Source organism: Telopea speciosissima, chromosome 7 (genome assembly GCF_018873765.1).
Source record: "Telopea speciosissima isolate NSW1024214 ecotype Mountain lineage chromosome 7, Tspe_v1, whole genome shotgun sequence".
Taxonomy (NCBI): Eukaryota; Viridiplantae; Streptophyta; class Magnoliopsida; order Proteales; family Proteaceae; genus Telopea; species Telopea speciosissima.
The window spans coordinates 65613932-65685307 of record NC_057922.1 but is presented as its reverse complement, the minus strand read 5'-3'; the positions used below and the strand labels follow the sequence as shown (position 1 = coordinate 65685307).

Sequence of the window (71376 nt, the reverse complement as noted above, 5' to 3'; positions counted from 1 at the left end):
CTACAAACCCATAAAATCTTAGGAAAATTACAAGATTACTGAAAATTGCATTTTGGTTACCAAATTACCCATCTAATCTTTGGTTTAACCAAATTACCTAAAAATAAGATGGGTATTACAAAACTACACAAAACAGTGTCCTTCCTTCATCAAAAAAAGGCGTACCCAGTGCACAAGGCTCACGCCATTGAGGGGTCTGGGGAGGGTCATAATGTATGAAGATTGTAGCCTTACCCCTGCTTTTGCAGAGAGGCTGTTTCCAGACTCGAACCCGTGACCACTTGGTCACAATGGAGCAGTGTCCTTCCTTCATCATATACATTTTTTTTTTTACAATTTTGCCCCTATCCTGGCCATCTCCGGTGACTTCAAGCCTCTCAAACTCTCGTTACTTCTTACAAACTCTTTGCTTTTCAACCAATCATGAATCCCCACTTCTACTGGAAAGAGTACCTGTTCTCTTACTCTTCATTCTCTTAAAAAGTTTTTTCATTAACCTCCGAGCCTTCCACTTCTTCCCCACTCTTGCAAGGGTATCACTGATAAAAATAAGAGTACTTTTACGTGGAATAAACCCTTTCTCGTTCATCACTTCGAAAAGCATGTTTGCTTCAGCACGATATGATACTCTTAGATTTGACAATTCAACTTGACCAGCTAGTTTGCAGAATCCACTGATTAGTATATCATAAGTTGAAGAATTAGGTGATACCCCCCTGATTTGCATCTCATTCAGAAGCTCTCTAGCTTGATCCATCTTCCCCACCTTTGCAAAATCACTAATAAGTACATTGTAGGTACCAGTTTTGGGAATGAATCCCTTTGATACCATCTCACAGTACAGCATTATAGATTTCTTCTTATTTCCTTTCTTCCCGTGGCCTGAAACCAAAATGTCATATGTAGATGCATCGGGCACCAAGCCTCTTTTCTTCATCTCATCAACTAGTTCATCAGCCTCTACCATCAAACCACCAGTAGAAAGCCCCTGCAGAAGCGTGTTGTAGGTGGTCACATCTGGAGAAATTCCCTCAACCAACATTTCAGAATACATAGTAAGCGCTCTCTCCAGATGGCTACTTTTGCAATATCCATGTATAAGAGCATTATATGTAGTAGTATCTGCAGCAATTCCCCTTGATATCATATCTGATAGTACAAAACTAGCTTTCCTTGTCATCCCTAGATTACCTAAGATAGTGAGGAATGTGTTATAAACAGTACGATTAGGTGTAAGTCCCACAGCTATGAGCAATTCATGCATTTGAAATACTGACGCAATATTACTCTTAGAACATGCACTAAGCAATAATCTATGAGTAACTGCGTCTGGGGAAAATCCTGAAATCACCAATTCATTCAACAAATCCATTGCTGTCTGCATTTCACCGGCCTTGCAGAACTCTCTTAATAGGTTGTTACAAGTGGTTGAATGGGGCACTAACCCATAACTCTTCATTTCATTCCAGAGTTGGAGAGCATTCTTTAAGTTTCCCTCTTTGCAGTATGCATTGATCATGATGTTGAATGTAGCACGGTCAGGAGCTAAGCCCATCTGTCTTATTCCTGTATAAATTGATTGTGCTTCTGCAGATTTGCCAAGCCTTAAGAGACCATTGATGAAGACATTGAACGCCACGATATCAAACCCTTGATGTTTTTCAGTCATTTCTTGGGCAATTTTAAGAGCAGCAGACTCATTTCCTGCCTTAAATAAGCCATCCATTAGTGAAGTGTAGTTAACACAGTCCGGTGATACACCCCTCTGCATCATATCTTTAAACAACGTCTCTGCTTCCTCCAGGCGTCCTTCTTTCCTAAAGCTATTTAAGAAAGCCTCAAGTATGAAAGTGTTTGCCTCCAAACCTCTACTTGTCATTTCCTTATAAAGGTTTAATGCCATTTCCTGTCTACCCACCCTAATGTGGCCATCAATCAATGTACCATAAGTGAAAACATTTGGCAAGACCTTTCGATCCACCATCTTCGTCAAAACATCAACAGCTTCATCAAGCATTCCCCTTTTAGAGTAGCCATTAATAATAGACGAATATATAATAACATTTGGAGCCATGTTTTTCTTCTCCATTTCTTGGACTGCAGATTCAGCACCCTTCATGTCACCTGCCCTGCAACGTCCATCAATCAACACAGAATAGGTGATATAATTTGGGGCAAGATTGAGCTCGAACAGCAATTGGAATACATTCTCTGCCTCATCAACCTTTCCAACCTTGAAAAGTCCATCCATCAAAGTATTACACACTACCAAATCAAAGACAATTCCCCGAACCAACATTTCTTTCCACAGGAGGAAAACTTCAACAGCATTCCCAGCTTTAAAGAAGGAATTAATTAGAATAGAATAAGAGATCTGATTAGGAGTCACACCCATCTCTTCCATCTCCCTTAATAGTACCATGCCTTCAGCAAGCCTCTCACTTTTGCAAAGGCCATATAGAATGGAACTGTAAGTAATTACATCAGGCATGAAACCACTCTTAACCATCTCCTCATACAAAGTAAGTGCTTCTTCAAGCCCTTCCTGCTTACAGTATCCACTGATAAGTGTGGTGTATGTAATAAGGTTTGGCTCCAAACCTGAGCCATCTACTTCATTATCCTCTGTTGTTCTATGATCCTGATGAACAGTATCATTTTCTAAAAATCGAACATTCCTACAACCAAAAATTTTATTCATGAGATTTTTTGCCTCAACAAAATCCCCAGTGGCAGAAAAACCATTGATTAATGTGTTATAACTAACGATGTCTGGCCAGATACCCTCCCTTCTCATAGTCTCCATCAACCCGAGAGCTCTACTAATGTCTCCATTTTTACAGTAACCGTCAATCAATGTGTTAAAACATACAATATCTCGATCAATACACGCATTATGAAAGTCATTCATCAGCAATTCTGCATTGCTTAATGAACCAATTTGGCAAAACCCCTTGACCAAGATATTACAAGTAGAAGAATCAATCTCAATACACTTCTTCATCATTTCTGACAACAACCCAACAGCCTGTTCCACATTTCCTTCATTGCAGAGCCCCCAGATGACAGTATTAAAGCTAACATTGTCAACGTCTGCTGCGGTTCTAAGCAAATCTAAAGCCATCCTGAACCTACCCACTTTGCATAAACAGTGCAGTAATAAGTTGTAAGTGAAAACATTCGGAAATACCCCACAAGATAGCATTTCTGAATACACAACCCATACCTGAGAAATCAAACCAGAACTATTGAATTTGAATAGCAGTCGATTCCATGCGTGTAAATCTGGATTGAGCCCATTATTTCTCATTGAAACAAATGCTTCTGATGCTTCTGTAAATCTACGGCAGGTCAAGTAAGTCTCTATTAGTATGCAGAACAAAGACGCATAGAAATCGATTTTTGAAGGTGAGATCTTCTTCTGTAAGAGTTGGTGGGCATTCTTGAAACCAGTATTCAATGAAACAGGTGGAAATGGAACTTGGAGAATGAGATTTTCATTGGGTTTTGAGTCTGAAGGATTGTTTGTTTGATCTGATGAGAAATTTAAGGAGGGGAACAATAGACGAAGAGAAATTGGGGGAGCATATGGGCTGAAGGAAGCACAGTTCGTTATTCGCTTAAAAGCTCTCATGCCACGAAGCAAAAGGATTGGTTACTACCTTGCTTTCTAAGGTTAAGAATTTAGAACTTCGTTTTGAATCGGTAAAGCAACGATTTTAGTGGCAGTGGATACAATATTTCTGCAAGCCTCAGTGGCAGTGGATGCAATATTTCCGCAACCTTAGAAAGTTTTGAACTTTTTCAGTTTTGAGGACACGCAAAGAAGTTGAACTCTTCACTGTAACGAGAGAGCGAAAAATGATAACGACGACGAAAGGGCGTAGAACTGGGATGAACCGGGGGTGGGGAGGAATTACATGATTATCTTCCCGAGTTCCTCATTACGGGAAAAGGGATTCTGCCGGTAGCGTGGCTCCTGCGCCCACACACACATGATGTGCCGAAATGACTGTCCTGTCCGCGAAAGGTAGAAATCTCTCCCTATTGAGTATTGATGCTTTTGCACGCAATCCCATTGGCCATGTTTCCGAACAGAAAACTCTTTCACATTAGTGAAATACAGAAGGACTTTCATTGGGATAAGATTTGTACAATTTTTACTTCGTGAATGGGAGAAAGTTTTTCTACACCACGAGTATACCCCACACGCCCACGATCCTAAGGTCATCGACCATTCTTGAATATTTGAAAATTTTCCTTATTTTTAGGAAAATTACAAGATTATATTATTCGACTTCCTTTTACCAAACTACCCATTTATAGAGTCTCAAGAATCTAATTTCAAGCAATTGCTCAGCAGGGTTTTGGGTTTGAGCAACGCTCAGCTGGAATTTGATTTTGAGAAATACTTAGTAAGGATTTAGATTTTGAGCAACGCTCAATAAATTTTTTATTTTGAGCAACGCTCAGCAAAGTTTTGATTTTGAGCAACGCTCAGTTGGAATTTGATTTTGAGCAATGCTTGGCAAGGTTTAGATTTTGAGGATGAGGTGGCAATCACTCAACCAAAAGGATGGGGTCAACGAGTGATCAAACCATACGCGAGTATATCAAAGATCAGAAAACCACAGGAGATTGGACTATACGCGACTATGGAGGAGATCAGAGGACCACGGGAGGTCGGACTATACACGAGTATAGCGAAAATTAGGAGACCACGGGAAGTCGGTCTATACGCGAGTATTCTAGAAATCAAGGGAACACGGGAGGTCAATCTATACGTGAGTATAGCGGAAATCAAGAGATCATGGGAGGTCGGTATATACACGAGTATAGCGAAAATCAGGAGACCACACGAGGTCGGTGTATACACAAATATAGCGGAGCGGAAATCAAGAAACCATGGTAGATCGATCTATACGCGAGTATAGCAAAAATCAAGAGACCACAGAAGGTCGATTTATACGCAAGTATAACGAAAATCAAAAAACCACAGAAGATCGGTCTATACGCGACTATAGTGGAATACTTTTACATGGTAAACTAATCATATTAGTGGGGTTTGATTCTCTATCCGAAGCTACGGAGGGAAGGGTGGGGACAGAGAAGTCATGCCCCGCCGCCTTCTAGTTAGTCCTTTGCCTATTTCCCAAGGCCAAGAAAATGGTTTAAGTAGTTCAGCTCCTCCTCTTCCAAACCACCAATGCTCTTCTGAAAGGGATCTTTCCCATGTCTTTGACACATTCTGGACTTCCGTGATGCATTTCCGCGTTTCATCGTAAGATAATTTCACGCAGGGATAAAATTGTAAAGAATTACAAAAAATGACATTATCACACATTTGGATTAGATATCCCATATTATATGGTTGTAAGAACCATGTATTGACTTGGAACCCACAAATACATAGGTCATATGCAATCCTAGGCTATAATCATCAATTGCTGCTAAGAATTACAAAACACACATGATCTCCATGGCAAAGAGGGGGTATTTCAGAGACATGGTGCTACCAATTTGAGTGGCCCATTAGATAGGGGAGCCTTGGTATGAATGCCACTTGATTTCTTAATCCAAATTGACCATGACCCATTATTAAGTAAGCTTTCTTGTAACTATACTTTCATTCAAGCAATCACATGTGGTCTGATTCCTGAGCTAAAAGCACCTTTGTCTCCACTGTACAGTGCAAAATGTGAAACATTATGATGGTATAACTTTGAAGAAAGGACGGATGTACATGGTGACTAATGGGAACTCTGCAGAATAAATTAGAGGATATACCTCACACAATAGCATGTAGCATATAACAACATTGATGCCACTTCATCTATAAGGTGATTTACACAGTTCAGTGTAGGACATAACCTATTATTAAGTATTCTAAACTAAATCATTCTTTTCCCCAATCATAAGGACATTATCGCTAACATCAAGTCCAACTTCCATGTCACAGTTGACAAATCTCATCAATTTGCAGATGTAGCTGTTATTATCGAGTTGTCTCCAAATCCTTCCAAAGAAACCCTCTTGTAGATTTTTGAGCTTGCATGATTTGTGACCATGAATTGGAAAACCTTGCTGCTTGGAGTGTACTTCAACAAAAGAGGAAGATGACATTATGAGAGAATATTTAAAAACCCATCAGGTACTCCACTGAGCTTCCAAGAGAACAGCACTCCCTCCTCAATGCGGCCCAAAACAAATCTCAACTATCAGTAAGCCCAGGAACCAAAATGCCTATACCCAAAAGCACACACATCAATAACTTTTAAAGAAATGGATCGTTGTTATAAGAAAATGGGAAACATATCTATATCAAAATTGAAGGCATTACATTAATGAGAATGTTATCCAAATAAATGGAGATAAAAGAAGTGTAACATCTCACAAAAAATAATAATTCAAAGCAAGCGCATAATTAATCTATCATTGATTAAGACTAGGTGGTCTAGCATTTGATGGCTCTTAAGAGACACTGCAAGAGATAAAAGGTTCCTAGATATTAAGATAATTTGCATTCTCTAAGATGATATAATTAGAAAAAGATGAAGTACATTGATGAAGGTACATTTATGTGTTATAATGGAAAAAGCCATCAATTCAAAAGTCAAATGTAAGTTCTTTTGCAGTTTGATACTGATCAAGTCCTCCAAAATGTTGCCTGGATATTGAGGTGAAAGCAGTCTTGATTACAATGAGTGATACAGCACAACAAATAACCAGGGATAATCCATCTGGTTCTAGAGATTTTAAGGGGAAATAAAGGAGAGAAAATAAGACACAAAGCCAAAACTGTTTTGCTATTCTCTCTCACACTGCTCCTACTCCTCTGACTCTTACCAGATAGAGCTATTGCATCAAACACCGGATCCGTCATTCCAGACCAAGAATACAAATAGTCAATTGTAGCCTACATATCTTAATGGTTTTAATCGGTCACATCAACCCTCCACACAACTCGAATTAGGTTGGTTGTTTTACTTATCCTAACAAGCTGTCCACCCTAAAGAGCCACATAGACCTTAGGTCACCCATTAGTTGGGAAAACTCCAATCCTTGAATAATTTCCCTGCTAAGCATACACTAAATCAGAAACGCGACTGGGGCCCAAAAATACAAGGATAATCTGCTATCATGGTTCCAAAAACACCCCCAGTACCTGCCAGACCCAGATTGCCAATTTACTCAGTCCAATCAAAAACAAGTTATTGATGGCCAGCCCTAAACACAGAATAAGCTGCCTCGGTGAAATAAAAAAGAGAAGAAGATAACATGTTTGCTGGTTTTGGGGTTGGGCTTAACCAAATTAGCCCAATTTAACAAAGAACCATCATTGGCTCATATCAATGTTTTAAAATTCAAACCACACACAAAACCGAAAATATCCTTGGGTCGGTCTAACCCTGTTCAATGTTGATCTACTTTTGGTCTAAAGCTACAGGTACACCTTTCTTTTTTATGTTATTTATGGATAACCAATTGTAGCTATCATATCCTTCTTGAAGAACATCTAATATGCTAGGTCTACAGTAAACCTAAGGACTCATATACCAATTATTTCTCATTACGTTTAGATTAAATACCTTCAAATTAGTTGGAATTTTCATAATTTTAAAAGTTAGAATTACTAAATCTATCATTTCTGTTGTGATTCTAGAGGTAGTTTGGTCTCGTTGTTATTATTTTTTCTTTTTCTTTTATTGTTCTGCGATTGGGTACAGGGGCATTTCTGTCCCCTTGTATTCTTTCACTTAAATATATATATAAAAGAGGGAGGGGCCTGCGGTAGAACAGTTAGTTCTAGCCACAGGCAGCCTCCCACGGTTCTGGCTGTCTTCTCTTTTCCCTTCTCTTCATCGCTCTCTCTCTTTCTCTTCTCTTTGCTTCGGTTTGATTGCAGGAATCTGGTTTCGTAACAATTTCTTAAATTAAGGATGTGTATAGATGTTTCAAGATATAATTCTCTATTAATAAGAGCTATTGATACCAAAAAGGTGAGCAAATGAAGTCTTAAGATTTGTTTCACCAAATAAAAACTCAGCCTGGATTTTGATTAATCAATTAAGTCAAAATTTTTTGTTCCTCCTTTCACTAATAGTTGAATTCAAATGCATTATGTAATCATTGTAGAACTAAACAAAAGGATAAGAATCAACAGTGTAGAGTGCACCCCACAAAAGAAAATATTTTTGAAAATAGGAATGTGAGTCATGTGACTAGATAAGTGACATAACTTTATGGATATCTAATGTGTGGAGTTCAAGACTTTCATTACCTGGAATGTATCTTCAACTCGGTAAGAGTGTACTACCCCTTGATTTCAACTTTGATTCCAAACCAAAAAACTTCAAACCTGACAGAACCAAATTTGCTGTCTTCTTTTTCATGTGGTCAATAAATAACTCATCATATAGGATCATTTCTGCTTCTCTTAGATGGCCATGCTCTTTCATATGTACAAATACCTTTCTTCCTTCCTCTAAAGTTCCATGATTGCACATACCATAAGTAACAGCAGAATATATGATTTCATCCGGTGGACATCCCTGTTGCATCATTTCATTCAGTATTTCAATCACCTTATCAGCATTACCTGACTTACAAACGTGGAGAATGGTAAGAGTGTATTTGAACTCCATGGGCCCACTCATGACATTTGCTAAGCAGTCACGAACTAAAACAATTGCTGCATCGATCTCTCCAATTTTGCAGAGCCCTTTGACAAGAGATACATAGGCAATTACAGTGGGAATACAAGACAATTCCTTTATCTTATTATAACATAAACATGCCTCCTTGAGATCTCCTATTTCTACGAAGCATGGAATTATGGTGCTATATGTAGATGAGTCAGGTCCAACATCTGAATTTTTCATCTCATGGAAGAGTGATAATGCTTCTTTGATTTCCCGTATACTGTGAAGAGCCCCAATAAGGATATTGTAAATTGTAACACTGGAATATCCTTTTTCCTTCAAGTATGTAAATACTTGTAAAGCTGTCAGTTCTCTGTTCCCCTTTTCAATCAAGAATGAAAAGAACTTGGGGAGATCATGAATAACTGGAGATCCCAATTTCTTCATCTGCTCAAGCAATTTACAAAAGTCATTCATTCTGGTTTGCTCTGCAAAAGCCACCAAGATGGGATTTATAGTAACAAAGTCAGGACTAAGACCCTCCTGAACTGTGATTTGGAGAAGCTTATAAGCCTTGTCTACCTGGTCCACATTACATAAACCTTTTATCAAAGAATTGTATATTGACAGATCAGCCCGATAGCCAGATTCCGTTAGATCTTTCAGCAAGTCACAAGCCAAACCAACCCTCCTATTTGCCACAAATGCTTCAACCAATGAGCCATAAACAGCCCTGTCTATCAAATAACCCTTCTTTCTCATCTCCTTAAAAAGTTCATAACCTTTATCAACCTCATTCCCCTTGCACAAACCTGTGATCAAAGTGGTGTAAGCCATAGCATCTGGTTCAACCCCATCCCCATGCATTTCCTCCCAAACCCTTACACAACCGTCAAGATTTCCCTCTGAAACCAATATCCGGATCATTGCCGTGTAAGCAAACACATCTGGCTTACACAAATTCTCCTTCATCCTACCCAAAAGCTCAAAAACCTCATCAGCCCTGCCTGCCTTACACAACCCTTTAATCAGGATCATATAAGTAACACTCTCTTCCATTAACCCATCCTCTTTAAAATCATCATAAACTGACATTGCCAAATCCAAATGGTCCGTTTTTACAAGTGCATCCATGATCCTGTTGTAAAGGAATACTCTAGGTTTGATTCCGAATTTCTTCATCTTTTCATAAACATAGTACACCCGAAGACCCCGGCTGGCATCAGAATGCATCCTAATCAAAATTTCAAATTGTTTCTCACTAGGTTGCTTCCCTTGCATGTTCATGAGCTCGGGCACTTGATCAGCTGCCCGAAATTGGTTTGCACGATTCAAGCAATAAGCAAATGCATTGTACGAAACAAAATTGTGTTGGTAACCCTTCTGCTTACCTGCCCAGTGGAAGAACTTGGAGGAGATCCTTGGATCAGTTTGCACCTTTAGAACTTCAGCAACAAGCTTAGGAGTGACTCGTCGGAGCTTATTGAGGTCAGTGATAATAGATGGTCCCCAATGTTTGTGCTTGTGGAAGGAATCACATATATATTGAGCAATTGGAGTGAGGGCCTGAGCAATTGAGAAGAATTTCTCAGACGCTGTTTTTGTTGGTGGGGTTGATAGGGATCCATGAGAATTGGGGTCCCATTTTTGTAGGTCAAATGAGGTAGAAGAGGAATTTGATTGGTGTTTAGGGTTAAGGGTTTTAGACTGATCAAAACTATTAGGGTTTGAGGTTTTGCGATTGGAGAAGATCCCACCACGGACAGTTGGTCGATTCTGAGATGGTTTGCGATGGCCATAGAAGAAGTAGAATTTGTTGTTGGTGTCGGTGACGAGGGGTCGTATCTCAGGTGGCATTTCAGATTTTGTTGATGTACCTTCTCAATGCTCATCACTGATATCAAACTTGAGTACCGTATCTCTGAATCTTTGGTGGTCTGCTTTACCTTATCACCTGGATAGTGTATTGAATCTAGTTAAGTGCTTGTTGGGTAAATAAAAATTTTTATGGGAGGAGGAAGTTATTTGCCATAAGGGTATTAGCTGAAACAGTGGAAAGTCAATACATATTTGTGCATTGGAAGCAGTTACACAATATTGAATCAAATATCATCAGATTTAAAAAGATAGTTTAATTAGTCGAGACAAATTCTAATGGAATTAACAACAGAGAGAATGCGCCTTTTGTTATGAATTTTCTTATGACCTCACAAATTACAGAGAATAAAGTGGTCTAATTACTATAAACGAATTGATCCAACAAATTTTGAAGTTAACAGGATGGTAGACATTTCAGGATCGGAATTGCAAACAAACGGAACTTCACTTTGAGCGATGAACGACAAATAGCAGAGAAATTTACCTGGGTTTTTCTCAGCTAGTTTCTCTCAAAGTGACCAAGCCAAAAGGAGAGTAGATAGCAATTGCAAGATCATACCCTAGGTCATTAAAAGTCGTCACAAGCTCAGTGAAAAGGGGAACGTTGAGAGTGACAACTAGAGAACGAGACCAACAAATGCGGAGCAACCAAAATGTAGGATCTCTGAAATCCTGTGTGTCACTCTGATTATAGATATCTTTCAACAGTTATTTCGGAATCGCAAGTTTGGAATTTGTAATTATCGAAATCGAACAATACTCCGGTAAACCGTAAATTAAGCAGGCGCTTCATGCATCCATGCTTGGGAAACGAAAACAAGGCAACTCCAGATAGAATTAGATAACATTTCCAAATTAGAAAATCTTAAAGAGGATAAGGAAAGTACCTGTGCAGCCTGAGCGAGCTCATCCAACTGGGCTGAAGCTTGATCATCTCTTTTCTCTTTCGCATCGTTCTTGTAAAGTGCGAAACTACCCCAGAGACCGAGTGCCCAGAGAGGGAGGGAGGAAGAGAGGGAAGAGAGCAAAAGAGACCGTTGCGCCTCTTTTGCTCTCTTCCTGAATTGCTCAATATCAGTATTTGGACCGGACCCGGACGGTTCGAAGAGCATAAAATCAACTCGGGCCCTTTTTATTTTTGGGTAGATAGACGACTTGGTGTGTTGTGCCTCGTGTCTTCACATTCTGGAAACCACTTGTTCTCTGTACGTGCTTGAATCTCCAAGTAGCCAACTGCTCCGATCTTAAAACCTTTAGATCCATTATTCTTCCGTTAATGGTCTTCTCTGTTCTGGATTAAATTTTGTTGATCTGTTGCTTCAAAGTTTCAGGTATTGTTCTCTATTGATTACTCAATTTCCTTGTGATGCTCTGTTCTTGTTTGGTTTGATTAGTACAAAACCCAGGTCTGCTTTTGATTGTTGGGACTGATTTCTCTCTATAAATCTCCTTTTTGATGCAGAATAGGTGTCTGTCAATATGTCTGGCCTATTTAGTTTGATTTAAAATCTGAAATTTTCATCATAACCACTGAGAGTTTGTTTCTGACAAGTATGCATTTCAATGTGGTGTTAATGTCTCTATGGTCTTTGTGGATTTTAATCTGCTTTATTGTGTTTGAGCTTCTGTTGGAATCTTAATATATTTTTTCTTGTTTTCTTTCTCAACAGTACGGGAAAGAATCTTAAATGCTACTTATTCCATGATAACAAAATTATTTATTTTGATCAGTTATTCTATCTTTCAATGCCTAAATCTGTTCTTTTCGTAATGCACTTTTCTGTAATGGAGGATAGTTGGCTGTTGCAGAACTTGCTTCTAGTGTGTTTTATAGGCTGTTTAATTTATTTTACTTCCTCCTCATGCTTTTTAAATTATTTCAAAATGTTTCCATAAATATCAACCCTGTGGCCACCCCTTTTAAGCAGCCCATGATGGTTTTCTATGCCCTAATGGATCATGAGGTCTGTTGGATCAAATGGTGCCTGAGTGAAACTTATGTGGAAATCGTCTACTGGTTCTTTCAATTGATTTTTTTTTCTTAGGTTTCCTAATCTGTAATGTGTGTGTGTGTGTGTGTCTATACACATGTATACAGCGTTTTCGCTGTGTTGTAGACATTGTTATTTTGACAAAACTGAAAATAGTAGTCCATCAAACGTTCCCTTATAGTATTCAATCAGTCATTTTATCCTTTTTAGTGCTAATAAATAAATTTCATTTGAAAAAACCTAAAACAACAGATTCTTTGACACAATTTTGCTAGTTCTTGGAGTCTAAATGGTTAAGCCAAAACCTAACAGTTTGGATAGGTTGGGTTGTTGGAAACAGCCTATCAGGTCAGATTTGTTACTAATGAGGTAGAGGTATACCAAGTACCAAAGATCTAGAAAATGGGTGTTGTCAAGTGTTTAGCTGAGTATCTTCAGTAAAGGTTAATTTCAGGCTAGTTTCAGGATGCCCTGTGCTCAACTCAGCGGGAAAATCCACAACCCATTTTGAAATGTTTTTTGAAAAGGAAAGGAAAAGAAAATGAGTGGTGGCTTGGGTAGGTTGAAATTTCAAAGATTGCCAACCCTAGATTTGTATAAAGAGAGATCAGATAAACTGCAGCGCACGAGATGCATTATAGTTAGTTGACAATATGTGATAGATATACATATAATTAATAGTTTGCTTCTGCATTTGATCTCCAGGATTTGAGGGAGAAGTTCAATTATTCGCTCGTTCTTATTCCTTGTTAAAACATGGATAGATTGGATTCAGAGGCAGCCTTCAGTATCAACACATAAATATTGGTTCAGGCTACTTCGCAAGTTGCAAAAATTGTGTTTGAATCTGCTTTTGACATACTTCTCTATTGCTGGACTATCTGGTGAACACCAACAGGCAGGTCAGTTCCTCTCTCTCTCTCTCATCAGTAGTGGTCCAGATCGATTGTGTTGATAGGTATAAAAGTTTGTAATACCATATTAATTTAGTGGTTGGGTGGGGTAACAAATTTGTCTCAACTGTCATTATCTGACTTATACAGTCAAACAGTGTAGTCGAAGGTTTGATCTTCGTTTTTTTGACTTGCCGGGTTCAAGTCAATGTTTCAAGAAATAGTAGGTTAATGTTCCTATGTGTTCTGTTTCGATTTGATGGTTTTCAAGGATAATGAGACTCTTTGAATTTCTGTATCTTTTTCGTTTATTTATGTATTATCCAGAAGCTCCAAACAGCTTGAATGTTAGGACATTCAAACATCTAGCTTCTTGAACTGTACAAACACTTTGTGGTTGCAGAACAGTCCAAAATTAGGGAATCATTTTTCACATGGAAGTTTCTTACTGGTTTGGTTTATTAACATTTTCAAATAAACTTCTCTGCCCTCTTCTGCAACCTCAACGTTGAAAAAGGGGATACAACCCAAGGAACCTGAACTGTAAGTGCAATTGGACCAATTATTTCTTCCTGTTTCATCATTGGGTGTGATGCAGGTAGAGTGCATGGGCCCCAAGAAAAGGGTCAGACCATCATCGTCAAGAAGCCTAGGTTTCAAAGCTGGAACACCCCAAACAACAAGAATAAAAATCCCCGAAGGGGGATAAAATGGATAGGTCCCAAGAGAAAGCAGAGCTGGGAGAAGAAAGAGAAATGGAATCTTTGTTTTTCCAGCAGCGAGACGATCAAAGATAGATACGCTGGTCGGGAAAGCCCCTACTTCTATAAAGTTGATGATGATAGGGACTAATTCATTGGAAAGAGCGGAAGGAAGGGGAGATAAAGATGAATGGCCTACTAACTTGTGGGGTTATTATTGTATTACTACTAGAACTGAAATCAGAAAACAATATTGAGTTCTTGAAGGAGAGACAAAATTAAGAGTTCCTCTTGCTTAGGAAACCAGATTGTTGACCAATCTTCTTGGACACACACACAGAATGCTATTAGATGAGCTCTGAAGAATAGTCACATTAGGACATTTCCTCTACATCACTCGAATCTGCTTAATTTGTCCCATCTCGCCGGCCTGGAACTGCTCCATATGATCCACATCAAGGCCATTTTCTTGCATCTCGATCTGCTCCAAGGATCTCTGTGGAATTTTCGAATTCTGGTTCTTTGTCAAGACAGTAGCAACTCAATGTTAGGGAAAAAGGCGAAACTCTCATTTTTGAATTGGAAATGGGTATTTAGACATGAAAACTGAGAGGCCTTGGAATCAGACCTGTTACACTTTGAACATAATGCAGATCAAGTGGTGGTGATGGATTTGCTGTTACAGAGAGAACCAGAAACTTTATAGCACTATTTCAAAGGCTATGGCAGCAGCAAAGAAAAGGGGAAAATAGGATATCGGTTGGAGGAGAGAGGGAGGATAATAGGGAGAAGAAGAAGAGTTCATTGGAGAGAAAAGGGAGAGTATCTAAAGGAAGATTAGAAGAGGAAAAAAGGAGGTTGAAGGGAAGAAAATGTAGGGAATAAAAGAAGGTAAGAGTGAGGAGGGAGAAGAGATCACAATCTTACTGTAATTGTGTTAATCGTACCTTGGTTTAGACCTGGTTTGGGGGCGTCCACCCATGGGATAGCAGCACTGACCGTGACCCGCCTAAGGTAGGTCGGCCACTTAAGGAGGTTACCTTCCCCTTTGTTTCTCTCCCCTCTTAAGATTCCTAAATCGAGTGTGAATTTATAGGTTGTGTTTGGTTGCGTAAACCATTTGAACGTTTGTCACCAGAATCATGATTATTTTTTTCGTTTGGTTGCCTTAGAAAGTGATCTAATGGAATTAGAGGGAAGCACCCAGAATCACTATTTCTTAAGAAAAGTGATTCATTTGTGGATTCTAGTCAACAGGTGATCTCACATCTGAATGACATGATTCTATCGTAGGTATAAAAAGAAGTGAATCACCCTGAATCATTTTATCGGGCAAGAAGTTCCACTGCGCCTCAAGCGAAATCTGCGTCTGGTCTCAAGAACCCTAGCTCGAAGCGAGAATGGTAAAGCGATAGAGTGGAGATCGAAGGAACCCTAGCTGAAAATCTTAGACTGAAACTGCAATTCCGCTACTCCCTTATCCTCTTCCCATCTTTGTCTTCGTTTATTTCTGGTTAATTGCTTTTGCTATCGGTGAAGCTCACAACCGATTGAAGTGGCAACTCCCTGCAAGTCCAAGGTATAACTCTCTCTCTCAGACTATCTCTCACTCTCACTCTTGCTCAATCTCTCTATGCTCTCCCTTTAGATCTTCATCGATCTCGATCTTCTCTCTTTCATTACCCTATTTCATCTCTGTTTGGTCTGTTTCTCTCTTTTTCATTATCCTATGTCATCTCTGCACTCTCTTTCTCTCTCGTATTTCCTCTGTTGGCATAAATTTTATAGTTGATCTAGGGTTTTGTTTATTTTTTGTTTCAGGTTTAAATTGATATTCAAGGTAGGACAGGTGAGACTCTTGTTATCTTCTTCCTCTGTCACAATTTGTTATTGGTAACAAATATTGAGTGTATGTTTCACAAATACATGGCATTTGATTTAGGGGTTTTTGGTTTGAAGTATAAAATGTATCCCACGAATTATCTAGAAGCCAAGGAAAGAATCAGATTTAGGGTTTTAATGGAGAAGGAGAACTTATGTGTCAGAAAAAAATAAGGAATCAATGGGCTGAAGTCCCTGCTTGAGTGGACCATGGGACCTAAAGAACCTTGTGGTTCTGTTAGGACAAAGACCTTTGAGTCTATTTTAGACCAGCTGTGCTTTAGGACATATTCTGAGTTCTAAATAGAGAAGGAAAATATATGTTAGACAAAAGCATAGGATGGCAGGAACTTGGATAAAATATTGGGAATTGATGGATCTGAACTTTAATGATTTGTGAACAGAATTTTATTAGAAAAAAAACTTGATAAAAATTGAGTTTTAGATCAGATTAATCTGGGTCATATTATTTTCAGTCATACAATCATGCTCGTTTGGTTTATATACTTGGAAACTAGCCAAGTCTGTTGCTACGCGATCAGCAATTGAAACCTATTTATGTCATCCTCAAGGCCTTACTGGGATTGACAATCTATACTCAAGACCACTTTGTGCTTGGAATACTCAGGTCAGTGTAAGTTTAGAAGAAAAAAAACAGCAACATGGATATTTAGCTCTCTTTGAGTGTATATCAAGTGCATGCTGGAAAGTGGATGTATCTATTCAAATTGCTTGGGCAGAGTATAGATTATACATGTATCTATTCAAATTGCTTGGGCGGAGGGTGTTATATTATTTCCAGTCATTACTACACCTTGTATCTTACACATGTATCTATTCAAATTGCTTGGGCAGAGGGTGATATATTTAAGAGAAAAAGCACTTAAGGTCCTCTAATTCAAGTGCTTGAGATAGCTCTTTCATGAGGCTTTTCCACAACTTTGGTGTTTGTTTTGGTATTCCTACCCCACCCCCACCCCCACCCCCACCCCCTCCCCCTTCCACAAAGAAGAAAAAGAAAAATAAATAAATGTGTCATGTACAAGTAGTCAAATATAATCTTGGGTGCTGTTGCTCTTTTCTTCCTGCATCTGCTCTCACTCTGGCTGCACCTTGGTTAATTAGAAAATACCATTAGGTAGGTTGTCCAAGCCTTCATAGATTGCCAGTTTGTCAACTATCTGCAACTGAAGTGTATTGGAGCCATCATAGACTGTTAATTACTTGCCAAGGAATTGCAACCACTAAGGCCTGCCATTGGAATTTAGTGGCATTGTACCCTTGTAACACAATAAAATTCACTTGGAAGGGCTGCTGAAGCCATTGTGTTTCCCCCAATATAGCCTGCAACAAGACTTAACTGGTGTCGAATCCTGCAAACAATAGCTATGCCTCCTGTTTTGTTTCTAAAAATGAACCTTATCAAGAATGCAGCTCATTATAGTCTATCTGATTGAACGGAAGGTTTCGGGCAAAGCTTTGCTTCAGGTTGATTGAGCCTGAAACAGAGGCATGGACTGTGTGGTTTGTGGGAATTTTGGGCAAGAATGCACAGCTGCAGCCTGACCATGAAGGATATTCGGCAGTTGACATGGTGGGTCTTGCTGATTTCCCCATCTAGTAAAAAATGTCTTGTAGTGGGTTTTATTTTGGGTGGGGGGAGGGGGGAAGATTTGGTGATTCTTGTTCCTTATTTCCTCATGGTTGGGTGCTTGGTTGGTTTCCTTATGTTAAGCTGTTTTAAATAAGTGTCTTATTCTTTTAAGGTAATATATGGTTTGTGAGAACATGTGAAAGAACAGAATCTTAATTGAAATTTAGAAACCCCATTGAGTATTGTCTTTGAAGCAAGTTTTGTGTCAATGTTTCAGGGTTACTTGTAAGTTCCAAAATTTACTTGATGGGTCTTTAGCTCAAGTTGGTAGAGCACCATGTTCCAAGGGATAGCGGTTAGAGTGTCTCTCAAGCAGGTTTGGACTAGTTTTTTCACGAAATTTCACGCCATCGTACATGTGTGCAATCGCAACTCGGACAGACTCTCTTCCTTTGGGCAGTGCATCGCACTTAAGAGATAAAAATCCCTTCCTTTTCCTATGCTCTTTCCTTCGGTCTTAGTACCAATCCTCATTTCTTCCAAAAATAAATTTTCTTTTTTCTATGGATTCTGACCTGATTTTGTTGTCGCCTTGGTCGCTAAACCTGTTTAATTACCAGCCGGAGAAGTAACTTCAATAGTTATAAAGTGCAATTTCTTTACCAAATTCAAACAAAAAAAACAAAAAAACAGAGGAATCAGGAAGACAGGAATGGATTCCTAATTCTTACCCTTCAAACTTGGCTTTTACAGGAAAGATGCTGGGGTTTTCTGTGAAGTAGAAGCCTTTGGTATCTTTGGCGGCAAAGAGTGGGCGATGGTCTTTGTTTAGTGTAGTAACCATGACTGTGATGAGACCTCCGGTGCTCGTCCCAACAATCAAGTTAAAGTAGTTTGCAATCCTTGCTTGCTCCCATCAAGCTTCTGCAGTTTTTGAGGCAGCAACCAAGACAAATTAGGATTCTTCTTTTTTAGCTCAATAAGAATAACCTCAAGCAATGAAAACCCCAGATTACCAGGGCGGTGGGGCGGTGGTGTGGGAGGGTTTGTGCAGGAATGGTCGAAGGTTGCAGTAGTTGAATGGTGGTTAAAGGACAAGGAGGAGACGATGGTGTTTCAAACAAATAGGGGTAAAGATATAAAAGCACCTTCAATAAGGGTATTATAGATATTTAGTTAATATTTGGCGATGACATTAAGTGTCATCACTTACCTGTTCTCAGCTAACGGTAGGGACGTACGGACATAAAAATCTTTCAAAATATAAGGGAGGTTTATGAAATAAATAAAACTTCAAGGATAGTAGACGTAATTGTGAAACTCTAGGGATGATAGATAGATGTAATTGTTGAAATCCTAGGGATGGTAGACGTAAATTTCTGTTATTATAATTATTATAATATTATTATCATCGAGAATTGTATTACGTACATGCAAACGTATGAGCATGTGAACATCGGCAAGCTTGCGCGGCGGATCAGTTGACTTTTAATATAAATTATTTGGAAATAATTTTCATTAAATTGGCGATTAGTTTTAAGTTGTTTTATTTGGTAGACGAGAGTAAATGCTAATTATTCCCTAAGCATATAAATTAAATTCTTTCTCTTGAGTCTTGATCGAATTGAAAAAACAAATAAAGATTATTAAGAAAAGGAATTAGGGAATTTAAAAAATATTTTCATTATAAGCTGTGCTGCTGCATGTAAACAATGTACATCGGGTGCACGTGCACGTGGGCACGTGCACAGGTGGGTGTTGGTTGGATATAATTTTCTTTGATAACCTCAGCATGCCAGTTGGACCAGTTGGTCACTCTGTCTCCACTTTCGCAGTCTCACGGCATAACACTGACAGTTTCACATACTTATTACAGTTGGCTCCGAATAATAAGAAATAATCACCGTAATGATTTTTCAATTACGTATCGATATCGATATCGATCTACATAATGGTGACCATCGATTAGTATTTCAAATCGAAATCAATTAATAAATTATTCTCATTAAACGGTGTTTTTTTTAAAAGGATCGGGCCCTTCTGGTCCGACTCCAGCGCCCAGAGGCAAGAGTGTCAATTGGGCCAGTTTTCGGTATTCGAGATGAATCTGTACTAGTATCGATATCAAAGGTGTCAATCCTAATACTGTCTCATTTAGTTAACATGATCAAACTTTGGTCCTGGTCCCGATTACCAACAGGATGGGATAATACTGATTTTTAAATGGTTCTAAGCCCGGTAGAATAAGGGAGAAAAACTTTAATGATTTCTAACGAGATGATTTCATTAGTAATGTTGTAGATCTATTCACTATTATGAGATTTGAGGCATTCCTTACTTTTGAAATCAACTTAGAATACGAAACCATGATCAATTGAATTTTTCATTACAATCACATATGCACTTCCCAAAATGACGTCTAAGAATTAATAAGGATGAAATAAACAAGTCCATATACAATTTTAGTGCTACCACAACACAAATAGAACTGAAGGTCTATCAGCTGAAACCTTCATAAGAGAAAATGCCATCCAAATACATCAAACTCCAGCCATAAAACTTGATCAAAATAACATGAAATATACTCTTTGAAAGGGTATTGATAGTTACGGTCCCATCCGGTACCTAACCAGTATTTTGGTACTAGTACCATTGGGAATCCCGTCCCAGAACCGTATCGTCCCATTTATTATTCGGTACCAAAATCAGATCCCAATACCATCATGTTTATTAATGGGACGGTCTGGTACCAGATTTTAGCGGTACAGTTCCCGATTTTGGTCCCAAATTGACACCCTTACCTAGAGGGTGTCTAGTGAGCCATCCAATGGCGCTGAGATGCTGAACGTGCACAGATGTGTGTCTATGTGGGGTTTGGCACACATCTCGGTGCATCCAGCACTCTAACAACCCAGGCCATTAGATGCCTCACCGGATCGGGCTCCTCTCCTGCGAGCCTAGTGCCTAGAGGGTGTCCAGTGAGGCATCCAACGGCGCTGGGCTGCTGGGCATGCAGAGATATGTGCTTATGTGGAGCCTGGCGCACATCGTGGCCCATCCAGCAGCCCAAGCCATTGGATGCCTCACCGGACAGCCTCTGGGGGCTGGGCTCACAAGAGAGGAGCCGAATCCTTTTTAAATGAGTCAACCATACGATTTAATTGAATTATCTTCTTTGGTCATAACTAGAAATGAATTTATTTGTTTGTTGAACTTGAATCACTGCTCTAATTAATTTAAATGGTGTAAATCCACTATAAAACATTAGAAAGTGTATCTTCTGTCAAGACTAATCGTTTTTTTTTTAATGGATTTAATAAGCATATCATGTTTATCTATTCTCAAATCGATTTATTCAATAAATGATTTTCCTTTTTAAAATCAAATTCGAATCGATTAGTAAACAATTTACCGATTTTGATTTAAATATTTTGATTCCATTTGATTATGGAGTGTAAACCGAAAATGACAAATCCATATTGGGAGTAATGGTTAGTGGTGACCATTGAAATTGTATTGAACTCACCAATGCAGTCTTGTAAGGGTGTCAAAGTTCAATCTGAATTGGTTGTAGGGGTGTCAAAAAAACCAGGCCTAACTCGCCTTGAGTTCGGACAGGGCTGGGCCGGGGCTAGGGATAAGGAAGGGTCGGACTGGGTTTCATAATTGCTAGGCCCTCGTAGGACCAACCCGATCTTGTATTAATGTATTATATATTATATAATATAATACATCAAAAAGTGGGCTGGGGCTTTGTTAAGTGGCTTTGGATATATATTAATATATATCAAGTTGGCTGGGGCTTTGTTAAGTGAGTTGTGAATTTGTGATGCCATGATGGGTTTTGTTAATTTCATTATTCAATGGATCATTAGATCAATCAGGGTTGGGCTGGGTTTGGGAAAATCCTGTCAGGGTCGAGCTGGGCTTGGGTTTAGGTTAAGGCTCCTATGGTTGGGCTAGGGTTAAGGCCAAGCCCAGCCCATTGACACCCCTAATTGGTTGGTTTGATTAAAATGGTTGATTAATCTAAATCGAATCAAATGAATTCTTGAGCGGGATTTCGGATTCGAATCGATTGACTAAATACACCACTTGAAACTTGAAATTGGAATGAGAATATATATAAACGTGAAATCAAACCGAATCAAAGCCAATAGTACAAACTGATAAGGGAAAATGTTCTGATGTGCCCAGACATATAGGGGTGGGCGAAATGACCGCCCCATTTGTCTGGTTGCAGCTTGCGTCTTGTGCACTCTCAGGCTGGAATAGCATCCCTAAAAAAAACTAAGGTTGTGTTTGGTATAACACTCTAATAAAATGTTTTTGGTGTTTTTTCGTATCAATCGAAAAAATGGAATCTAGTGTTTGGTTTACATGATCTATTATTACGTTTTATAAAAATAGATCGGCCTCAAATATGTGTTTGAAACACCTTTTTGGAAACATGGTTTACCATGTTTTGTAGCTTCCAAATGTTTTTATTGACACAAAAGGGTTGAAATTAAAACAGGTATTCCCGATAAAATCGCAAGGCTCGAACGAAGAGGGGATGAGAAGCAAATAGGAAATCACATCCATTCGTCTAACACCTGCAACTCCTTCATGAACGAAGCTCTCTCCATCGTTGAAGCTCCAACATGCAACAGCTTCACGACGGAGGTCACTCCTTGCTCAACTTAAGCTTGGATCTGCCTCTCCTTGAAGGTCACTTCGCCCTCGCTTATGCTACCGATTTTCCTGCTTCTTGCATCACTATACAAGAATGTAAGCACGATCATCTCACCTCTCTTCCTTCCCCCTCCTCTCTTTAGGTTTCTTGATTCGAATTTGTGACATTGTTGAACTATATAACTTCTATTCACCTCTCTGAATGCTTTGTTTTTATAAATTTAGCCTTGCTCTGCTTGATTTTGTTTAGGGCTTCAACATTTCACAGATTTGGTTTCTTGAAGAGTAAAAACTAATTTTGAACATCTCGCAAATTTGATTTCTTGAAGAGTAAAAATTAATTTTGAAGATTACAACTAGGATTGGACTTTATATATAAATGTAATCCTTCATTAGCTTTCAGTTTTGGAATACGGAATGAAAATCTTCTCAGATGTTGTTGGGGCGAGTAGAAAATTCTTCAAACACACCACACCACACCAGCTTAGTTCGGCTTGAGATTTTGGGTGGTGTTCACCCATCTTTGGAATCAACAAATGTTTTTTTTGTTCTGAAAACGTTTTTAAAGCAAATTTATCAAACACCATTTTGGAGGCAAAAAACAAATTTTTAGAATATAAACGGAAAAAAAAAATGATTTAGATAAATAAAAACGTTTTTAGAACGAACGTAGCATTAGAAACTGGACCCATAGATTTGATCTCTTCCGATTGTTCTTTAATTTTTAATCTTACAACTCTTTGTTTTTTTTTTTTAGGGTGAGAAAATAAAGAAATATATTAAGATGACAAATTTTTACATAGTTTATACACAAATGGAGTTTTGGTTATCATGGCCTTATTGGCCCAAAAATTTAACATGGATCACATTAGATCATTCTAGAGAGGTTGATATAGGATCTCTCTGGTTTTGTCAAATATCTGCGAAAAATAGGTTAGGAGTTCCCAAGGCCATGAAGATTGAGTTGGAGTTGGAAGAAGTCCAGGCAATGTTTCGTGGGAGCACCAAACTTCTTTCACCTTCATCCATATCTTCTCAGCAAAGTTAATCCCTTGATCGATCCCAAAAAGCTCTGCCTCCAAGGGATAATGACTGTTGATAGAACCTGTAGTTATCAAAATGAATTTGACATCTAACAAAATGCAAGATGCCCATCTAGAGGGTCCTAGATTTCTGAAATCGTTCCCTACGCATAACAAAACAGGAAAATTGAAAATAGGTAAACTAGGTAAGTGAGAGATAGAAGTCACACCTTCATCATCAAAGATTACATCCATGGTAGAAATTGAGGGAGGGGAAATACTAAGATCCATTAACCATCGTTCTATTCTATAATAAGTTAAAATAAAAATTGGAAAAACCATGAAAGAGTTGACTTGTCAAACTTGTGATTAAGGTTGGTAGGCACACAAAATTGTTCCAGAGAGGGATGGGTAATAAACTCGATTCTCAGACCCAAAAAGACCAGCTGTCCAAATACGTTTAACCCAATCACATGAGAGGAAGATATGCCAGAGGGTCTCATTACAAGTACCATAGAGAGCACAAGTGAGATCGATCTGAATCCATTTCGAAACAAAATCCTTAATTGGAAGCCCTTTAAATAGAAAAGTTTCGATGAAAAAAAAAAGGATCTTAGCATAACATGATGATTCAGATTATAAACACATTATTCCTTATCAACATTACTCCGTCATATATTAGATATACATCCTTACACAAAAAAACAAAAAAAGGAATAGATATACATTAGTTGTAACATGTTCACAAAAAAAAAAGGAGTTGTAACATGAACAATCGTACTATATAATACTAATAATAATTTCTAAATTTTAGTAAGACTGATGATAGATAGATATTGGGGAAAGGTTTTGTACACGGTCGTATACACCGTGTATGAAACTTTTCCCCCCCCCCCCCCTTTACTTTTTTTTTTTTTTATTATGAAAACCCCCCTCTTTTACTTTTTGCTTTTCTCCAAAATTATTTTTTGCTTTTCATTCACAATTTTCTCTCTCCTCTATTCATCTCTCTCGTCTCTATTCCCTTCACTTCAGGTTCCTTTTACAGAAATTAGATTTTCGATATGGACTTTGTTGATAACGAAATTTATGCTTGTAAATTTTGATCTTTATCCCCAAATTAGGTTAATTAAAGGTCTAAATTTCAGATCCATGACTATTTCTGCATGGGTTGATTAAGAATCGAAGAGAAATTTGCAAGTTAAGAGAAGGAATTACAAAAAAGATATCAAATGGATCCAAACAAAGATAATCGGCCAAATCCGATCAAAATTGAAGGCGTTCAGGAGACACTGACATTAACAACAGATTTTTTTCCCGCTAAATCAGGGATCGAGGGAGAAGGATCGATTGAAAGATAATGAAAACGAATCCAAATCGGACAACAGAGAGCGGGATCTCCACCGAAATAATTAGAATCCGGAGAGAGATATATCCGATTCTCCAACCAAAGCTAGCCAGAAAACAATAATACAAATTGAGAGAGAGAGACGAACTAAAGCAGAGAAATCAAGAACTCGAATCCAAACAAGAAAAAAACAAAAGTGTATGGAATAATCAGAATTAGATAAAAAATACCGAACGAAGGTGCCAAGGTGCCGTCAACTGCAAATTAGACACCTCGATCGAAATGCGAATCGGAGAAAAGAAGAAGACTTCTCACCAGGAAAATAATCGCCGGATTCCGACGGCTTATGGAGTTGGGAAGGGCATATAGGGTGGTTTAGGAAACAGAGAATTGTTAGGAAGAGAAAGAAAGAAAGAAATGCCAAAATAAATTATCTTTTTTTACATAGTAATTTCTTTGAAATTTCTCTCTGAAATCCAAACCCCATTGATTCTCCATGGCTGGAAGATGTCGAAAATGATGCACCATTTCGAGAAACAATTTGTGAACATGGAGGTGATCAGGCAGAGTTTCAGGGAGAGGAGTTCCATGGCTGGAAGCACTTCTTTGTCAACTGCTGAAAGGGAAGTCAACAGCTGCAGCAGATCGTTGATGATTACAAATTGAAGGTCTCTGTTGGGCTTCCTCAGGTGGAGGAGAAGGTCGATGAGAGAGGGAGGAGGGGTGTGGTTGGTGAGGGTGGAGTCGCGGGTTGCAACAAGGGGATGGTGCATCCTCCTATAAAGGAAGGATGAGGAAAAGTAATTTTGAGGAAAAGTAAGTTTGGAAATGCACAAAGTAAAAGACGAGGTTTTCATAAAAAATTAAAAAATAAAGGGAAGAAAAAGTTTCGTACACGGTGTACACGACCGTGTACGAAACCTTTCCCCATAGATATTATGTACAGTAACATCTTTCCGGATTCCAACCACTGAAAGTGGTAGACGCACTGGTTCGGTTCTGGGCTACCTGAGTGTTTAGTGCCGTCCCGTCGTCTTCCTCTTCTTTATTGCGTCTCCCAGTTCAGAAAAGTTTTTCAGGCCTCTCACTAATCGTCACTTCTCAGTTCTCAACTTTGGGTTTTTGCCCTTTTGCTTTCTTGGGATCTTCTTTCGTAGTTGGTATTTGGGAGCTGGAACTACTTGGGCGCAGAGTTACCAAGAAAAAAAATAATCAAAGAGATTCCCCTAAAATTGATTATAAAACTCAAGAAGATAGCGAAATTTCCGGCTACAGCGCCGGAAAAAAACATCATTGATGAAGTTTGCATTTCCCGGCGACGTCCAAGTCAAAGCTTCTGCCAATGGCTATAGGCCAGTCAGTCCCACACTCCATTGTCACTCCCCACTCACTCGCACTGTCCCCACTGTCCCACCACCATTTTTTTCTATTTTACCTCTTAAAAGTTCTCTTTTTGTCAAAAAAATCTGAAAAGGTCTAACCCTGCTTACGCCTCTCCTTACTATTATTCTCTTGTCTCTCTCTCCTTTGCTTCTGAGTTCCAATTCACTGATTCAGACAAAATTACAGTTTCGCTGCCTTTCACGACTGAAATATCCTCTCTCTCTTTCTCCCCCTTTCTCTCATCCCAAAATATCTAGTTTATCTATCTACCCATTTGATTAAGAGTCATAGTCGTTCTGCAATCGCTTCGTTATTTCTCTCTCTCTCTCTCTCTCTCTCCTCTGTCTCTGTGTATTCCTTGGATCCTAGAGAATTCCTAACCCACCCCACACCCTACACGAAAACCTACAGTTTTGAATTCGAAGCCCAGCAACGCTAACGAAAAGTTTCCCTGTTTTCCCTCCGTTTGGATTTTATTATAACCCCAGAGCTATACTTGGGTCGTCTCCTTTCCCTTTCTCTTTCTACCCTTTTTTTCCGGCGATTGCTATGGAATCGCCTGAGAGCGTTTCCATGGATTTCGGAGCCGCGGAGAAGCTCATCCTCAGGTGGGATTCCACTGCATCTGAAGAGGCCAGGGAACGAATGATCTTCGATGGTGGTGACCGTCAGGAAGCCCACCGTTATTTGCGGGCCGTCGACGAGATCCAGCGGTCCATGGAGTCGGTCACAGTATCTGGAGATGGATCTTCTCGTGGCGGTGGTGACTCCGGCAAGGTCAACGGTGCAATCCAGATCGCCATGGCTCGTCTGGAGGATGAATTCCGTAACATCCTTATCACCCATACCAACCCACTTGAGATCGACTCACTCCTCGAATCCAATTCCTTTTCCACCCACTCGAGCAGCTCCAGAGCCGACGGTGCCGGCGAATTGGAGGCTGATGATGACTACCCAGTAGACGATGGAGGTGAACGACGCAGTAGCGTTAGAGAAGATGATCTGCAAGGGGGAGAAGGAAGTACGAGTAACAGCGGAAGTCGTACTCCAAACTACCGTACCACTAACAGCATCCGTGAGATCGATTTAATCCCACCCGAAGCCATCTACGATCTCCGTAGCATCGCTGAGAGGATGATCACTGCGGGGTATATGCGCGAGTGCATTCAGGTCTATGGGAGTGTCCGCAAATCCGCCGTCGATGCCAGCTTCCGCCGTCTCGGCATCGAGAAGCTCAGCATCGGCGAAATCCAAAGGCTGGAGTGGGATACCCTCGAGACCAAGATAAGGCGCTGGATACGCGCTGCCAAGGTCTGCGTTCGAATCCTCTTTGCCAGCGAGAAACTCCTCTGCGAGCAGATCTTCGAGGGCCTCGGTCCCGCCGCCGACGACGCCTGCTTCATGGAGACCGTCAAGGGTCCCGCCATCCAAGTCTTCAACTTCGCCGAGGCTATCAGTATCAGCCGCCGATCACCGGAGAAACTCTTCAAGATTCTAGACCTCTATGACGCCCTGTACGATCTGTTGCCTGACGTTGACGCCGTTTTCGGGTCCAAGTTGTCTGAGTCCGTCAGAGTCCAGGCGGCCGAGATACTATCGAGGCTTGCGGAGGCCGTGAGAGGAATTCTGTCGGAATTCGAGAATGCCGTGCAACGCGAGACCTCTAGGATTCCTGTTCCAGGTGGGACAATTCACCCCTTGACCAGGTATGTCATGAACTATATCAGTCTCATATCTGATTACAAGCAGACCCTTCTCGACCTAATTGTGTCCAAGCCCTCGACTGCCTCACGCTACTCTGGCGATCCCACCATGCCGGATTTGGAGTTTCCGGAGCCAGAGAGCCGCTCTCCTCTGGCCCTTCATCTGGTTTGGATCATTGTGATGCTGGAGTCCAATTTGGAGGGGAAGTCCAAGCTCTACAAAGATGCCTCCTTGGCTCATCTCTTCCTCATGAACAATGTTCATTACATCGTTCAGAAAGTGAAAGGGTCGCCGGAGCTCCGGGAGATGATCGAGGATGACTATCTCAGGAAGCTAACCGGGAAATTCAGGCAGGCAGCGACGAGCTATCAGAGGTCGACATGGGTGAGTGTCCTCCACTGCCTCAGAGACGAAGGGCTACACGTAAGTGGGAGCTTCTCTTCAGGGGTTTCCAAGACCGCTTTGAGGGAAAGGTTCAAGACCTTCAATTCCATGTTTGATGAGGTTCACAGGACTCAGGCTACATGGTTGGTACCAGATCCTCAGCTGCGTGAGGAGCTACGGATATCCTTATCAGAGAAGCTCATCCCGGCTTACCGATCCTTTCTAGGCCGGTTCAGAGCTCATATAGAGAGCGGAAAGCACCCGGAGATGTACATCAAGTACTCAGTCGAGGATCTTGAGACTGCTGTCTTGGATTTCTTCGAGGGTTACCCAGTTTCCCAACACCTGATCAGGAGGAGATCAAACTGAAGGAGTTAGTAGATTCAGTAAGTTACACTGAGTGTTGCTATTTATAATTTAGAACAGAGGAAATATTCTTTAAATTTTTGGGAGTATATGGGGGCAATCGGAGTCCAGACGACCAAATTGGGTTTTGTTTGATTTCTTTCTAGAACAACCTGATCGAATTCAGTCTCAGATAATTTTTTTGTGGATTGTAAGAAAATATAGGAATTGGGAAGATCAGGTGGAGCTCACCAAAGTAGCTGGTAATCCATGCCCAAATACTTATACCCTGTAAGAAAATTGTTTCAACTTATTATTTCATTTTAAATTCTGGTTTATTTGTGCACATAGAGAATTGATCTTAGCAGTTTATTATGATACCAAGAAGCAATTTTCTAGGCTCTGTTTTCACTTAAACGCTGCATGTTAATGATTCTGATGAATGTTTCTCCTCTCTGAGTGTGGTCCCTGTGAATATATTTTTTGTCTAGTCCATATAGAACTTCTAGTATGGTTTTTACCCTGAAATTTGGATTGCAGGTTTTTCTATCCTGAAGAACCTAATAAGGTGGTTGGCTTTACTCTAATTATAATTCTGGTGATTCTTTTGCAACTCTTGGGTTTTGATCCATGAAGAACCTAATATCATAAATTGTTTCTGGCACCATAAAGCATTTTAGATTGATACCTGTCATTGTAGTTCATCAAGCAAAGTATCACCTGCGTCAACGGTTTCCTTACCATATACAGGTAATGCAGTATTTGTTCTTCAAAGGAGTAGCTTTCTGGGGATCTAACAAGTAAATGAGTCCAGGTTGGGTTGTAGTTAGCCAAAGGGCTTGATTTAATCATATCAACCAAAATAATGGTGTGGACTATACATTCTTTCATGAATTATAAATATTCTGCATTTAGAGATATGCTACTACTTGTACCATTTATTTCATTTGTAAACCTCTCTAGAGTCTGGACATTTAACTGCTGTCTTCTGCATCTATTTTCATGTTATTATTGTTCTAGAGGACTGTAGGGACAATTGTATTCACCAAGAGATGGCTTTCAAATATTTTGCTTCCCTGAGAAAAAGTTCTTGCTTCAATTCTAATGCCCTGTTCAGAATTGCCAAATGATTCTCTGAGATATATGGACATTTTTCATCTCTTGGCTTCATTTCCAAGCCTCTTTCCTGGATGGCATCAGGTTACAGACCCAGCAATCTGTGATACAATATAAAGCACACAGCTTTAGTAAGATGGCATTAGAGCTTATTGACAATTTCCTCATGCATTGATGTGATGTTGGGAGGTATAGAGTTATAGTCCCACGTTAGTTTGTTCAAGTCCTTGGTGCTTCGTATACTTATTGAGCAGTTATCTTTGCTTTATAGCTCAAGGTTTTGGGTTTGACCTTCTAACATGGTATAGAGCTTGTGTTTTTTTTCTTCGTAAGTTATATATTCAACTGTAGAACCAAGTTTTGCCAAAGATACACATGAGAGATAATGATATATTAGGATCCACAGAGTTATATTCTGATTTCTGTTTTCATATATACACACTAAAAGTAATGGAAAAGCATGTTTGTTTTTTTCTATATAGTTGTTGTTGGGAGGATGGGAGGAGGGGGGGGGGGTTTGGGGACACAATGATTCCAGGCTTGGCCGTTGCTCCTTGTAAGAGCAAAGTGAGTAGAACTGGAGTGGCTTCATTTAGCATGTTAGAGTAAGTATTCTTTCATGTACCTGAGGAGCTATATCCACTTGTCTTACATTTTAGTTTGGACCCCCTTAACATGAATTGATAATTGACAGGGCCTCTCTGTGTCTGTCTCTGTCTTTGTCTACAGCCCTGGCTTGTCTCTTGCCAGATTTGAATTCCAAGTCATGAATCAGAACACCTTCAATCACATCATTAAATTAAATTTGATTCTCACTTTTCTGTGTTTGAAGAAAAAGCTGGAATCGGCATCCAATTGGGTCCAGCCTAAATATGCCAAGATAGATTTGGATTATGCCATATTTGGGTTAGCTAGTGGGGGGTGTTGTGGGGAGTGTGTGCTGCCCTAGTCACAAAGAGGGGCTAAAATGATCCCCCCACCCCTCTCCTGTGATTGGTGGAAATATTACCCATATATTTCTTTCGCATGCTTCCATTGTCCCATGTGCATAAGATCAAGTTGGAAATGAGGATTTTAATCTTTCTCTCCATCGCATGTGCATCATACCCAGTTGTGCTTCATCGATCCCCACTGTTTAAATGGCTCCCAGGTCACATGTCGACGCCTACTATTGCGTTGGACGATCTCCAGCTCGGAGGTGGGCTGGAGAGGAGCCGAATCCCATATGTGCCATTCCCCGAACAAGAAACACTTTCTCTCAAGTAAACCTTTCCAATCCATCTTCAAACACATCATTAACTTAGGTCCCGTTTTATTGATGGAAACTTAGATGGGGTGGGAGGGTGTTGATGTAGCATTTCAAAATTTCACTTTAACCTTGTTTGTTTAACTTGGGGTGGTCAACTTATAGAAACTCAGGAGAAGTGTTGATGTGGCACTTCAAACTCCCATCTCAACCTTTTTTGTTTAACTTAGACGGTGAACTTACAAGAGCTCAAGGAATAACATTAAATGCTTTATCTAAGGCACTAGAAAATCCTACCCATATAATATTCAAAGTCTCATAAAAAACAAAGGACTTTGGTTACTATTTATGGGAAGAGTAAAATTCCCACCCATGTTCCCCAATCCATTACAATTTGAGACCTAGTCCCACAACATTCCCATCCTTCTCATCAAATAAACGGGGTCTTAAGGAAAAAGGTTCTTTGAGTTGTCGAAGGAGAGTTTTTTTGCACCCTCTCTCTATTTATCTCTTCCGTACATATAATGCTCTTGTTGCCTTCCTACGTATGAAACTATTTTTTCAAATCTCATTGGTATGTTCTCGTGTACAATATGTTCAGAAAACCGCCTCCCTTAAATTAATTGAGGGAGAGGGTTTTCTATGATGGCAGTGTAAGAAAGAATCGGGACATTACTACCAATTAAGGATTAGAAAATGGTATTATCCATTTAAGTCTGCGTTGACCCACATGGTTAGATTAGAAGAGAGACATGTCAAATGTCTCTACGGCCCATGCGTGGAGACGACGTCCCATCCCTTTTTTATTCAGACGTGTCAATCTGTCACCATCCCTTTTTTATTCAGATTTCTGTACGGCCCTTGCGTGGAGGACGACGTCACTTCCAATATACTTTCTACTTGCCGATGCCGTAAGGAATTGGAACTTGGAAGTCATTAGTCATTACCCATTAATGATGTGGATGGAAGCATTGGTAAGCTTCCATTTTTCCAAGTTTAGGTGGAAAATATAAATATAAATATAGGGAGAACGTTTTCTGTCGGGGGCGCAGGCTGTGCTCAGATACATGGGGATGGGTGCAATGATCATCCTGCCCCTCTTAGTGGCAGACCCATGTGTCTGGGTGTAGCCTACGCTGTAGCACAGAGAACATGAACCTATAAATATATATATAGAATGGGAATGGGATTGAGAGAGAAACGTCTATTGTCATCAGCAAATGTTTCCATCTTTTTTTTTTTTTTTGTTGTTTTTTGGAGACAGGAAGAAATGTTTCCATCTTTGATTATTTCAACTGCCGTATGACCAATTGACATATTTTAATTTAATCCGTTTGTGGTTGTTCTTCACCTTAAATATCAGAAAATTGTGAATTGAAGATAAGTTGCCATATCCAATGTATTTATATTAAATAACCATTTTTGAGTGGATATTAATGACCAATCTAATCTAAAAGTTCAATTTCAGTCCCAATCAATAATAACTTTCAGTTTTGACCATTACCAATATTAAAAATTAAAAAAAAATTGATTAAACAGTCAACCGATGGACATATGAAGTAGTAATTAGATGGACAACTATAGTTGTAGAGAAAGATTTGATCTTTAATAAGGTCAATAAATCAATGTGGGACTATATCCTTATAAATCTTAATATCTCAACACTTTTCGTCATGTGTAGCTTTAGCATACCTGGCTCTCTAGGTAGACTGACAATTTACGGAGATTAACAAATGAATCTAGGCTTTAATACCATGTTAGAGGGTTCAACCCACAACTTTAAGGGATTATGTGAAGATGGCTCAAGTGTATATTAAGACACATCCAAAGTCTTAGATAAATGATGTGGGACTATACCTTTATATATGCTATTGTGGTGCTTAGTGGGGGAAACCACAATGATAAGAGGCTTGGCTAAACGGTTAGCCAAGGAACCGAGTGCACTAGCACCCCTTCATCAATCAATCAATCAGCGTGAGAGTGGTTGCTGCTACTAAGAGTAAGTATAGTGTGTGGAAGTGTATTGGTGGCTCTTTTTTTTTCCCAGTAAAGTGATGTTTTACTGATCATGAGAAAAGCCAAGAGCTTTAGACATACAAAGACGTTTAAGCCAAGGAGTGGAATCTATTTTGGCTTTCATTGAGCACTTTAGAGCAGGTATTCTATATATCCCTTTTGAGTATAAATATATGCTTACACTAATCTATATTATCAATTTAACATTGTCATCTTCGATCTTCATCATTGTAGTGTTTTTTATGCTATCATCACTTAATAGAGGTGTGCAATTGATTATGTTATCGGTGGTGGTATGGATTACCAAACAGAAGTATATGGAAAGTGGTTTTAGTATTGTATATATGAAGGTTATGTTTGGTATGCATTCTTGGAATAGATTTTGGGTTTAGAAGGCTTTCTAATGAGAATACACATCACTTCCAAGATGCTTGCACCCACCACCCAGCATTCCCAAATTTTTGCACCTCCATCTGGCAGGCTAACTCCTGTGATCCCATTAACTGTAAACTCTCCAACTTATCCAATGCCTTTCGAATCTGGAACAGGGAAGTGTTTGGGCATGTTTGTAACCTTAAATTTTCCCTAGCTGATTCTTTCTTACAGATTTCTGACAGCCCATCCCCTAATAGACACCTATTACACCATATGCTAATCAATTGCAGTGGATTTTTCAAGCGGAAGAAATGTTTTGGTTACAAAAGTCTAGACAGGTCTATATCAGGGATGGTGACAGAAACACAAAATTTTATCATTCTGCATCCAAAACCAATTTACGATTCAGGAGAATTGAAATTTTGTTTGATGAGCACGGTAATCAGGTTGAGGATCCTAAATTTATGTCTCATTTATTTGCTGATCACCTCAAATCTATTTTTACCACTTCGGAGCCTCTGGATACTAGTTTCATTGAATGTCTTTTTCCCAAAGTTCTCCAAGAGCAGGATTGCAACAATATTATTTCAGTGCCCTCCCTTCAGGAAATTAAAAAAATGTTATTTTCTTTTGGTCCTTTCAAGGCTCCAGACCCTGACGGTTTTTAGGCAGTCTTTTTTCAAAAATATTGGGACATGGTGCAATAGGTTTTATTTTCTTTTGTATCCAATTTTTTTCTAAGTGCTACCATCCCCTCAGGAACCAATCACACCCTTATCTGCTTAATACCTAAATCCTCTACTGCAACTAAGGTAGGTGATTTCAGACCAATTAGTTTGTGTAATGTTACTTACAAAATCCTCTCAAAATTAATTGCAAATAGACTCAAACTCCTCCTATCTTTAATTATTTCCCCTTTTCAGGCCGCTTTCTTGCCTAGGCGTCCAATCTCTGACAATTAGTCCATGAGATTTTCCATTTTTTTAAACATATCAGAAGCAAAATGGATTATGTGGCAATCAAAATTGATATGTCTAAGGCCTATGATAAACTCGAATGGGGTCTCATTACTACTCTTTTTGACTTCTTGGGTTTTGGCAATCATTGGAAAAGTCTTATTAATGCCCTAATTTCCACCTCTTCTTTTTCAATTAAGCTAGATGGTTGTCCTTTTGATTTCTTCTAGGCCTCTAGAGGCCTTCGATAAGGTTGTCCTCTCAGTCCATATCTCTTTATTGTGGCCATGGAAGCTTTATTTCGATTGATTTCAGCTTATCAAGATTTGAATCTCTTTCGTGGCATCAAGATTTCTCGTGGTGCCCCTGAAATTATTCATCTTTTATTCGCTGATGGCATCTTTATTTTTTGCCGCGCATCTTCTGAAGATCTGCCAACTATAAAAGCAGTACTTGATCTCTTCTCAGATTATCGGGACAGGAAATAAATCTTTCCAAAAGTGGTCTCCATTTTAACACAACTGTGCCTTCTTCAACCAAGAAGTCTCTCTCTGATCTAACTGGAATAAAAGAAATGGCAAAAAACTCTAAGTATCTAGGACTAACCTTTTTCCTTGCAGGTCCAAAGTAAAGGAATTTGGTGGAATTGTACAAAATGCAAAAGAAGCTAACTGTCTGAAAATCAAATTTATTATCCTATGCAGGTCATAGGGTATTAATCCAATCGGTATTAGTTTCTACCCCAGCCTATCTTATGAATTGTTTCTTGTTACCTAGACAAATTTGCAGGAACATTGATTCAATTTGTCTCAAGTTCTGGCTTGGGAACAAAGACAACAATAGGAATTCTACTCTCATTGCGTGGGGAAAAATGTGTCGCCCAAAATCTCAGGGTGGCCTTGGTTTTCAAAAGGCTGAAATCCACAATAAGGCACTTTTATTAAAACTAGGATGAAAGGTAATTACTGAACCGAACTCTATTTGGGCCAGAGTTCTTAAGGCCAAATACTTTCTGAAGACCTCGTTCTTCGACCCTGCCACTAGAGCCAAATGAGGTTCACAAATCCGGAACAACATTGCACACATAACCACTAATCTTGAAAAGATGGTCATTAGGAAATTAGAGAATGGTGTAAACACTTTCTTTTGGACTGATAGGTGGAATCCATCTCTTCCTTTTAGCCTAACTAATTACACCACCTCCAGTCTTTCCATCAAGGACAAAAGGACCACCATGACCCAAATTGATTTGGAGGAGAGTCTTTCTGCTAACTCTGTTAAATCTCCAGTCCCTGCTAACCTGCATCCCATGATTTTTAATTTCAACTTAAATAATTCTGATGACAGATGGTGGTGCACCTTGGCCAAAAATGGCATATTTAGTACTAAACTAGCTGCTAATTTTCTTGTTTCCTTCCCTACTACCCCTAATCTTTGTTTTTCCTCATGGTGGAATATCTTTCGGAAATTCAAGATTCACCCCAAATTTAAAATTTTCTTCTGGTGTGTGATACATGTAGGAATTTCGGTCAAGGCTTCCGTTTCCAAATGGCTTCAGATCGACCCTTCCTGTGCCTTCTGTGAAAATTGTGTTGAATGCTACTGGCATCTATTCCTTTCATGCGATTGGGTCAAACATATTTGGGTGGCTGGACCTCTGGGATTACGTACTAAATCTCTAGTCTATGATTCCCTGAGCAACTTTTGTTTTAAATTTTTTTCATCAAGACAGTTAGATAAGGCCTCAACCATCTGGTTTTTTGAGGTGTTTATTATTACTTGCTATTTCATTTGGTCGACTAGAAACAATTTTATCTTTGGCCATGAGAAACCAAATGCCTTATGGGTGATAAACCAAGTCTCACGCTGGATAGCGGATTTACATTTACAACCCCTTCCCTCTTCTCCCAATGATGTATTTAAGATGTCCGACAATATTTGCAACCTGGTTTCATGGAAATCTATTCCTCAGCTTAAATATCCTATTTTAATGTGTGTAGGAATCCAGACTCCAAGAGTAAGACTAGGAGGCTGGTCGTACATTTTTTTATTGGATGGATGGTTTTTGTTGTTTGCTACAAGGAATATTCTGTCTTCTACAGTCTAGGAATCAGAATTTTACAGCATCAGGACTGGTCTAGATCATGCAGCTCATATATGTTTGGAGGTCAAGGAGATTTGGTGCTCAAACCAAATGATTGCTAATGCTCTTCCCCTACTAACTATCCATGGCCTTGGCTATACATTAAAGATCTAATGTATATAAGTAATAGATCTCTAAATATTACCTTTACTAATTTTAAAGATAACTTATGTTTAGTTGTGGCTCTTAACCTTGCGACCTATGCTCAAGACAAACAATATGTATTCTATCAAAATCTGTAAGTATTTTTCCTTTTTGTTTTCATCAAAAAAAAAAAAAGATGTGTTCTAGACAACTAGACCCAAAATCTATTATGAGAATACATACCAAACACAATGTTTGTAGTCATAATAAATTTTCCCCTCTTTTGTTACAAAGCATTCACTCAACTATTATTTTTGGAGAAAGTTTTCATACACAGTCGTGTAAACCGTGTATGAGAGAGGGTCTCTCACAAAGAGTTGGAAAAGTCATAAATCCCCATCCATTAGTTAATGCTTTGAAACTCCCACCCTCTCTCATACACGGTTTACACGGCTGTGTATAAAAACTTTTCCCATTATTTTTTGGTAAAATTTAATTAGAGGGAATTGTCCACGTACGACCTCATAATCTTCTTCTAATTCTCAGTGTCAAACAGAGTTTCAATGTGGATAATTCAATAAAGGGGCATTGTTCTCTGTGTCGCAGCGTAGCCTGCGCCTAGACACATGAGGGTGGGCGCAATGACCACCCTGCTCTCCTGCACACGCTGCCCATGTGTTTGGGCGCAAGCTGCGGTGCGGCACAGAGAACATTCATTCTCTTCTATAAATTGTAGATTTCGTTTAATGGATTATTCTGTTTTCTCAAATAAATAAAAAAATTAATAACTCTTAGAATCAATCCAAGGGAAAGAAATATTCAATACTTTAACCTTTTCCCAACAAAATCACAACCTGAATTGAGAGCTCCTGTTTGTTTTCTTGTAGACCATTCGATTTGAGCTTAATATATTTGAAGGTAAAACAGTTAAAAATGGTGAATCTGAGGTCAAGATTCGCACAAAAATCTCATTTTACCAGTTTAAAGCAAACAGCGAAAAAGCAAAAATATATGACTAAGGGCTATTAAGGGCCAATGGCTCTAATTTGTCCGATTCATACTCAACTGAACTCTTTTTCCAACGAATTTGAAAATTTTTGACGTAACTGCTCTTATGAAAATCTTATTGTAATCAAGGTGGATGAAAAGAAGTTTACCCTTACTTTTTTGCCTTACTAGTATAATCAACACAACCATTTACTTCTCGATTATGTTTACTTGGGTAGTAATTTACTCATATAATTCTCTTGGTGAAGAGTAGGTTTTGCTTTTGTTTTTTGGTGGGTTTGGGGGGGGGGGGGGGGATTTCTAAATTAGATGAGGACATGAGGTCTCGGACTCGATGCCTATTGGGGCTAGGCTCAACTGCACTAGCCTCAAGCCAATTACGTTAGCAGTTGTCCTCTTTGGTGGAAAGTAGTTGTGAGGCGCATCTATCTGATAACTCTGAGTAAGAAACTTGTTTTGAAACTTATCGCACGTGATCCCAAAATGGGGTTCTTAATCTTTTGTCTAATGTCTCCTAATTGAAATTGTCTGATTAGTAGTAGTTGAAGTAGTATTTTGTCGGTGATCTCTAAAATTTTGGCGGACAGATTAAAATGAGCTCTTTAGGGTATTATTTCTCTTACCTAACCCGCTTTTGTTCCTGTCAGGCTTTTCTCAGATATCTTCATAGCCTATGAACTATTTCACTATATCAAGCATAAGAAGAAAGGTAAGAAGAATTTTCTACCTCTTAAACATGATATGCGTAAGACATATGATAGGTTGGAGTGGTCTTTTATCTGAGATGTTCTTCTTAAATTGCACTTTTGTAATCGCTGGGTTTCTCTAATAATGGCATTTTCTTCAGTTTCGTATGCTTTGCTTAATAACGGTAAAGAGATGGGCTTGATCTTTCCCTCTAGGGGGATTCATCAAGGGGATACTCTATCCCCTTTTTTATTCATTTTGTGCTCCCAAATGCTTAATTCTATCATTGAGCAGGTCATTGATGCGAAATTAATTCAAAGCATTCGGGTGAAGAACAAATCCTCTCCAATTTCTCACTCGCTATTTACTGATGACTACTTATGACTATTGGAGGTTGATCTTCCAACTATCACACATCTCATGTCTTGCTTGGAGATTTATTGCAAAGCTAGCGGCCAATCCATAAACCTGAACAAATCCTACCTGACGTTCAGTCCCAACACTCAAACTAGATTCAAAAGGTGGTCTTCACACGTTCTCAAGGTCTCATATGGTAACGACCCTTCGAAGTATTTGGGTTTAACAACGAAGATGGGGATCTTTAAGGCCAGGCCGAGCTCTTTTAAGGATGTTACTAGGTAAGAGACTGCAAGGGTGGAAGTAGCAGTTGTTATCTCATCCGGATCAAAAGGTTTTGATTAAATCGGTAGCTAGCTCTATGTCTAGCTTCGCTGCCACTCATTTCTCCCTCCCAAATTCCTACCATAACAAAATCCAGAAAGCAATGTCCAACTTTTTTTGGGGCCAAAAGGATTGTGAGAAGAAGCTTGGTTGAATCTCCTAGACTCGCTTATGCAACTCTAAAGAACATGATGGGTTGGTTTTCTGAGATTCGATTTTTCAAAATAGAACTCTCCTTTCAAAAAGTAGCTTGGAGGTTGTGGGAGAATCCTAACTCTTCTTTGTGGGCAAAATTCATGAAGACAACCTACTTTCCTAAGGAAGATTTTCTCAAGGCAACCACAGGTCATTGTCCATCTTGGGCATGGCGTTGCGTTTTCTAAGGAATGAATGTTCTTTCTAGTGGTCTCCTTTGGCAGATTGGAAGTGATGAAAATATTGATATCTTGGAGGATAACTGGATCCCATACTTACCCAGTTCCAGATTGCAATACCCCAAACTAACCCATTATTAGTTATCTAAAGTGACCGAACTTATTGATCAAGGCAACCGTTGATGGAAGGAGAATTTACTGGAGGCATGCTTCCATGGGTTAAGGTATCAGTATCATATCACTCGTATTGGGCGATATGTATTATTTTTGCAAGTGATCGATCCCGATACCGTATTGGTGACACGATACAGACAAGGGGTAAAATGATCAAAAAAATCCATTTTTATCGGTGAATCAGGGGCAAATTTATCCGATACGACCAATCCTTGCTAATACCTTATCGGCACATGACATCGAGGGAGGGTCAGTTAAAACATCGTCTGCCCATCGATCCATCGTGTAAGAGATGCGGCCACGAGGTGGAGTCTATGGATCACATCTTACTGAGTTGTCCCTTTGCTGCAGCAAGTTGGTTTGGTAGTAATTTGTCCTTTAGGGTGCCCTCTAATGAAGCCCAAGACTTTCACGATGGTTACAATAATGGGATCATTTTCGTTTCCCAAGCAAAAAGAGAGCGGCAGAAATTTTGAGTTTATGATCTTTTTTCTGATGGTATTTATGGATTGCTTGTAATGATCTTCTTTTTAATAGGAAAGATTGGTTCCCTGTGGAAGTCGTCACTAAAGAGCACACAAAAAAAAAAAAAAACAAATTGCATTTGAGGAATTCTGGGCAATTTACTCTAGTAGAATGGATCCCCAAAATCCACCTTCATCTTCTGATATGCATCGAGTCTGGCGTCTTCTTCGAAGCTGGGTTTATTAAAATCAATTGTGATGCGGCTATTCCTTTTGGAAGCCTCAACTGGGAGTTATATATTATGAGGAATCATGGTGTTGGAGATCCTTTATACATTTTCAGTACCAATGGCATTTTCTGATGTATTTGAAGGAGAAGCACCTGCGTTACGATCTTCACTTGTTAGAGCAACATAAGGCCTAACTCACATTCAAGTTGAGTTTAATTAGAGCTTATCAATCTCATTATATCTCCTCAGAGGCCCCCCTCCATTCCATTTCAGTCATATTATTCAAGATATAAGAAACTTGACATCTTTTACTTCTGTGTTCTTTCAGTTCCATTTCTAGGGATGCTAATTCGGTTGCGCATTGTCTAGCTTGTAGGGCCCTGTCTTTGGCATGTAAAACAGATTGGCCATGTTGCATTCTTTGGCTCCAAAACTTATGTAAACTAGAAACCTTGTGTTCCTCATGCATTCTTTGGCCTTGTTTGTCAATAAAATTCTCTTCTATCCTCTCCCAAAAAAAATATAGTGTTTTGTCATCTTTACTATATGGGAGAGGGTTCTATGAGCTTTGTCGAGGGAGTTGCCAAGCAATTAATCTCAAAATCTCGTCTCACCTTCAGTTCTAATACCCCAATGAAGTTCAAGCGTTCGTTCACTAGATTGCTGAAAATTCCATATGGAAAAGGACCTTCCAAATACCTCGACTTACCATAAGAATTTGGGATTTCAAAGGCTAAGGTCTTTAAGGAGCTTAATGAAAAGGTGGAGAAGATGTTTCAAAGCTAGAAGCACCATCTCCTTTCGCATGCAGGTCGTGAAGTCGTGCTCAAATCTGTTGCATTTTCAATGCCTAACTTCGCTAGCTCCCATTTCAAGCTTCCCATGTCCATTCACACCAATCTTAGGAAGATGGTGACCAATTTCTACTAGGGTAACCCTGAGCACACTTCTAAAATTCACTAGATATCATGGGCTAGACTTAGACACTCAAAGCTTAGAGGTGGATTGGGTTTTAAAGACTCGGCTCTTCAAAACACAGCCCTATTATCAAAGATATCCTAGCGGCTTTGGAGCCAGCCTGATTTGCTTTGGGCAAGTTTTATTAGAAATATATATTTTCCCAATTCGGATTTATGGAGGCTCGATTGGGGTAACGCTAAGCATACTTTCTACTAGGGTAACGTTGAGCACACTTCTAAAATTCACTAGATATCATGGGCTAGACTTAGCCACTCAAAGCTTAGAGGTGGATTGGGTTATAAAGACTCGGCTCTTCAAAACATAGCCCTATTATCAAAGGTAGCCTAGCGGCTTTAGAGCCAGCCTGATTTGCTTTGGGCAAGGTTTATTAAAAATATATATTTTCCTAATTTGGATTTATGGAGGCTCGATTGGGACACCAACCTTCATGGGCTTGGCACAACTTATTGAAGATAGAAAAGTCTTATGTCTCGGGCTGTGTTGGAAGGTTCGAACAGGCTGAGACAACAGGATTTGGGAAGACAGCTGGGTACCTTCTCTCAAGGGCTTTAAACTTAAATATCCCAAACAGGACGGCTGCACACTGAATAGAGTCTTTGATCTCATTGACCATGATAATACAGTTTGGAATCGGAAACTTCTTAACGCCTTTTTCCACCCATCGAACAGAGAAGAGATTATGAAAATTCACCTGAGCATTTTCCCCCAAGAGGATTCTCAATTCTGGGTAGCATCAAGAAATGGAATTTACTCCATAAAATCAGCTTATAGACTTTTATCTGACCGGAGTATTCAACAACAAAACATAAAAACATCTTCATCAAGACAACATCTTTGGTGTCAAGTACAAGATAAAACCTGGAGGATCATCTGGTCTTGCCCAACCCTTTTGAATATAAGAAATTTTTCATGGCAAGCTTGTGCATATGGGTTAGCATCAGCAAAAGCGCTCCACCAATGACAGATCCCTGTCGACCCCATATGCCAACATTGTAGCACAGTTGTGGAATCCATCGACATCGACCATATCCTCCTTGATTGCACCTTTGCCAGAGCGGTATAATTTGGATCATCCATCTCATTCACTACTCCACATATAGATGAACCTTGCTTTCATTGCTGGATTGAATCGTGGGATTCTATTCAACCTGGTGGCAAGAGGATTACCAAGGAGAGATTACAGGTCTTGCTTCTTTTATTTCGTGGCACATCTGGCGCACCCGGAATGATTTATCTTCAAAAGGAAGTCTTGGACTCCAAGTGAAGTCATCGATGAAGCCCATCGTGCCCACCGTGAATTTGTTGATTCAGTTTCGAAAACTGGGGTATCTCTTCCTACAACTCAAGGGCAATCTAAATCAAAAAGCTGGTACCCACCTCCAGTGAGCTTCGTCAAAATCAACTGTGACGCTTCAGCAAGACCAGGTTCTCAAGGAGGTGGCTTGGGTTTCGTTATTCATGACCATCACGGCTCTTGCTGTCTTGCGATGTCGAAACAAGCACAGCTCTACTCTGTTATTGTAGGCGAAGCTCTAGCTATGATAGATGGCATTAGATGCCATGCTTATTGCTCTTGGCAAGTGCTTTGACAAGGCGCAGGTGGAATCGGATAACAAGGATCTAGTCACATCAGTCTAACACCGTGTCGAGGCCCAGCCCAATAGAGCTCTCCCCTATAGTTCAAGACATTCGCCACCTCGCTTCATGCTTTGAGGAATGTAATGGTACCATGTTTTCAAGGAGATTAACAGCACCACTCTCTCGCTCAAAAAACTTTGTCTTGTGCGTGTGAAACAGTTTGACTTAATTCCACTCTTTGGATCCAAGATCTTTGTAATTTAGACTCCTCAGCTATAACACACTCTTCCCTTCAATAATTCGGCAAATTATAAAATAAAAAAAAAACACAATGGTTCTTTGAGCAAACAGCGGAGGGGAACGCACCAATGAGGTGCAACAAAACAATAGCATACATAAAAAGGCAGCGAAGCCATTTTATGTGAAGAAGAGAGACAGACATGAGGTGCTAATAATGTCTTTGTTTTGGGATTTCACCAGGTGCTGCATAGGCACTTAATTCGCAAAGGCAAGGAGACGCACCTTAAGAGACAGACGACACACATGTTTAGAGCACCTTCAAATGAACCAGCCGAAAAGTGAATCATGTTTAGAAATCATGACCGATACAATACCTATAACCTTGACTATAAGACCTCTCTCGTAGAAATCTAGTTGTGCAAGGAACCATATGACAGCGCCCGCGTGCGTGTGCGCACACACATTGAGCGTTTTTAGGTCCAGCCAGTGTGCCAAGCATTTTATCTGGAAACTGTAGAACAGAAAAAGAGCTAGCATGGTCAGTTTCATCTTCTCAAGGCTTAATCATCGTCTTTAATGAGGGCTACATCCAATTTTAAATGTTTAGAATTAATCCATAGAACTATCACAAATTGCAGACACACGTCTGATCCAATTTTTTACCCTATTACAACCATTACTAAACCTAACTACCCCAAAAATAAAAAATGGAAAACAGAAAAATAAACTTTTACATCCTCAAATAGAACTCTATGGCATGATCTTCTCTCCCAACGTACACAGATAACTTGATGAACCAAACCCAGGGAACAACTGAAAATTTGTTACAAGGATCCTAAGATTCAGGTGCTAGCAAATATTGGATTATTCCCATTAAACAACTCCATTATGTGGCACCTCTATTCTGTCTTTTCTTCTGGATCCCCATTCAGTGCCTCATCCCTGCTATTTACAGCTCTGGATTCAAATGAGTTCCGGACATCTATTGAAGCCATAGGAGATGGTTTGATGAGCTTTAGGGTATCCTCCTTGTCAAACTCTTCACTTGCATCATCAGAGTAAGCATACCTGCCAGATTGGAATGTATAGAGTGAAGATTAGAAAAAAATGGCATCAAATCTCCAAAATATGGTTTTTTTTTTTTGTGTAAACCCCACTACTAGTCTGCTAGGGCCTAGGAGTTTGTCGGAGTTGGATACTCTGATTGAACAGAGTTTGTCTCATGCCAAAGGTCAAATCTAATGAACGGAAACAATACAAGGGCACATTGATATCTCATACCCTGCATTTGTAGCACTTGCCCCCAAGTTCAGTACTAGTCACAAATTGAACAAGGAGAGCTTAAAGGGGGGAGGGGGGGGGGAAAGAAAAGGAAATGAAGAGGATAGATCTGCATTGTGGGAAACATTACCGCATAGAGTTCTGAGACGGTGCCCAAAGAGCACAGATGATGCATAGAAGAGAGAAAGACAGGACTTGCCAGAAGGCAGGGATGATCCATGCACTTGACCATCTCTCATTGTATACGTCATTTGATTTGAAGTGAAGCTGCAAAGAAACATAAAATGTCAGCCATTATTGTTGACTAACAATTTACAGAAAAAGGGGGGTATTGCTGGGAAGAAATTACTAATTAGAGGGTTTCAAGAAGGGGACACAGTTGTAGAGAGAATAAAGATTGATTCCATCCACAAAAACATAGGGATAACACGTACAGGCACTGCAGTGAGGGAAAGTTGACTACAAGGGTTTCTGGTGCACAAAGAAAACCAATGACTGCAACAGTAAGGAGTGATGTGGTACATGGAGAAAGTGACCCGAGATGAAGCAGAGATAATTGAAGAAAGTCTCTTTCCTCAATCCTTTATCTTCTCTTATCATTTCAGTTCATGTTAGTCTTATCATTGTAAAAGGGAAGATGGCACAAAGAGAGAGAGGCCATTCCCTCACTACTTCCAAACTTTGCAGCATGATGCAAAAAATATACATTACCTCATAGCAGATCCAACCAACAGAAACAATGACAGCTACTGCCAAAGCATTCGTGAATTTCCTGTAAATGTCTAATTTAGCCATCATCCGTCTTCCCTGTTACCATACATGTACAAAAAAAAAACCGAGGAAGGAAGATAAGAGCCACTTCAATGTTCTTAGCTCTAAAGTTCTCAGAATTAGTTATAGTAAACATGACAGTGAGAGGTACAACTTTGTGATGCAGCATAGCATGAATTCATAACTACCAACACATCTGTCATTTAAATGGCACAGATGTAAAGGATCCATAACAATTTCCATCATGGATATTTCTCTTGGTCCAGAAAGCAGCTAAACAAGCTCAATCAAGTACATGGACTTCACAGAATGACGAGTGGATGGGCCAAAGAAGGAAATCCATTTATTTTATGCATACAACACATTGATGATAAATGAGAAGCCACAAAGTTTCATGCTCTGCTGCATCATCAAGAACCATCTCTATTTTACTAGTAATATCCTTACCATGACAAAGAAACAAATAAATATTTTATATTTTTTTGAAAAATCAGATATAAATATTTATTTGGGAAGAGTTTAAGAAGAAAATATTTTAAGTAAACAAGCCAAATGCCAAAGTGGGATATGTACCTGAAGTTTGTTTAGAGTTGTGGAGAGAGAAGTAAAGATCCAAAGAATGAAAAAGGCATCCAAGATTGCCACTGGAAGAACCAGAAAAAGTCTTGCCTTTCCGGAAAGATCGTTAATGGCACCAACATTCTCTACCAATTCAAGAACTTCTGAGGCCAGAAAAAAAGTCCCTCCAAGCATAATCACCTTCTTAGTAAGACCACCTAGAGTGGGCCTCACAACACCATAGCCCATAGCAACCATCAGGATAATGGCACGTGCAACGGTACGTTTAACAGTACCAAACGTAACTGCCCAAAAAGTTATCCCCGTAGGTCTGACTCCAGTCTTATTAAATTCAGCATATTCAAAGTACCATAATGTCATTTCAAACATGCCCAAAGAAATCACTAGGGTTATGCAGTTCTGTAGTTGAAGAACCTCTCTCCAAAATCTTGCATACTGAGAGAACCAGAAGACTCCAAGTATAACAAAAGCAAGGGACATAAACCCATAGAAATTCTTAAGTGGGGCCATTCTTCCAGGTAGATACCCAGTAGGGTTTTTCCATATGGTCTTCCCTTCTACAACCAACCCCTTAAGGTTTGGATCACAATGAATGAAATACAGGTTATACATCCCAGTCTCTGTAATCTGTATGGATTTTGGTTGCAGTGTTGCAAAAAGATCATCTCCACTGAAAGAGACACCAAAAACTTGGGGCCAGTTAGGGTTCCTGGTTGATTGGCGATGTATGACTTGTCCTTGTGTACACGCACCTATTTTTTCAAGATCTGAGGTGCAGCAGATAGCTCTTTGACCTCCATATGCTGAACCCCCAATTGTCTCCCTATCTTCCACCTCAAAAACAATGGCATGAACCGTTCCAGAGCTGGACTGAGCAGCTTCCTTCGGCCTCCGAAATGTGATCTTCTCAAAACTGGTTTCATTCAAATGAATATAGTGTGAGGAAAAGGGCCAGAATAACAGTTGCCAATAGAAGAACTTAGACTACATTGGTTGCTTTGTATTTGCTAAAACGGAGGAAAGGATGAAGTAATAACTTATTCTTAAGATCTTCATTTGTGTCCGTGTGCGTTGTATAGAGCAGGAAAATTTAACTTTGCAATCGAAAAAAGGGAATTGTTACCTTGAACTTCTACAGGTCAGCATCACATTGCAATGGGTGGAAAGCAATACAACTACAACTCTCGAAACTCATTGTCCATTAATTCGGTAAGTCATGCCAGACATTTCAAACTTCATTCAGCTTTAAGAAGACCTATATTAACTCTTACCAATTACCAAAAAAAAAAAAACTCTTACCAGGTAGGAAAAGTGAGATCTATTTATATGACCATAAGCTATCAACAACAACAACAAACTCAACCTTATCCCAACTTAATGGGGTCGACTACATGGATCCAACAAAATAAAGTAGGGAAAACTAAGGTCTAAACAAGAAAAGGGGGATGAAGAGATGGGACAGAGGGATGGGGAACGAGATGAGAAATGAAAAAAGAAAAATGTCAAATGAAAGATGGAAAATAACAGCAAAATGAAATTTGTAAGATGAGAGTAAATGAAAGTAAGAGGAAGGAGGCACAGCTCAGCAAGTTAGGAGAATCTCAGCTAAATGGGGTCTGCAGCATGGATCCTTGCCCTCCAACAGGCTCTATCCGAGGTCATACTTGGTACAAGACCCAAAGAACGCATGTCTTTCCTCACAACTTCTCCTATAGTCATTTTAGGCCTGCCCTAGCTCTTTTAGCTCCTTCAATCGGACCATAAGCTATCAGTTGGTGCTAATCATATGAATTTCCTATTCAATGCTTTCCAATTTGTGCTGAAACGGATTTTGATTTAATGGAGATTGTTTTTGGGGGAAGGTGGAGGGACTAAATTTCTTTGAATTAGTAACTCCATTCACACTAATCAAGAAACAAAACCCGATGAAACCCTCAAAGGCAAAGTACGTATGCTAATTTGCATGTTCTTACTTCATGTTCTATTTTCTACTAAGCATTGCTACTATTTTTTTTTTTTCTTTCTTTCTTTTTTCCTCTCCTATTAACTCAAAATATAATATCAGGGCAATGCCCGCATATAATTCACCCTTAGGTAGCTGAGATCCTATGAAAGAGGACCAAAACACAAATTTAAGAGCCCTAAGTTTCAAGAAAAAGAATGAAAAACAGAATATACTTCATTTGTCCAATTACTGGGGCTAATGTGAAGGGTAGCCGAGCAAGGAAACTTCTTAAGTAGAAGAAATATGGAAAAAGAGGAATCTTCCTCTCCACTGCTTCAGAGAGTTTAGATCCATTTGTTCAAAGAAACAATGCGGCGAAAATAACGACGAAAAGCTCAGAAACGAAAAAGAAACAAATCGAAATTCAGCAAAATAAACCCCTAATTGTCTTCGTAGAAAAGAAGATATGGCAAATCCGCATAAAAACCTAGAGATCCAATCATTATAGCTTGAATGCCAGACAAAGTATCAGGGAAGGGAGGGGAAAACAAAAGAGCGCAGATCCAACTTACCGTATATAAGAATCTCCATTTGCGGAGTTTACACTCTCGGTCTGATTAGAAACAGAGGAATAAAGACCCTCACTACCTCCGTAGACGACGAAGGCATTGCCCTTGCTGATGAAACTCCCTCCAACGTACTCGTGAACAGAAGCTTCAATGCAGAGAAAACGAAGAAGAAGAAGAAGAAAAGAGAAAACCCTGAATAAATCGATCGATGCCATTGTCTCTGAGGTGAAGCTCAAGCGACAATTAAAAGCCCCAGAGAGTGACAAAACAGATGATGAAGTCAAGGAGAGCTCTGGATCTGAAAGGTCTGAGTGGTCAAAGTGTCAATTAACAGGAAGCGGAAGCAGAAGCAGAAGCAGAGCTGGCCGAGATCTCGAGATCTCGAGCTCTGGAGTTCACACACTGAAGGTTTAAGTAATCGAAATTAGCAATATAAGATTACTACTACATGACACTTAAGTCAATCTATGGTTAAGTTTAAGGTTAACTAATCTGGTTACTTTACAGTACTACACTACTACTATTAGGCGCTCAATCGCTCTTGATCATGAGGATGAGGTAGCCATCTACATCCGTTGATTTCGCATCTAAATGTCATATACGGACTACGGAGTACTACTATTTTAAGGACCACTTTTCGTCTTCTTTGATCTCTGAAGACTGGAATCTGGATTGCACCACCCGAGTCCTATGATCCGAAAGCCGACACTATAAGAGCACAGTGCCGCACGAGTTATAAAATAGTAAAAGCGATTTTTTAGAGGGGAAAATTAAAGTGACTGATATGTCCTAACGTCCACGATTCGGCTGACGTCACATCGTCGCGTATTCTATTCTGTAGAGCACGGAGTGACGGACACAGTTGCACACGTCATTTGCAAATGTGACACGTGGCCCATACAGAAGAGGTTGCTTTCCGGGTTTCAGCGTCGCATAATCCTTCCTTCCTCTTCCTCCAAAGTCCAATCCAATATATTGGCAACTTAATGTTTGGTATAATTTCTTAGAATAGATTATGTGTCTAGAACAGACTTTGATACCTGATTCTTCTCTATTTTCTTGTTTCCAAACGTGTTCTCGACTCGTGATCAATTCCCACACAGAGCATTTGTTTTCCACCCGTGATTTTAAACATCTGAGCGTACGATATAATTTAACATATATTTGACATCTCATTTTCTCAACCTCTCAATATTTTGTGGTCCTTGCACCCCAAGGTTACGTTTGGTATAATTTTTTAGAATAGATTATGTGTCTAAAACGTATCCTGATACCCGATTCTTCTCCATTTTCTTGTTTCAAAATGTGCTCTTGACCCAGAGTCAATTACGAGAATTCATACTAAACACAGCTTTAGTTTTCCACCCATGATCTTAAAGATTTGAGCATGACATATATTTAACATAGGACCGAGTTTTCCTCCACGCATAATGAATGGGGTTCCATTCACTACAAGTATTGGATGGGTGGGATAGAGCATTGCGAGGGTGGAAAAAATAAGACATACCCAATGCATGAGACTCCCGCCACTGTGGGGTCTAGGAAGGGTCATAATGTACACAATCTTACCTCTGCTTTACAAAGAGGTTGTTTCCTGACTCAAATTCGCAACCACTAATTCATGATGGAGCAACATTATTGTTGCACCAATGCAAAGGAAAAAAGGACTATAGGATATGGGTAAATCAGTTTAGAAGAATAGGGTAGTGTTAGAATTTCAACGAGGTTTGTTAGAAACATAAATAAGTTTAGAATCTAAGGGCTGCTTGTTGTGTAATACAAAAGAATGGGTAGTTAAGTGTAAATACTAATTTTTTATTTTAAAACAAGAACACAGTGGAGCACAAAACCAAATTGTGAGGTTCAGCCTCATGAATAAACATCCAACAGTCATGGGTTTCAAAACCAGAATGGCAGAGTATAGGACTGCCGAGTTGTTACAATCCCAATAACTCCAAAAAACCAAATGAGTTTCAAAATCAGAGGGCATCACAAGGGTGTTTTGGAAAAATATTAAAATCCTTTTATAAGGATTTGTGAATCTTATGATGGTGGGTGAACCGTTCTCTATGGGTGGAGGAAAACTTTGTCCTTCATCATATACTTGTCATATCATCTTCTCAACCTCAACATTTTTGTGGGTCTTAAGCACTCCAACCCCACGTCCCCACCTCCAGCATCCCCCAAAGATTCAACTCTAAATCGAGTTTGAAAAGAATGAACTATACAGCCTATTTGAAATCGTATAGTGAACTTTTTTGAAATTAAAACTACATTTGGTATGACTTCTGAAAATGCATTACAACCTAGAATGCATACCAAAAACTGTGTTTGGTATATATTCACAGAATAGGTTGTAAATCTGAAAAGTATTTTGAAATGAGAAAATTAAGAATAACTAAAGCTCTGTTCTAAACCCAAAATCTATTCCCAGAATACATACCAAACACAAAAGATGCCAACACGTCTTTGTCAAGATACTAATAGATCCTTGTTTCATTAGTATCTTTTATCCCTGCTATAACGTATATAATCCCAAGATAAAACCTGCTACCGATCATGGTTTGAGATATTAGTATCACCCATATCGGGCAATACATACCGGTTTTGCAAGTGAGCGATCTCGATACCGTGTCAATACCATATCAATGACATGGTATGAAAAAGGGATAAAATGATCAAAAAGTAAATTTGTCTGATACAACCAATCTGTGCCGATACCAATCAGATACGTATATGTTTCCGGGGGAAATCTAAATTTATACTATCCTACGAAAGTAACTCAACTTGTTTTTTTCCTCGTATGGTCGTCTCTCCCATCTCTTTACCATATTACATCGTGGTCTCCCTCCCCCTACGACATGTCTCTCCTTACTATAGCTCTCTCACCAAAAACATGTCCTCAAGGAAACCCATAAAAGAATGGGACTTTACTTCTCTCTCTCTCTCTCAACATCGTAAGAGACTTTCTTGTTGATTTACACCGAGTAGATCTCTATAATTTAAATTCGAGTGAATCACAAGGTATATCCCTGGTATTGATAAATATCTTACAGAGTTCACACCTCACTCACTGGGCCTACCATCATGAGCTTGACTTGCCCTGTTCCACAAAAAAAAAAACAAAAAACAAAACAAAGTTCACCTAACAAAATATTTCATGTTACATAATGGATCGGAACTCTCATGAAGGAAATCTGGAAGAGGTGATTACTTTGCCAGGCCTTTCAACTTCTCTACAATTTGATATTTACGAGGAAGAAATGGCCACCAACATACAGAGACTGAAGAAATATGTTCCCGGAGGGGAGGGGAAACCAAAATTGAGTTCCTAAACTGAAAACCAATTTGTATCTTACCTCAACCAAAAACCAACTTGAAATTTGCGACTTGATCAAATATTGCAAGGTAGCATCTGTCCCCCTCCCCCCCCCCCACCCCCTCACTGTTCTTGTCAACTGCCTTCGATTGCATCACATGAAGGAAAAGCATTACCTTCGACTCTAAATATTAATAACAAATTGATACATCCATTCACAAGTTAATTTAATCTTGAGAATTGTCAAAAAGCAGAGGGTAAATGACAGTATTCCAGAGAAACAAATCATGGCGGCGGATTAACAAAGGGGCAGAACAACCTCTTCCCTTGTTATATTCCCTGACAGCAACTAACCGCGAAAATATTTGCGGACTTTTTTTTTTTTTTTAAAGGTGACATTCAGTCGCTGGACAAAAAATTGTGGACCAAATGTTGTGACAATAATTATCAATCCAAATCAAGGAACTCCATCCTTTTTCTCATGGAGCCTTTAAGATCTGTAGCATCCCTTTCAGCTTTCTGTGCCTGCAGAGAGGTGGGAACAGTATGTAGTTGTTATAGAAAGCCACAAATATTTGCAAAATCACAGTAACATTTCCCATTGATAAGAATAAGACACCATAATGAAAATGGAGCAGCTTTGCACAGAGTTTTGAAAGACAACCCTATCTAAGTTCAATGCAGAAATTCCTGAGAATGAATTAAAAGGAAAGCAATTAGGGACTCCTTGGCCATTAAATACATCAACACACAAACAAGATCCTGATTTTGCATCTTGCATCTTTTGGCCAACACGAGTAAATCACAATACCAAAATGCAGAGCTATTGAAGATTGCTCATCATAGCCTCTTCAGTATTCATAGGGTAAATGCTAGAGATATCCTTATCATTGGGTTATGCAATATATTATTTTACAAAATAATAATGTATTGGGCAACTCAGATTACTTTAAAAAGGTAACTCTAATTTTTTTTTAAAAGGTGGCTCTGTCCCCTAATAGTAAAGGACTTGGAGCATCTGTTTACGGGGAGGGATGGAATCCACTAATTTTAGAACTTTACATCTTTTTTTCTGAAGCTGAACACGGCGTCTTGAGATTCATTTACCTTCCAATGTCTTTTATCTTATTCCCCAAAAGCACAAAGCAAGAAGATGGATGTGCGTGCCAACACGCAACGGATGAGTGCGCTAGCACAAAGACATTGCTTGTTGGATGGATAGTCTATTTTATCTCTTACTGCTGGGCTAGCGGGAGCTGGAGGGCAAGAAATATATCACAGGTCATAGGGTTCATAGAATATGCCACCTATAAACTTCAGTAGGTAAAACACAGAAGAAAATTGTTTTGATTTGACAGAGAAATATCTTTCAAATCAAACGAGCAGAAAGCAGAAGAGGAGACAGCATAACTCAGAACAATCAACTAGTACTCAAAAGTGTCTATCAGTTTGATCAAAGGTAGTTACCTATGTACCTCAAATCTCTGAAAGGGGGTGACTGGCTGCCACAATAGATAATGTAGCACCACAGATCTCATGACTCATGAAAGTGCATGACGCAGAAAAGCACAAAGTGTTCTCATCTAACTTACAGTGATTTTTACACCCTAGAAAATTACCCCTCGATTCCTTAAAGACTGTTCACTTTGGGCTTCTTTACTGTACCAAAATCTTAGTCCATTTCAAGAATTTAATGAATGAAGTAATGCAAACTTGGAATCCACACTAAAAATAATGATGTAAAATACTTTAAAGAACAAGAGAAGCTGGAGTATTAACAACAATTCCTTAAAATGTGTCTGTGTTCTCTCAAAATAGGCAATGTTCGTTAAAATGCATGTGTCGGTGTGTGAGTGATCCAATTCCACTTTATCCATCCCACTCAAATCCATAAGCTGGCCCCCATTATATCACCCCCACCCAAAGGGAAGATGACTTATGATCCCAGGTGTAGGGAACGATTCCCAGAAACTTTGCCAGCAAAGCACTGGTATCCATCATCACTAGATGATTAGCTTAGCTAATTATCAAATCCCCTTCCCTTTTCCTTATCTGCACTATGCCTACCAAAACTCACCATGAGAATTATTGTCACCACCACTTTATAACAGCAGTGCTGCTATATTGTTTCCGCATCCTTTTCCCTATCAAATTCAAGTATTCCAACCAGCTCCCCCATCTTCTTCCACCACATTTCCTTTTACCCCTCTGCCCCTTCCTTCAGCATGAATCTCACCTGCAGTTCTGGCCACAACTGCAATTGAATACAAATCTCACAGTTTCCACCAACAATATGATGTTGTTAGATCATCTGAGGAACCCTCATTCCTCCCTTTCAACCACTGTGGGATCTCTCAAAAATAATGATAATCCATTTGTACAAATTCACCACGTCGTCTTCTAATTATCTCCATATTCCACCTGAACAGCATCAACAGACTGTAATACCCTTACAGCCATATTTAATGACAGGATAAAAGGATAAGGTATTTTACCACTCTCTCCAACCTTCCAAAGCAAGATCAAGGGATCAGGATCAATATTGGATGATAGACAGGTCCCAGCCAATTGCAGTGCAATTGATGTTGGACATACCAATACAATTTTCCAAAAGATTGGAAAATCTGCAGTGGATCAGAAACTGGGTCATCCCATTGACTGGACGAGCCCCAGTTAGGACCCAAGTGGATCATGATTGACCAATCCTTGTAACCTTGTTTTGAGAGTCTCCCATTTACAAGTTGCTCACATTCTTAACTCACGGTACAAACCTTCTTATTAAACCTTCCAACTAAGCATCCTTTTGGAAAGTACTTCATTTATGCTGCATACCAATGAGTGATGTTTAACTCCTTTGTTTCACTACCACATTACCTTCAACAGCTATTCCTGCTCTGTAATCCTCCCTAGTTTTCTGTAAGTCCCCATTGATAGTACCTCAATTGGATCCAGGATGCTGTAAGTCCCCATTGATAGTACCTCAATTGGATCCAGGATGATATCCTTGGCCCAACACTTTCAAGAGAAACCTGAATCTTTTCTCTTGCATATCAATTTCTGTTTTCTCAAAGATGGTAAAAGAAGTAAATACTTGCCTAACCATTGTACTTACACACATCTGCACCATATTACAGAAGCCACGGAACATCAAAGAATTTATATAGGACTACCATTACAGGGTCCACTAAACAGCCAATTATCATGACTTCTTTTTTTTTTTTTTGGTTTTGGGGGGGGGGGGGAGGGGCTGGGGATTTATGTATCATAAATAATGAAAATGTATGACGATAGATTCGACATGAGACATGCAGATGCACAAAAAGAAATAACTTAATGAAGCAGATAAGAACCAGATTGCTTCAAACCATTATCCATCAAATGTGGCAAGGAATATCACATTTTTCAGTCCTTTTTGCCATATTGGGGCTATGGGAACAGAAATGAGGGTTATACAGAAAATGTGAAAGATTGGTGAATATCTCTACTGATGATGCATTCAAAAAGGTCTGAAGTCTGAAATCTAATATCAGTTAACACATTCGTTCCTCAAACAAGTTATTGTAGTCCTAGATTGGTAGGAGACCAACTAGGAGCCAGTAAACCAGGATCTGATATGAACTGGTGGTCCAATTAGGTCAAAATTAGGGTTAGGGTTTGAGGTGTTGGTTAGGATAGGCAGGTGTAGGGGAGTCTATCAGTTAAGGTCCTGAGATGTTTTGATGAGTGGAAGTGTGTAAACTAGAATAGCAGCAAGTTAGGTTTACGGGTTCCAGGTTTTGGAAAGTGTAATGTGAGGGACCTAGGTTTTAGAGTGGATGTATGGGGCAATCCTTTGGATAGAGTTTTCCTTTAAGGCAGAAGGATATTTGATCCAAAATTGGGGCAGAACTGTTGGCTGGGTTGGTCTGATGGGCAAATTAGGGTTAGGGTTTTAGAATGGAGATCGAGAATCTAGCGTTTGGATGGATGAAAGGGAGGTAAAAGTGTGGATCTAGTGTAGGGGCTAGGCAGGGGGTGTTGCAAGGTACTAAAACTCGGAACTTGGTACCAACTCGACCCTTAGAAAAATCGAGTCGAGTCGAGATCTCGCCGAGTTGGTGCATTTATTTTTTCAACTCAAAGCCTCAACTCGGTGGGTTTTAGACCTAGTTTGGGTCTGAAACTTGGTATTCAGCCTATTTTAGGCTATTTAAATACAATGACACTATTAGATTTTGCAAAAACAAAGTCCAAATATGAGTTTCACTTCGGACCATAGGTTGGTAGGCGACGATGTACTAAAATACCCTACTCTACACATAATTTAGTAATAGAAAGCAATCAAAACATTCAATTAATGTAAAACAACTTAAATAAGCATTAGAAATGTTAAAGACTTAAAGTGCACAATACATCAATCTTTAAAAAAATATTACATAAAATGTGATATGTTAATGTATTCAATCCCAACATGATCCACAAAGAATTCCCATGTCATAGTGTTGCTGTAGTTTTGACGAAGGAGCTTCAAATGGGGAAGAAGAGAGTAGTGTTGGGAGCTTTGGACAGAACTCGACCGAGATATGTCTAGTTCTGTCGAGTTAGGTAAGTAAAACAAGAGGTAGAAGGGTCGAGTTCTGGGTCGACCCAAGATCTCGTCGAGATAGTGTACTTTTTAATATCGTATTGGAACTTGACTCGGTTTCTCAAAAAAAACCCGAGATCTCGCCAAGATCTCGCAAGTTCTCGAACCATGGGCTGTTGTGGTTTAAATTTGGTGAATTTCTGAAGGAGGAATAAGTCTGGACAGAACTGAGAGTGTGGAGAAAAGTAAAAAAAAATGGGGAATGTTAGGTTTGGGGCAGTGGAGGGTTAGGAGAAGAAGTATGGGGTTGGGGATGCTTACAAACTTACTTTCAGTAGCAGGGAGTAATTGGCAACAGCTTGTAATGGCAGTAGCTTGAGTAAAAATTGGATCTTGGACAGAAACTTGAAGTATAACTTGAATGCGAACCACCCAGGCTTCACACCGCAAGGTGTCGATTGGATCACACACCAATCCCACCAGCTTTGATCACACACAAAGCAGTTCTTCAAGAGAAGAAAAGTTGCAGAAGCTTGCAAGAGCATATTTTCATACAACATTGAGATAAAGAGGAACCCCACGGTTAACTTTATTTATATTGGCCAAAGGCCTAAATTCCTATATAGCCTAGGAATAGGAATCTTAGGCTGTATCTAAATACAAAACACTCCCTCTCTAAAATTCGTGGAGAGGTGTGGACCCTAAAATATAACTTAAGCTAAAAAATTTCTATTCTAAAAGAATATTCTAAAATCACTTAAATTGGACTAGTGGTTCAACCGGTTCAATTTAAAACCCTAAAACATGAAAATAAACTAAGTATAGAGCTACTCTCGTATGCAACCTATGTACCCCTACTTTAGGTCCATAAAAGTTACCTATTACAGTGAAAACCCATAGGATCAAAGGCCCAACATGTATATAATCCAATCCTAGACTTATTCTTCATAAAAGAAGCCCAACTTGGCGATAAATCTGCATCACAGGTTCAATATTCAGATTTAAACGATGAAGACTATCCTTAGTTTTATAATTTATCAAGGAGATATAGGGTCTACTTTTGGTGCTTTTACAAACCGAATATAATTAAAGAACATGCGGTCAATAATCATAGCCCATCTACAGCAGTCTGCTCTAAATGTCTGACCATTCATTGAGGCAGATAACCTCCACTTGTAGACAGATAGGAGATGCCTATGGGAACATTCACATAAGCATTGACAATATTTAAAGAATAAAAATAAAAAACTTACCCTTCTTATTTCTGCAACTGAAACCCGAGTCATATGTGGGGGAAGCTCCTCCCTCTCAAGGTCCTATCCAAACAACAACCAAATTTAAGAAGACAGGCAAGTGGTAGATACTGCAACAATAAATCTAATACTAACTAGATTTCCCATACCAGCTCACCAATTAAGACAACATTCTCCCCACGAATTACATAGAGACCTAAGGGAATGTCACAATAGAGATCACCAACAATCACCCGCTCACAAGCACCTTCAAGAACAGCATTGGCTGTATACAATGAATGTGAGATTGAACAGTCAATAAATGAGGAAGAAGTAGTGCATGAAATTGAGGAAATAAATGAGCTAACAAAATGGTACCAAATTGATCAAAAGAGCGAAGTATCCCCAAGAGTTTTCGACCATCTCGCAGCAAAACAAGAAGTTTCTCTGTGAAATCAATAAATGAGCAGATAGTAAAAATCTGATATGAAAGATTTTGTTTTTCCCATTGATAGAATTAGCAAATACAGATAAATGAGATTGAGCAGCAAATATAACACTGGCAAGAGACTAGGGAAGACTACCAGCCTGTTCATCACATAAAAGCCGCATTAGACCTCCAGGTTCCATCTAGTTCTAGCTAAGAAACCAAGTGTAAGAGATACACATGTTTCTTTAATAATCAACATTCCTCTAAACCAAGCATATAGTATGGGTTCAACTCTTCCAGTTTAGCAATGGTGAAATGAAAATGGTGATCCTGCAGTGACTGTCGTCGAAATCCAATCAAATGTCAAAATAAAATGCATCTATTTTTATCACCTTTATGATACATGGGTTGCAAGTGCACCGTTCAAATAGGGCGGTGAGCTAGTTGGAGTCGGGCTTGCAAAACCCATGACAAAATGAGTAAATGACAACCTTCAATCCCCAACACATTAAAGAATAGACACAATAAAAATAGAGGATCGATGTCTCATTGACAAGCCATCACTAACCCTACTTCAACAACTTACTTTTGGTTTGTTCACACTTCTCATACACCAAAATAAACAAAGAATAATTGATGGCTTTTACTTTATTAGAAAATAGAAAACAAAGGGTAAGTCCAGTGCAATTCAGCAATCAATCAACAAATTATACAATACCTTAAAATAAACAAGAATATTGATAGTTTTTGCTTTATTTGAAAATAGAAAACAAAAGGGTAAGTCCAGTGAAATCCAGCAATCAATCAACAAATTATCCAAAATAGGACAACTTGTTTGTCCAAAAATACAAAGTAACCCAACTGTATGGCTCTCTAACCGACTACCAGGGCCTAAATCAGCAAAATTCGTGAGTAAGCCATCACAAAAGCTCCAGAATAAAGCAAGAAGCAACATAGATAGACCAAAAACCATAATTTTAGTGACAACCGCGTGCAAGGACGCAGAGAGAACTTACTGTCGAGGTAGCTCGCAAGAGATGTGGAAAGGAAGACATCTTCCGGGCCTGCCCAAGACATTGAGGTCCAACTTTTTCCGGTATCTCAAAAATCACCGAAAAATTCTTCAGAACCGTAACAAATGGCATTGGCAGCTCGATTCTCCGCCGCCTTAACACTCCCACGCGACGAAATCCTCAGTAAAACATAACAGTAGAAATTAAGAAGGGGAGACCCAACCAGACCCAACTCAATACTACCTTCAGAGATCTGCAAGTAGATACTAAATCACCCAGAACCCTAACTCCACCAAAATTCCTCAAGTCGTAGTATTGCAGATCTAAGAACCAAACTTGCTTGGAAAAAGAACCCAGCAATAAAAAAGACAAAGTACTTCACCTGCGAAACGAAGGAATTCGTAGTTTTAAACACTTAGATAGAGTTGCCCCCGAACAATCGAGAATAGAACATAAGATTAGATAAATTAGATAATAGAGAACGACACTAAGACAGGTAAGGAACGAAAGAGAGAGAGGGGAAAGAGAGAGAGAGCGATTGGGGCGGGAAAGGTCAGAATTTTAGGGCTAGGGTTTGCAGCTTTTGATCAGCGCCTGCAACTTCCTTTTAGGAAAAGATTTCCCATTTTTCTCTCTCTCCCCGAACTTATACAAAGTAGTTTGGGCTTTCCAATAATAACATGTCATATAGAATCCTTTGCAAATACGAAACAAAAATAATAATAACCATCTAAACGGGTTTTGTTAACGGATCGGATCATGATCCCTTTCCTCTCTCATTGGTTTGGTTATAACTTTTTTTTTTTGGGGGGGGGGGGGGGAATTGGTTTGGTGATACCCAAACCAATCTTATTTATAACCTATGTAGTTCAAATTATTGAACCAATGATATGACCAATTATTGAAAGCTTTGTAACAACTGGAAAATGACAAAATTTCAGGCCTGGGGAACCATATCTCTGTAAAGGTGGAGGGTCTTCGTGACTTTCCACTTGTCATTTATTATGGGATTTAGATTCTCACACTTTAGTGAGTCTAATCCAATATATTTTGGAAATAAAAATTCATCGTTTTATATATTTTTTATTATCTTGTTTTTTTATTTTAAAAAAATCATTTTAATTATCTTTTGTGTTTTTATTGGAGATGGTTCTATGAGCAAACAATATAGAGGAGTGCAAGAATGAGGTGCGATAAAATGATATCATACATTAAAGGGCATCAATGTCATTTCATGTGAAGAGGAGAGAGACTGACATAAAGGTGCTAGTGTAATAGTAATGCATCATGCTTGGCAGTTCGGAGAACCTTTTTACGTTTTTTTTATATGGGAGATGGATGGTTCCTTGAAAGGCAGTGGGAGTGTGTGTAGAAATATCAATAGGGATGCGGTTTTCACCTTTCATGGGAGCAAGGCATCATTTTGTGCTCTTTAGTGTGTGTACAGGGGGCATGTTGCCTTTCAGGGTTCTTTTTCCCTTTTTATATATTTATAAATATAAATTTCAGCCCCCTGTGATAAGCTTATAAAAGTGAATCATCCTCATTTTGCCATGTGGAATGATGATGTTACAATTTCGATCGTTGGATAAATAGTTTATAATCTGGAGTAATCACTTATCAAATTTCACAACCTAATTCAATTTAGGGAAAAGAAAACATGTGTTGCCCTAGTATAGATTCTTTTAACCCTTCTCGCATAACAAACAATGAGGCCCACATTTACATTCTATCTCCTATCTTGACTACATGGGCCCTATATGAATGATACCATTATCCAGCCTCGCATTGGTGTAGTGTGTAGATTCCTTCTCACATTGCCCTTTTAGGAAACCCTCCCCCTTCAGTTAAATACATTTTCATGTATTGATAAAGCATCTAGTGCATGTCTATTCTATCCACCATAATTCGTCCACTTATGTGTATTCTCCTATAGTCTTGAATTTTCAAACATCTACGTTGTCACTTGGCAAACTCTATTTGAGATGACATTTTATAACTAAGCAAGGTACCTCAAGGTCTATGTTGGAATCCCATTTTACTTGATTGAGATATTGTAGGTCGGAGAGGGATTTTAGAAAGAAGGGGAAGGTGAAGTGATTAGGAGAGAAATATAGAAGGGACGAGAAGAACGAGGGCGAGCGAGAGAAAGAGAGGGATAATCATGCATGCTAGATGCAAAATCTCTCTCTCTCTCTATGGCTCTCACTCTATGGAACATTCACCCCACACAGCGCAACCAAACAAGTTGTTGGATTGGTGAAGTATTGGTAAATTAAAATTTCCATTACTTTAATTCTCGTGTTCTTTATGAGTGCGGATCATGTCCTTGTACAAGTACTGTCCAAGGCCCTCCCGAGCCAATTACATGGAATCCATTGTGGGATCCACAGGAGTGGATTCCATGTGACTAAGAATAGCCAACATAATGTTATGTCGCATGTATACTTGACAAAATGATATTAAATTAGTTAATAAAACTCTTTAATACCTTTATATTAAAGAATATTTGGGAATAAAACAAGGAGCAACTAAAAAGATGGTGTTAGTTCTAAATACACATATAGAGATCTCATTTAGACACTCTTTTAACTATGGTTGCCTAGAAAATCTGATTTGTTCTATTATTTTTTGCAAAACGAAATAACATGAATAAATGGTGTATCCAGTGCACAAGGCTTTTATCCCTACGGGGTCTAGGAAGGTCATAATGTACGCAGTATTACTCCTGCCTTCACAGAGAGTTTATTTCCAAACTGAACCAAACAGTTAGACCCCTAACCAGTAACCATCGGTGTCCACATGATCACAATGGAACAACATTACCGTTGCATCAAGGAAAAAAAATTGGTGCAACCCCCAAACGAATGAACATGAATAGATTCAATAGAACAACAAATTGGTCTTATGTGTTCCCGAACACGGTGGAAACAGAAGGAAAAAAATTCCATAAAAACTCCTCCACCCTATTGACTCTCAAAACAGTTTTCCTTGACGAAGCCTACCTCCGAAGTCGATCACTGTTGCAAGTCTCGCAATCCTCCTCCCTGATTTCGTCTCAGGTAATCTCTCTTTTACTCCTTTCGCATAAACCCTCTTCTTCATTTTCTCTAATAAAACATTTCATTCTTCCTTAGATTTGAATTTATGGTACTGGGTCTGGGGTTTGTGGTGCTGGACACCGCACATGGATGGTTGATCAGATCTTGAGCCAAAGCTCCTGCTCTCTTGATTTTCACTCTGTTTTTGTAATCAGTGGTTAAGCGAGTTTTAATTTCATATGATTTCTGTTACCGGAGAAACTGAAAGATAGGCTTCCAACTGCTTTTTTCAAGCATCGCCTCATTTTCTTTCGATTTCTCTGGATTTTCCTCCTTTTTTTTTCCCGTTCTTTTTGGTTTAATAGATTGAAATGTTCGATTGTATACTAAGCCTGTCAAAAAAGCTCGGCTGATACGAACCCGCCCTAACTCGCCCTAAACCTGGCCCGGATTCGACTCTGATTTGTCAACTCAAAGGGCGGGATTGGGTTTAGCATTATCCTGGGCCTGACAGGGTCGGATCGGGTTCGGGTTTAAGTCCCGGGCGTATCCCATCTCGGTCCGATCCGACCCTGTGCTATATAGGTTGGGCCTTTGGGGGTCAATATTTTGTACCGTAGGATTTAAACGAAAAACCCCTAATCTCCTGAGTCCTAACATTTCGTTGCCTCTTCCACCCAAGTGTCTGGATTAGCCTCATCTATCGTTCTCGTTTGGACGCATCAAAAAAAAAGTTTGGACTTTGGAGGAGAAGGCTGACGAGGAGAACTGCAAAGCGAGTTTGGACCAATTAGGTATGTCCGATTGTTCTTCTTCTTCCGTATCTCTCTCTTGGTTCTGTCTCTCACTCTCTTCTCTTTGCTCTTTCTCCTTTTTTTTTTCTTTTCACTGGGTTGAACCCTAGAAGGAGTTGATCGAAGTTTCAGAGGGGAAAAAAAGGGGTGGTGGGCGTTTTCTATTGGAATCGACAGTGGGTTTTTTTAAGTCAACTGGGTAGGGTGATTTTCAGTGAAAATTGAAGAAGTTATCTGGTTTGGGATCAAGGAATTGGGTGGGAATGAGAGTCGGAGGGATGAGTGTTTTGCTGTGAACGTCGAGGGTTTTTGTTTGTTTGTTTGTTTGTTCGCTGTTACAGGCTTACAGCAGGGGGTAATGAAAGGAGAATAGGTTGTTACTGTTGGAGTCGAGAGGGGGGGGGGGTTGGGGAGATGGGGCTGCTGTAGATGATTTTTTTTACAGCTCGGTAGAGGGCAAAGGCATAGACGACAAAACTGGGTGTAGAATGTTAAACAGAGATCTCTTGAACTTTTGAATTAATAGATGGAAACGGATAGATACTCAAATCCATATGTCTTTTCTTAGATAAATTTTTTTTTCTTAAATTTATCTTGGATTACTGAATATTTTTTTGGTGGCTTTTAGTAACCCAGCCTTCGGGTTAGTGTTATGGTATGTACATGTTTGATTTCATTACTGAGGACTTGTAGTACTGCAGTTATTTTTCTTCTTGCGATCTATCTTCTATCTTTTGACTTTCAAGTTTTTTCTTTCCCTATTGATATTCATACATAATTTAGAAAGGAGAGCAGAATGGGGAGAAATTTCAGATCTCAAGCTAACGAGATTCATTGAGTGTAATGTTTATAAGCTGTTCATTTTTACTGCTTCAAATTCAGTTAAAATATTTTACTTGCAAGAGGCGGAATATGACAATCACAATGCTGACAATCCTAGAAACTTACAATCTGATCAACTTTGACATAGTAAAAATTACAGGCATAAGAAAAACCATTTCCAAAAAAAATAAATAAAAATTAAAGTCAGGGTTAGGGACAGGGTCAATCAGGGCCAACCCGACCCTGCCTGACCCTATCAGGGTCAATCAAGGCCGGGTCGGGTTAGGGAAAACCCTGGCAGGGTCGGACTGGGTTGAGGGATTCTTAGGCCCTGCCAGGGTTGGGTTGGGTTAGGGTTTAGATTAAGGCCTCTAGGGTTGGGTTAGGGTTTAGGGCAGGCCCAGCCCAACCCGACCAATTGGCACCCCTATTGTATACTCAGGGTTTAATGCTTATGGATTTAGTTCTTCACTAATTTTAGGGTTTTTTTTTTCTTCTAGTAGACATTCTATTAATTGGAAAATCTCATTTGTTTAATCTGTATGTACTTTTCTTCATATTGAATGGTGATGATTCTACTCTAGATGCATTTGAGCTTAGAGGTGATTCATTGCTGGAATAGTGGAATGTATTCTTGTTTGGTTGAAATTATGGCAGAAGATTGCTTGGTAGGAGTTAGCCTTTGGAGTTCTATGGGAGTCATAAGGATGAAGATGTTGGCTTATGATTGAAAGCTTTCTCGTTCTAGATTCTCTCATGGAGAGAGTAGCTGACCAGTAAAAATATACTGGAGCTTAGAAAGTTAAGTCTAGTCTTAGCATTCAGAGAGTAGTCTAATAGGTTAGGAACCCTGTGACTTGGAAGGGATCATGTTGTTATTCTGATGGCAGCAGACCTGACCTATTATTTTTGGGTTCTTCCCAAGATGGCATGGAAACAGGGGAGGGAACTTTTATTGGTGCTGCTGTTGCTAGAGCTTTTCTTGATCTTCTAAATGATTGAGTTCTATACATTGATGGAGCTAGAAGCCCATGATGTACTGTTTTTGAGCTAAATCATACAACTGCTTTCTTTTCCTGTGGCAAGTGGTATGGCTTTCTCATCACTTGATAATGATGATGGTCATGTAACAAGAAGTTCAATGAAATGATTTCTGAAACAGAACATTGAGACCATTCTTATGCATATCAGCCCCACTTTTCTCAGACATTAATTCGAACAGCAATATTGGGGTACCCTTGAGAGGTCAGGCTTGGTAAGGCCTAATCAGGGTTTCAGGTTTTTCAGACATATTTTGAACTGCAATACTGGGGTACCCTTTATAGGTCTGGCATGGTAAGGCCTAACCAGGATTTCATTTTGGTGAGTTGGTTTGTGAGTCATTGAGGATAAGAACTTTGCATTGTTTACTTTTGAGTCCTTTAGTAATTTGAATCATTGGGGATCAAGGTTGGAGGATTCTGTTTCTCAAGTTTGATTCTTGTACCCTGTTGGTATAGAATTTAGTGTTTCATCTCCTTTTTGGATGTGAAACCGAATAGGAGAAAATTCAATAAAATAAAATATTCCATGTGTTGGAAGCCTGGACCAAGGTAGTTAGCATAGTCATGTGGAGTCGTCCAAGTAGAGCAAAGCAGAGGCTCTCTTTTGCTCTTTTTCCCTCCCTGCACGCCACACAAGACACTAGTGCATTGAGCTTTTGCTATGTCTTCAAGACCATGAACCTCATGCAACAGATGCCTTTTTTGACCGACACCCACATTTCTAACTTCTAATTGAGTTAAAAAACAAAGAAGAAACAAGATATCTTGATTCCAAATCACATCACCAGAATAATGATTGGGATATAAGCTTTAGTTTTGCTCTAAGACCAAGAAAGAAAGAGACCCATTTGAATCACATCATCAAAAAAGTACACTTTGTGTCAAGAAAGTTTTGACGGAATGGGAGTGCAACCAAATGGGGCCAAAATTTTTTACATTCATATATATCTTACATGCTTTTGAGAATGAGAGAAAATAGTGTAAAGTTGACAATTGGAATGTATCAATGTAAAGTTCTAAACTGCGGTTTTGATTTAGTTAGTTGTAAACTGGGGATTCGATTTAGTTAGCTTTAAAGTAGGGATTTGATTTAGTTAACTGTCGAAATGTTTCAATTCTCTTCTCTGTGCAGAAATCAAAATGTTTTTCTATGGTCAAATTTATCTCATTGCCTGTGCTGGTTTCATTTCTATTCTGCTTTTGCACTAATTTAATCCCATTGCATATGCTTCTGTTTTTAGCTTTTGATGGATGACTTTGGTCAGAGGCCTATTGATTCTATAGGGCAGTAGCAACAAAAACTAGCAGCTGATTTGTTAAGATTGATTATGATTGAACAAGAACAATTTTATATTTGGATTTATGAGTGTTTTGATACTTGATAGTTGATACTTTACTTTACTCTTGATGATATATTTTACTGTTTTAAAGATTACTGAAGTTCAGCATTTCGGTTTGATTTTTAAGTTTTCCATTAAGTGTTCCTCTGTTCCTTTCCCCTATCTTCAACTAGAAATTTTGCTTTCTTCCATTTGCTCTGGTTTCTCGAAGATGGAAATTTCTAGCGAGACCTCTTGTAAATGATCTTTGTAGCCTCCTGAATTGGTATGCAAGGAATCCCCTCCTATCTCTTTAATCCGGCAAGGGTTGAGGTTTTTAAATTTGATAATCTTCTCATATTTTTTCCGTTTGCTGACTAGAGCAATCTTACTTCATTGCGCAATTTTATATGCACGATAACAGATAAAGTATAGCTCGTAACAGATTGGAATTAGGAAGAGATCTCCTTTTCTATTCTTGATATTTGTGTCTAGGATCACTTGGATATATGCTTCTGAAATTCTAGTTTGGCAATATCATTTAGGTGGTTGTATTGCTGGTTGCAGCTTTACTTTTACATCTCCAAATCTTCTTGTCGCTTTCTATGATGCCCAATTTTTTCCTGTGATTTGACCCCAGGAAACATTTCTGGAGCTTGAGGATTCTGTTACCGAACCACCAAGTAATGTAGCCCAAGATTGGTAGGATACCAACTAGGAGCCAATCAACCAGGATTATGGTTGCAGAATTGTCTTGGCAGCAACTTGTTTGCTTGATAAACTTGAATAAAAATTGAATATTGAACTGAAACTTGAAAAAGAGATCTTCAAAGGAACCACCCGGGCTTCACACCGCAATGTGTCGATTGGATCAAACATCAATCCCACCAAGGAACCACCCGAGCTTCCTACGCAAGGTGTCAATCGGATCAAACACCAATCCCACTAGCTTTGATCAAACACAAGAAAAAAATTTTCAATGGAGAAGAAGAGCAACAAAAACTTTTCATTAATATCAAAATTTGTGTTCAATACTTGCCCCATTACAACTTTATATAAAAGACTCAAAAATAGACTCTTATACTAAAAAGGAAAGGCCTAACCCAATCTTTAACCTATTAGGTAACCTAAACTGACTGAGAAAGTGAAATAACAAAGGAAATAGACTCAAAACATGGTTGGACTTATAGAGTCCCAATCCAACCCAACTTAAATAGTTACATGACCACTTAACCAAGTCACATGATCATTAATTACATAAAAGTAAAACTAAGGAAGGAATCCCGTATGCAATCTAATTACCCATATTTTAGGCCCATAAAAGTGGCCTATTACGTAGAAAACCCATGGGATCAAAGGTCCAACATGTATATAACCTAACCCTAGACTTATTCCTAAGCAAACAAGCCCTATTTGGTGATGAATTTGCATCACCAATGTGAAGCTCTCAGCACATCACAATCTTATGCTGACATGCCATACTTTTCCCATTTGGATTTTCGTATTGATTTTAACTCCTTTTGGTCAGGGTTGGGTTTTCCAATGACATCCATTCAAGCTGTTAGCAGAACAGTTTAGAATTCAATGCTTGAATGATCAAAGAAATCAGTCAAGCTATCTATTTATAATAATGAATGAGATTATAGAAGGACATAATTGCCCCTATTCTAGTAGACTTTACTAAGAAAGTTGGTAGTACATAAATAAAACACCCAAAAGATGGGGTATTCTGGTGTACATAATTCAACACTCCCTCTCAAGTTGGAGCATAAATGTCAAACATGCCCAACTTGACCACAATAGGATGAAACACTTTTTCTGACAATCCCTTAGTGAAAATATCAGCTAGCTGATCTGCAGACTTCACAAAAGGAATACAAATTACCCCTCCTTCGAACTTCTCTTTGATGAAATGTTTGTCAACCTCAACATGTTTAGTGCGATCATGCTGTACTGGATCATGTGCAATGCTAATTGCAGCTTTGTTGTCACAATACATCATAAGAAAACTAACAGGAACACCAAGATCTTGCAGTAAACCCTTAAGCCATAACAACTCACAGATGCCTTGTGCCATAGCACGAATGTCTGCTTCAACATTACAATGAGCTACCACATTTTGCTTCCTGCTGCGCCAAGTGATGAGATTACTACCTACAAAGCTGCAGTACCCAGAGATAGACTTGCGATCAGGAGAACCAGCCCAATCAACATCAGTATAGGCCTCTTGCCGTAGATGATTATGCATAAACAACCAAATGCCCTTTCCAAGGGCTGACTTCAAGTAGTGTAGGATACGAAGAACAACCTCTATATGAGAATAGTAGGGATCATGCATGAACTGGCTCACAAGATTCATTGCGATGGCAATGTCTAGATGAGTATGTGAGAGATAAATCAGCTTCCCTACCAACCTTTGGTACCGGCCCTTATCAACAGGTTCACCCTCTTCTTTAAGTCGAACATTAGCATCCATAGGAGTATTGAAAGGATGACATCCTAACAAACTAGTTTCTGACAACAAATCTAAGATATACTTCTGTTGGGAGAGAAAGATTCTATTTCAAGACCTGACAACTTCCATTCCAAGGAAGTACCTCAAATCCTTGATTTCAAACTCCTATCCAAGAAAAGCCTTTAGCCGACTGATTTCATCACCATCATTTCCGATTACAACAATGTCATCAACATAGACTATGAGAATGGTGATCTTCTGATCAACCTTTTTTATAAACAGAGTATGATCAACTTTACTCTGTCTATAACTTACATAAATCATAGCCTTGTGAAATCGCCCAAACCAAGCTCAAGGTGATTGCTTCAGCCCATAGAGTGCACGTTTCAACTTGCACACTTTGCCTTAGGTTTTGTCACAAGAGAACCCTGGTGAAATATCTATATACACCTCCTCATCTAGTTTTCCATTGAGAATTTCATTCTTTATATCCAGCTATTGGAGATCCCACCGCAAGTTCTCGGTACAAGACAACAATACTCTGATAGTATTCAGCTTTTCAACTGGTGCAAAGGTCTCCTGGTAGTCAATCCCGTGTGTCTGAGTGAACCCCTTTGCCACAAGTCGTGCCTTATATTTATCCACAGAGCCATCGACCTTCTGTTTCACCACAAAAACCTACTTACATCCAACTGGTCTTTTCCCTAATGGAAGAACCACAAGCTCCCATGTATCATTTTTCTTTAAGGCTGTTATTTCTTCCATTATGGCTGCCTTCCACTTTCCATCTGTCAGAGCTTCCTGCCAATTTTGAGGAATATACATAGAAGAAAGAGAAGCACAGAAAGATGGAGAAAGAGAGTTATATAAAATAACATGAGATATGGGATGCTGAGTACAAGCCCTAGTACTTTTGCAAAGGGCAATAGGTAACCCAGGAGAAGGGATCTAATGCAGATTTATCACCAAACTGGGCTTCTTTTATTAGGAATAAGTCTAAGGTTGGGTTACATACATGTTGGGTCTTTGATCCCATGGGTTTCTAATGTAATAGGCCACTTTTATGGGCCTAAAATATGGGTAAATAGGTTGCATACGGGATTAGCTCCCATACTTAGTTTTATTTCCATACTTAGCTTTTTATTTGGTGTTTTAAATTGAACTAGTTCGACCAATGGTTCGATTTACGTGATTTTATTAGTTTTTCTTTTAGTTGTTTAGTTGGGCTGGATTAGGACTCTATTTTGAGTCTATTTCAGTTTCCTAGTCAGTTTAAGTTAGCTAATAGGTTAAGGATTGGGTTAGGCCATTCCTTTTTAGTGTCTAAGTCTATTTTTGAGTCTTCTATATAAGTTTGTAAGGGAGGTCAGCATTGAATACGAATTTAATTAATGAAAAGGCTTTTGTTTGCTGCCATAGCTGCTGCTCTGCTTTGTTGAGTGAACCTTGTAAGTAATATCAAGGCTACCTTGTGGGTAATATCAAGGTGAAGGGATTGGTGGGCTCCAATCGACTCCTTGCATCTTGTAGATCGGGGGGTTCTTCTTCTTATTCAATCGAGCTTCTTCAAGCTGCTGCTGCTGCTGCCATTGAAGGAGATCAAACCAGTAAGTAATTTTAATTTCCTACATATATCCTTCCCCTCTTCATCCTCTAACCTAATCCACACCTCTCCCTACACTCGACCTTAAACCTAGCCCTTAGTCTCCACTACAATCCGTCCATTCCCCACTCCAGTAAACCTAAAACCTACAACTCGTTTCTACCCAGGATTGCAGAATTTTTGAACCTTCCTAAACTTTAATATTTATATGCCATTAAAGCCTCCTAGACCTGCATAATAAAACCCCATAAGCCCCATTACCATTACTCAACCCTAACCCTAATTTCTGCCCTAATTAGCCTAAGCTGTCTCAATCGGCCAGCCTTGTTAAGTGATCCTATTCTCCTGGTTCCTAGTGGGACTTCTACCTAGGACTACATTAGGATCTCACCAGATGGAAGGGTAGGCCTGGATCCGGGATGGGCATTGGTGATGTAGTGGATTGAAGCTGCTTATTTCTGGTACGACTGTTTAGATATACCTTCATAGTAGAATCATCAATCCTCCTCTAAAATTCACTAATAGTTTTCTAAACAGGAGTTTGTTCTCCCTAAATTTGAATGTCATTATTATTTATCTCTGTAGTCTCCCCCTATATGGGATCCCCACTCATCCTGAATATATTGAAGGGGGCCTCTATAGTCAGCACATTTTCACTAAAGCTCTCTCCCTGAAAAAGTGGGGACGAATAATATGAAAGATGTTCATGAAAAACAACATCCATACTCACCATAGTACGTTGAGCAGGTGGATAGTAACACTTGTACCCCTTTTGGGTGGCAGAGTAACCCAAAAAAATGCAATGGAGTCCACGAGATTTAAGCTTACCAGGGGATCTAGTATCCCGAGCATAACAAACACTGCCAAACACCTTAGGCGGAACTATAAAGGAGGATGAGTCATGTAATAGCTCAGCCGGGGTACGAGAGGCAAGGACACGAGTAGGCATCCTATTAATTAGGTAAGCTGCAGTAAGCATGGTTCAAGATTTCGCAAAATATTATCGATATATCAGCATATTTGGGAAATCTTGATACTACCGAGACGAAATGGCCATACAAAATGAAAAAAGTTCAAATTTCAGCGAAATTTCGAGAAATTTCGGGGTATTTCGGAATTTACATGGCAAATGTGGATGGCTACACGTTTCTTCTCTGAAACTATACCGTGGTCCATGAATGTCCTTCAGACAGAGAGCAATGGATGTCGACTCTAGCGGAGCATGAGTGGGGTCGATCTAGGAAGGCATAGCAATTATTACTAGGATTTGTTTTATGACAGTTGTGAGCCTTGTGAGTTGTGACTTTGTGTATTGACTATTGAGTATTGAACTAATGACTTTTATGGAGTTTCTTTTATGGAGTTTATGAGTTATGACTTATAAACTTATGCACTTATGACTTTATGAATTTAAAGTTTAAACTAAATGCTACATTTGATTTTATTTTTGTTTCATTACTTTGTTTAAATTTGTTATTATGTCTTTTAGTACTTATAAAATGTGTATTTAACTATTCATACATCAGTCAAGCTCTCTATTTATAATAATGAATGAGATTACAAAAGGATAGAATTACCCCTACTCTAGCCTACTCTACTAAGAGAGTTGGCAGTACATAAATAAAGTATAAATAAAACACCCAAAAGACCCATGGTATTCTGGTGTACATAATTTAACACAAGCTCACCAGATCTATGTGGTCAGGACACTGAACCGGTGATGTTTTAAGGCCTGACTCTGATGTAGCTTGTTCTTCTTCTATTACCACTTCCTTAGTCTCGTCCCTTTGTTTTGTGCCTCTT

At 39.2% G+C, this 71376-nt stretch overlaps 6 protein-coding genes and 1 long non-coding RNA gene across 11 annotated transcripts in view; 2 read left to right on the top strand and 5 right to left on the bottom strand.

Annotated features, from left to right (window-relative positions):
* Positions 1-400: 400 nt before the first annotated feature.
* LOC122666747 (pentatricopeptide repeat-containing protein At5g14770, mitochondrial-like) lies at positions 401-3729 on the bottom strand. Its single transcript, XM_043862809.1, has one exon. The coding sequence runs from the start codon at positions 3632-3634 to the stop codon at positions 422-424; it is 3213 nt and encodes a 1070-aa protein (XP_043718744.1). The 5' UTR covers positions 3635-3729; the 3' UTR covers positions 401-421.
* Positions 3730-7036: 3307 nt separating this feature from the next.
* LOC122666824 (pentatricopeptide repeat-containing protein At4g20740-like) lies at positions 7037-10582 on the bottom strand. Of its 3 annotated transcripts, none has more exons than XM_043862904.1 (2): positions 8282-10582; positions 7037-7075 (listed from the first exon to the last, which is right to left on the bottom strand). In XM_043862904.1, exon 1 carries the CDS (start codon positions 10497-10499, stop codon positions 8295-8297), a length of 2205 nt encoding a protein of 734 aa, XP_043718839.1. In that variant the 5' UTR covers positions 10500-10582; the 3' UTR covers positions 7037-7075; positions 8282-8294. The 3 variants fall into 3 exon arrangements, with proteins under 3 accessions (XP_043718839.1, XP_043718837.1, XP_043718838.1); XM_043862902.1 differs by having other exon boundaries at positions 7048-7165; XM_043862903.1 differs by having other exon boundaries at positions 7058-7168.
* Positions 10583-26414: 15832 nt separating this feature from the next.
* LOC122669254 (exocyst complex component EXO70B1) lies at positions 26415-28783 on the top strand. The gene has a single exon (XM_043865978.1). The coding sequence runs from the start codon at positions 26557-26559 to the stop codon at positions 28462-28464; it is 1908 nt and encodes a 635-aa protein (XP_043721913.1). The 5' UTR covers positions 26415-26556; the 3' UTR covers positions 28465-28783.
* A 14597-nt stretch (positions 28784-43380) lies between these two features.
* Positions 43381-48199, bottom strand: LOC122669383 (transmembrane protein 87A). The gene is made up of 5 exons (XM_043866136.1): positions 47942-48199; positions 45419-46337; positions 44786-44881; positions 44205-44341; positions 43381-43861 (listed from the first exon to the last, which is right to left on the bottom strand). The coding sequence occupies exons 1-5, from the start codon at positions 48151-48153 to the stop codon at positions 43693-43695; spliced, it is 1533 nt and encodes a 510-aa protein (XP_043722071.1). The 5' UTR covers positions 48154-48199; the 3' UTR covers positions 43381-43692.
* Positions 48200-51448: 3249 nt separating this feature from the next.
* On the bottom strand, positions 51449-59130 carry LOC122669742 (sm-like protein LSM1B). Of its 3 annotated transcripts, none has more exons than XM_043866584.1 (6): positions 58879-59130; positions 58500-58749; positions 57432-57500; positions 57224-57339; positions 57075-57137; positions 51449-51782 (listed from the first exon to the last, which is right to left on the bottom strand). In XM_043866584.1, exons 2-6 carry the CDS (start codon positions 58558-58560, stop codon positions 51705-51707), a joined length of 387 nt encoding a protein of 128 aa, XP_043722519.1. In that variant the 5' UTR covers positions 58561-58749; positions 58879-59130; the 3' UTR covers positions 51449-51704. The 3 variants fall into 3 exon arrangements, with proteins under 3 accessions (XP_043722519.1, XP_043722521.1, XP_043722518.1); XM_043866586.1 differs by having other exon boundaries at positions 58500-58650; XM_043866583.1 differs by having other exon boundaries at positions 58500-59130.
* Positions 59131-64355: 5225 nt separating this feature from the next.
* LOC122669852 lies at positions 64356-65040 on the bottom strand. The gene is made up of 2 exons (XR_006334088.1): positions 64878-65040; positions 64356-64548 (listed from the first exon to the last, which is right to left on the bottom strand). It is a non-coding gene; the product is annotated as an uncharacterized LOC122669852 (long non-coding RNA).
* Positions 65041-67270: 2230 nt separating this feature from the next.
* LOC122669004 overlaps positions 67271-71376 on the top strand; it is a 5214-nt gene continuing 1108 nt past the window's right edge. The window contains exon 1 of the mRNA XM_043865610.1: positions 67271-67275. The gene's annotated coding sequence lies outside the window, so the exon portion shown is untranslated. The remainder of the gene's footprint in view (positions 67276-71376) is intronic.

Bases quoted from the DNA above. Each gene is read 5' to 3' on its own strand.
- LOC122666747 (XM_043862809.1), bottom strand. From the start codon at position 3,634: ATGAGAGCTTTTAAGCGAATAACGAACTGTGCTTCCTTCAGCCCATAT.
- LOC122666824 (XM_043862904.1), bottom strand. From the start codon at position 10,499: ATGCCACCTGAGATACGACCCCTCGTCACCGACACCAACAACAAATTC.
- LOC122669254 (XM_043865978.1), top strand. From the start codon at position 26,557: ATGGAATCGCCTGAGAGCGTTTCCATGGATTTCGGAGCCGCGGAGAAG.
- LOC122669383 (XM_043866136.1), bottom strand. From the start codon at position 48,153: ATGGCATCGATCGATTTATTCAGGGTTTTCTCTTTTCTTCTTCTTCTT. The intron at 46,338-47,941 runs GTAAGTTGGATC...GAATGAAACCAG, and splicing joins AATGGAGATTCTTATATACG to TTTTGAGAAGATCACATTTC. The intron at 44,342-44,785 runs GTAATGTATATT...GTTTCTTTGCAG, and splicing joins TTGGTTGGATCTGCTATGAG to CTTCACTTCAAATCAAATGA.
- LOC122669742 (XM_043866583.1), bottom strand. From the start codon at position 58,560: ATGTCTTGGGCAGGCCCGGAAGATGTCTTCCTTTCCACATCTCTTGCG. The intron at 57,340-57,431 runs GTACCATTTTGT...CATTGTATACAG, and splicing joins TCGCTCTTTTGATCAATTTG to CCAATGCTGTTCTTGAAGGT. The intron at 57,138-57,223 runs GTATGGGAAATC...TTGTTTGGATAG, and splicing joins TTGTCTTAATTGGTGAGCTG to GACCTTGAGAGGGAGGAGCT.